Source organism: Furipterus horrens, unplaced genomic scaffold (genome assembly GCF_987537825.1).
Source record: "Furipterus horrens unplaced genomic scaffold, mFurHor1.1.pri manual_scaffold_3, whole genome shotgun sequence".
NCBI classification, from domain to species: Eukaryota; Metazoa; Chordata; class Mammalia; order Chiroptera; family Furipteridae; genus Furipterus; species Furipterus horrens.
The window spans coordinates 170996430-171068043 of record NW_028327173.1 but is presented as its reverse complement, the minus strand read 5'-3'; the positions used below and the strand labels follow the sequence as shown (position 1 = coordinate 171068043).

General features: G+C 46.0%; 1 protein-coding gene and 1 pseudogene across 1 annotated transcript; one reads left to right on the top strand and one right to left on the bottom strand.

Annotated features, from left to right (window-relative positions):
- Positions 1–35780: 35780 nt before the first annotated feature.
- NOX5 (NADPH oxidase 5) lies at positions 35781–65986 on the bottom strand. The gene is made up of 17 exons (XM_090272043.1): positions 65912–65986; positions 62356–62479; positions 60635–60785; positions 54927–55137; positions 53887–54127; positions 49718–49871; positions 49318–49496; positions 48015–48197; positions 46372–46504; positions 44624–44766; positions 43202–43396; positions 41384–41428; positions 40845–40969; positions 40408–40492; positions 39609–39708; positions 37266–37432; positions 35781–36216 (listed from the first exon to the last, which is right to left on the bottom strand). The coding sequence occupies exons 1-17, from the start codon at positions 65959–65961 to the stop codon at positions 36085–36087; spliced, it is 2418 nt and encodes an 805-aa protein (XP_090128169.1). The 5' UTR covers positions 65962–65986; the 3' UTR covers positions 35781–36084.
- LOC150016713 (nucleophosmin-like) lies at positions 58188–59123 on the top strand (annotated as a pseudogene).
- Positions 65987–71614: the final 5628 nt, after the last annotated feature.

Sequence of the window (71614 nt, the reverse complement as noted above, 5' to 3'; positions counted from 1 at the left end):
GCCATAGAGGGAAGCTTACCACGGTATTCCATGAGCAGGAAGTGCCCTCTCCTCCCTTCAAGGTGAGGGAACAGAGAGAGCAGCTCTGAGAGGAGGAGCGATAGAGGTGAGATCACAGGCAATCCTCTTTCCTGCCCATGACCTCCCTTAGGCACTATATTATTGCTACAGAGCAAAAGGGGATTCATTCACTTGGTGCCTTGGAGTATGACCCAATAATTAGTGTTGAGAAAAACAGGTCTTTATTTACAATATTCCAACCTGGAGGGCAGGGCTGGGAGCACTTCAGCTCAGAGCCCTGTTCTTCTATGAGATCCAGCACTTACCTTGCTCCCCAAAAGGCTATAAGCCAAAACCAAGCCCAATTGTTCCCCATTCCTTATCTGTCAGCTCTCTCCTTCAGGATCTGTGGTACAATGTCATCAGTCTCCAAACAGTAGTCCAGGAAAGCATGTGCCGTGTTGCACTGGATAATAGTGAAGTCCCGGAAAAGCACAAGTCCTAAGAGAGTGTTCTCTCCGTATGTCCCGAGTTCCAGGAGTCCAGATAGAGTCCAGGTCTGTCTGCAAGGTGGAGTCCTTGGTGGCTTCCGAGTCAGCTGGAGCAGGCAAGGTCAAAGCAGCAGCATGCTGGCTTTCTTACTAGTGTAGGCCACATGTCTGGAAGCATAGCTGCTCTTCCTTCTTACTGTGGATCAGCTTCACTACAAACTGCCTAGCTGCTACATTTTGGCTCTCTTCCTACACACCAGACCTCATGGTGGTCTAATGTGGTGCCTCTGCAGTCTACTCAAACCACGTGGCCCAGTGGGCCAAATGGCTGCAGCCTTTCCTTCTTCCTGGCTCCTTTCCTTCTTTCAGACCACATGGCTCCTCTACCTCCTTTTAAACCACCTGGCCCTTTGCTCAGAATGGCTGACGCCTTATTTTTAAATCCTAACTGTGGCCTGCAATGGAGTCAGGGTGGTGACTGGTCCTGGCTACTCACAGAATCTCCTGCAGGCCCCTTAAGCTTTTTGGTCACCATTCTATGGTCAAAGCCCCTCCCACCTCCTTGGCACTGAGGAGTAGCCACAGCTATTTGCATAACTAAGAAACTAGCTACCTGCCATAGATATGCTAAGTACCTTATAAGCTGCACTGTTCTCTCCCCCATTCCCAAAATCCCAGGCTGTGGGGACTTTTGAGGACCCTTGTTACATTATTGCCTGCCTGCCTGCCTGCCTTCTTTCCTTCCTTTCTTCCTTCTTCTCTCCCTCCCTCCCTCCCTTTCTTCCTTCCACAAACACTTCTAGAACACCTATGTGATCACATGCGCCGTGCTAAGGGGTTTGTGATTTCCTTCAGCAGGTCCCATGCCAGGGCCAAAGTCAACAAAACAGACAAAAATCTTGCCTTCATGTAGCATATGCTCAAGTGGTGGCCCCAGGGGACAGTCATTAACCAAATGAATATATAATTACCAATGGAAGGGGGATGGTGGAATCCTTCACTTCTGTTTGCTCTTCATGCCACAGACATTTCCCCAGCAATGGGAGGCAGCCCAGCATTTGTAAGTTCTGTTTCCAGAGGCCTTTGTGTTTCCGTAAGCTGGGAGCCACAGACTGCTGTTCGTTGCCAAGCACCCAGAAGAGCCCCCCTCCCCTCTTCCTGGATTTTGTTTTGTGAAAATACAATTTTGGGGGAATTATGCTGCATTGTTTGAGAGAGGGAGGGCTTGCAGGAAGCAATGGAAGCAGCTGGAGTAGAGAATTGGAGAGTTTCTCCCAAGCAGAAAAATAGCAGGCTTGGGAGGTGGGGACCACACCCTGATGGGACCTTGGAGGGGAGTGGCTTTTGAGGATCCTACTTGTCACACAGGCTGCCAACCCTGGCAAAGATGCAAATAACCCTACACACACAGGAGTATGCTAGGCAAGGACATACTAGAGGCTTTAGTCTTTGGAATCTAGGAAATACTGGCCCAGCTCTTACGTGTGGCTTCAAGGGTAAACTGCAGACCAGAGGACCTAGCCTGAATGATGAGGGTTCTGTAAGGCCCCTGATACCCTTGCTTGAGTGGGGAGGAGCCCCAATGTCAACTGCAATGGCATTTCCCACCCTTGCAAGCACCCCCAGTTCCTCACTTGGTTCTCCCCACTTCATATTCAAATTCTTTCCTGGTCTCAGAACAGTGTGAGGGGATGGATGATAATAATACTACTACTCCTTGGGAAGCTGTGAGGATTAAACAAGATAATCCTCATGCAGCATTAAGTACAGTGCCTGGCACATGGGAAGTGCCGAATAAACATTAGCTATTGCTATTAATTACCTCTCTGCGTACAGGGAAAGCAGGAATGCAGGCTCAGAGGCAGGGAAGTACAAGGCACGTTCAAATAGTTTGGTTACAGTCAGTGCAGTGCTGGGCTCATGTGAAGGTAACCAAGGTAGGAAAGTGGCTCAGGATCTAGAATATTTATATCACCATATGAGCCATGCTCAGGGGTTTGTGATTTGTTCCGGCAACCCATGGGATGTAGGAGTGTTTTTTAAGCAGGAGTGTGTATTTTTAGAGAGCCCACTCAGTCACATTGCGGAAGATGGGCCTGAGTGAGGAGAAACTCAAGGACATGTTATTACATGCCATTACGTGCCATTGACCCTGATTTATGAGGACGGACTTCAATGTCTGAGCAAGCCACATAAGGAGAAGGGGAGTCTAACCTATTTTCCAACACCATCTCATTTTTAGTGAGTAAGCAACTTTAGAATCATGTTAATTATACTGCCAGGGAGCGATACAGCAAGAGTTGGGGGGGAGGGGGGTGGACCTTGTAAAGAGATTGCAAAATAGAAAATAGAAAACCTGCTGTTGTGGCTCTGTAGGTAACAGCGACTCAGTGTCAGTTTTTGTAATCCTGCCATCTCCCTTCCCATCCCATGTTCTACCCACTGACCTGAGGAGATCTGTTTCTCAGATTGTGCATTAATTAGGGCTCTGTGTTGTAAGCAGCAAAACAAATAAAATCTCTGCTCATACTGACTTAAACAGTAAAGGGAAGTGATTGACTCATGTAACTGAAAGCCCAGAGGTAGATATCGCTTCAGGTGAGGCTTGATCTAGTGGCTCCAACAATGTTTATCTAAAACCTCGTTTCTCTCTGTCCTGCCATCTACCATTTGGGCTTCATCCTCAGGCCTCACTTACAGCACCTCCAGCAGCTGCTCCAGGCTTCCCCTCACATTTACAAATGGCTGCACTGGTGCCTGACCTCCCATCCTTAACCTATTCTTTCCAAGCCAAGAGGGAGTCTCTCTTCCGGTAGAAGATACATCTTTCCCAGAATGCCTCCCTTTCCTCAGACCACATGAAAAACAAAGGAGAGAGGGGGGCTTCCCAAAGAAAACTGCCCTCAAAAAGTGGGATATGCACAGGGGACCACCATGACTTCATCTTTGCCATGTATCCTCCTTACTTTCTATGACCGCTACTCTTAGATGTTGGGTCTCCTCTTCTTCTCAGATCCTTTACGTATGGGGTCCTCCAGTGCTATCTTAGGTCTTCCCTCTCCTGAGCCATCTCACCCTCTTCTGCCTTTCCTGACAACACCTTCATTGGTGACTCTTGAACCCACACCACAGTCCAGATGTCACTCCTGTGCCATGAAACCGAAATGCCATATGTCTAACACCCGACAGTCTCAGTCTCAGTACCCCCAACAGTACAAAGCTGCTTTCCTGTGTGTGTTCTCACCATCACCACTGGGCTGGAAACCTGCTCATCTTTGACACCTCCCCTTCCTTCCTCCCCAAGATGGAATCAAGCTCCAGGCCATAAATCTCTCTGGAATCCATCTACTTCTTCCTAACCCTACCTACCCAGTTTGTGTTCGGTGTCTATTTTAGCCAAGGTTCAGTCCCCTGGGCTGTAGGACCTCCTCACTACTGCGTAGGCCAGCTGACTGGCCTTGTCTTGAGGACAGGGTCTATATTGTTTTCACTAATGCACAGACCAGAGCCCAGGACAGTGTCCGGTGTTAAAAAATTTCCACAAAAATGTGTGGAATGAACAAACAAATGTATGAGAGAGGAAAGAGTAAGAAGATTCTTCTTGGGAAGGAGAGCCAACATTTCTGAAGGCCAGAGAGCAGGAGGGGCTCCAACCACCTGTGCTGGCCATGGGCATTTGACACCTCCTCATGTCATGCTTATCAAACCAAGGGTGGCCCGCCACCAGGCAGGGGGGCTTCAGAGAGGCTGCTGTGGTAAGGGCAACCATTAGAGCAGAGGGTTCCTAAAGGCCCTTCAAAGCTCCGGATCCTGGAATTCCAAGAGATTGGCTTTTTCTTTCAAGCTCAGTAGTTAGACCCAGTTGCCATCTGAAGCAGCTAAAAGTAGAATTGCTCCATTTCTTGTTTGAATTCACCTGAAAACTAGCACATCTCAGCAGGGGCTCCGGGGACAAAGTGGGCTTGTTCTTCCCTTCCCCTGGTCACGGGTAGTGGACATGTGGGCTAACGACAGCTAGGGTTTCAGCTACTGCAGTGACATTAAAATGTGTATCAGGGAGGAGGCAATATGTGCCTGTTTGGCTGTAAAAGGCTCACAAACTTTATTAACCTTCTGTGACTTGGCAGAGACGGCAAACTGGTGGCAGACACACAAATGTGAAAATAGATACGTGTCTGCGTGACCTTGGTTTTCTCTATGAGGCCTCTGTACTCTACAGACAAAGACTTCCTCTCACCGCTCTTCAGTTGAACAAGAGCCTCCTTTAGCCCTTGACGGGACTGGAAAGAAAGGTAAGGTAGGAGAAGAAAACTTGGTTTTGTCGTGCTCCTGCCTGGGCCAGTCTCCGTGCCGCCCGTGCAGCTCACAAGGATTCTCTTAAACCTCACAGTAACCCTGAAAACAAATACCCTCGCCATCACTATTTTTACAGATGACGAGACAAAGGCCCAGAGAAGACCCCTGACTTGCCAAAGGTTGAATGGTTAGCGAGCAGCAAAACTGGGACCTGAATGCAAATCTGTTCTCCCCAGAGCCCCAGAGGCACCAGGCTCATGACACAATCATGTTTAGATCTTAGGGTCTTGCTGACCCAGGTCCCAGATGCCAGGAGCCCAAGGGACTGGAGATTTATTTTGGCTCTAGCCTCCAAGGAGGAGCCTGAGTAATGAACCTTACAGAACAACCCAATGCTTCCTGTTGGTAAGAAAACAGTACATATATATCACAACAGATTCTCTGCCAGATTTGTCCCTGTGTGGTCCACCTTTTATTATGCTTGGTTGAACTTTAAAAAACAAAAACAAAACAAAACAAAAAAATCACACACACAGAAAGATACCAAGAAGTAAACCAAAAATAAGTCATAATTGCCCTGGTCAGATTAGCCTTTGTTGACATTAAAAAAAAAAAAAACTATTAAGTATACTCACTGTGGTAATCTTTCTACAATATATACATGTATCAAGCTATCACGTGTTATATATCAATTGTATCTCAATAAAACTGGAAAAAAGTCGAAGTATAAATTTAGAAAATTCAAGTAGCAGGAGAATTTTAAAAGTTAAATGCCATTGCCCTCTATTCCTCTCTTAAAGGCAATCTTTGCTATCATTTTCTTACAAGTAGTCCCTTCCAGTAAAAAGGAATACTTAAAACCCTGTGTGTGCAACTCTGTTTTGTTTTTTATACAAATGGGGTCATTTGAGTCCCCCTAGCAGTTCTGTAGCTTGATGTTTCTCACTCAGTAACATAATCTGACAGTGTCTTTTCACTTCAGCGCAAAGCCATCCACCCTTTATTTCCTGAACACAGTGTTCATATTCTTTGCCCATTGAAAACCCTGGTTTGGGTCTTGTAAATTAATGGAACTAGTTCTTGGTCAACTTTATGTGTTATAAACATGTTTTCCCTGATTTTCACTGCTTAACTTCACATAAGTGTTGGCATTTCTTGTTTCTAGAGGTAACTCAAGTGATCGCCTTGTAAGGATCACAGGGAGGAAAGAGGGCTGTATTTTTCTTTGCTGCCATAACAGAGTACCACAGACTTAGTGGCTTGAAACAAGTCGCATTTATGGTCAACGGTTCAGGAGGCTGGAAGTCTAAAAATGAATTGGAAGGGTAACATCCCTCCTGGAGGCTCTGGGGGAGAATCCATTTCCTTGCCTTTTGCAGGTTGGAGAGATCACCTTGGCTCGAGGCCTGTCCTCAGCCTTCAACACCAGCAGTGTAGCATCTTCTCTCCTCTCCGGCTTCTGTCTCTAGCCTCACATCTTCTCTCTCTATCTGAGCCTCCCGATTCCTCTTATAAGATCCATGTGATTACACTGGGACCATCCAGATAATCCAGGATAATCTTCCCTTCTCAAAATCTCCAGTTTCATCACATCAGCAAAAATCCCTTTGCCACGTAAAGTGACACATTCACAAATTCCAGGGATTAAGATATGGACATCTTTGGAGGGCCGGTTATTCAGGGAAGAAAGAGAGGATGGGGTGGGAGGAAGGGTGGTATTCTTGCTTCAAAGCATGGCCATCCCCCTCTCTGGAACTCTCTACACATACTAAGCCTCATGCAGACCTCATTTTCTGATACCACCTTAAAGGCAAAAATCCTTGCACTGCAAGGGCTATCACATCACCATGTCTGTTTCTTATATGTCACCTCCTCCCCATCCTGGGCACAGTGACAATTTATGGAAATCCAGTACATGTGCTGGGAAGTTAACTCTCCCAGCTGGGCTTGCCTCCTCTTTAGGTTGTAAGCTCCTGGAAGCAAGGGACCAAGTCTTAAGCTTTTGGTGTTGGTGTTGTATGCTATACAGTATTCCTGGCACTGCACGTCACACCGTTAGAGAGAGAAGGACGGCAAGAAGGGAGAGAGGGAGGCAGCTGTTTCTCTGCAGAGCCACCAGCTTTCCTTGCCTGGTCCTGGATGAACAAGCTCCCCTCTCTCTTCCCCAAGGGTCTCCCCTCTCCTAGGGCTCAGCTTGACTTCTTTCCTCCTGGGTCACTTGCTCTTCTAAGAGGACACGGCCCACAGGCAGGTCCTAAAGCCACCTGAGAGCACAGACCCTGCAGGATCATGCCCTAGTTCCCATTTAGCCTTCAGGGCCCTATTTTCTATCTAGCAGAACCCTGGAACCACAAGAGTGACAAGGATACTTAGCATGAATTCTGACCTCCTTTGGGATTCTGCTGGCAGAAGAAGGGTATGGAGGCAAGGGGCAGTATTTGACATGGGGAAGGGGGTTCAGACATTGTGTTCTCTTCAGATATTTTGTCCCAGAGGCAAGAGAGATTGACTAAATGGCTCTCAAGGTCAATTCAAGTCTGATCTGTTCATAACCATTCTGTCCCCATCCTTGTAAATCTGCTTCTGACCTCTTACTAAGAAATCTCTAGCCTTAGGGCCTCCCTGGGCAGATGGGCATGGGATTTTCCTCCTCCCGACTATGAAAATAGCACATATTTGGTTATCTTAAAAAATCGACAAATTCAGAAAAGCATAAAGAAGTAGGAAAATACACCCATAATCCAGGTATCTGGAGGGAACAATGATTAACGTTTTAGCCAATTTTCTTCTAGACTTTTTTCTGTGCATATATATATTTGTAACTCCTGTGAGAGGCTTCTTTCTGGGGTCTTCTAGGGAAGGGGTGTCAGGAGATCAACTTACTACCTCCAGGTGTCCCCAGTGGATGAACACAGGTCGTGCCCAGTGGCTCTCAATGAAGGTGCTGCTGGGCTCACCCCGCCAGGGGGGAAGCTGGAGAACCTTTCACTGGAGTGACTCTGGACTATAAGGAAGATTCCAGTTTTGTACTGAATGAGAACAGAAGAGCACCTCCAAGTCTTACAATATCGGAGCCATATCTGTTGGGGATGAGAAGGTGGAGTAGATATCTCCTAATGTTCTATGGACCTCTACAAGGTCTGCCCCTTAGATCTCTTTCCCTCTCTCACTCCTCCTGTTGCCCCTCTGACTCTTCACCTCTTTCAGCTAAAAAATCCAGCCCATCCCCTTCTGGGAATGAACTTGCTTCCTAAAACAAATGAGGCACTCTTGAATCCACTCCTGTGCCTCCCACATTCCCAGCCTCTGGCTTTAGAGGACCATGCCTTTTCTCCTCTGCTGCCATCTGTTCCTGCTCCAGAGAGGACAGTAGGTATCCTGGGGGGATGGGGAAGGGGGGGTGGCTAAAATGTGGGCAAGGGGAGGGAGCACTGTTCTCTGGGGTGCAAGGGATGGGCTGGCCTCCACTTAAATTGTAGCTGCTTTACCCTACCAGTGTATCTACATGAAGCATCTCATTACCTCAAGATTAATTTCCTCCAAGAAAAAAATCCACAACCATACAAATAATATTTGACCCACATAAGAAATTAATATTCTTCTTATTACTATACTTGTAACTCTATTTCCTGTGAGCAAACACCCTGACCTTATTAGCCCAAGAGAACATTTACCTCCTCTCTGTCAAGGTTAGATGACAAGATATCCTTCATTAACTTGACAAAAAAGCATATTGCTTTAATTGCTTGGAAGGGAAATAGGGCTGGGTGTGGGGTGGTGGGGAGGGCAGGATAAAAAGTCTCTTTTTACTCCATCACACATATTTTTTAACATACTTGAAATTATACGATTTTGTATCCTGCTTTTCCCACAAAATGATTAGCATTCTCCCAAGTTTTTAAAACTCCCTAAACACCCCGTCTTACATTGCACCATTTAAAATGATTGTATAACATTTCACTGTAGAGCACAGCCTGGGACTTCTAGGGGCAGAAAGTAAACATCCCAGGATTATCCTTGCTAAAGTAAATCTTTAGGAATTGCTGGAGACTTTCCAAAGAAATCGCTAATAGGGAGCAGCTTACGTTAGACTGGAAATGCCACTCTCGTTTTTACAGCTGTGTGCAGAAGACATCAAAGCCAGCCCTGTGGTAACCATGTGACTATTTCAAGAAGCACATTTTAGGTGGAGCCAAGGTAAAAGTATTTATAAAAACTAGATGCAAAAGACACATTGCATGGCTGATTGTGCTGGCAGCCATCAATCTCTCCCCAGGGCGTAGAATGGAAAAATTTCATCCTGGACACAGGCAGACTGTTGTAATACTGGATAGAAGTAGACAGGCCTGGGCCAGCAAATTCCTAAACTTTGAACTCTGACCAGCTCTAAGACGGTGTAGCCTTTTGTTTTCAACCCTGACTGCACATTAAGGAAAGAGAGAAAAAAAAGGAAATGCCCAGGACTTATCACATACTGATTAAAGAAAAAAAAAAAAATCAGATTATTTTTTCTCTAGAGAAACACAGAGCTCTCTTTAATTCTGCAGTTTAGATATCCTAGAAAACCTTTCTGGAGGCAGGGAGTGACCTCTATGACCTCTAACTCCCTGACTGTGCCCCACACACCCCTAGGTTAGGAATCTATGTTTTTCAGTCAGGACTTGACAGGAAACATTGGGAGAGCAACAATTTTTACAGAACATATTGTACCCAGTTTTTTCTTTTTTAGGCGTTTAATAATTTTATTTCATTTTTTGAAGGAATCAAAGGTCTTTTCTTAAAAAATAGTTTATATTTAGTGTTATTTTGTATTAGTTTCAGGTGTACAGATAGTGGTTAGACAATCACATACTTTACAAAGTGTTCCCACTGATAATTCTAGTGCCCACCTGGCACCATACATGGTTATTACAATATTATTGACTGTATTCCCTGTGCTGTACTTTACATCCCCATGACTATTTTGTAACTACCAATCTATACTCCTCAATCCCTTCACCTTTTTCACACAGCCCCCCAGTACCCCACCTCTGGCAACTATCAGTCTGTTCTCTGTATATATGAGTCTGTTTCTATTTTGTTCATATATGTTGTTCTTTAAATTCCACATATAAGTGAAATCATACGGTATTTGTCTTCCTCTGACTGACTTATTTCTCTGTGCATAACACTCTCTAGGTCTACCCCAGTTTTTTTTTTTTTTTTTTAATCTTACAAACCTTATTTTCAGGTACCAATAGGACAGAAATTTTGGGGTGACAAGGAACTCAGCTTGTGACTGCCTCAGGTCTTCTCAGATGTTTCTGGCTGTAAAGAGTTTCACCAAGATACCTTCAGGGGACTTTCCAGGGAAGTAGTGGGAAGCTCATGGCCCACTGGGACACCCCCACCCCCGCCCCACCCTGCCCAATTCCCTTACCAGAGGCCCCAGGCTTGGAACTTGGCAGAAAGCTGTAGAAGAGGAGGTCCAGCTCCGAATTCCATCACAAGCAGCTTCCAGAAGCCAGCCCTGAAATATTTCACCTCCTCCTGATCTGTGCCCTCACCTCCACTCACACATCTAATCGGCCAGTAAGAGTTATCAACACTACCTTCTCAGTCTGTCTGGATCCACTTCTCTGCCTCCCAACACCGGCTCCCAGTGCAGGAGCTGCTCCATGCAGGTATACCTACCTCCCATCTCTCTGCCTCGGGTCTGTTCTCTGTGTCACAGCTGACATGAGCTCCCCAATTTTAGAACTTCTGACTTGAAGATGGTGTCCAGTAAGCAATCTCCACTTCTTTTCCTGGAAATAATCCAAAACCAAAAAGGAGTTGAGAAGGAAGTACACCAACTCCATTCTTAGTGAAAGTAGGGGACACCTTAAACACAAAACAGATGGAAGAGTTGCCTCAAACAATGGCTCTTCAGCAGAAGCACTGACTGGTAGGAAGTAGGATGAGGCCACCATGCCACAGAGGCTCAGGGACAGCTCAAAAATCACTCTTGCGGAAGGCGAGAGGCACACCTGGAGGTGCAATATCTCGAGGTGCAATCCAAAAAGCCCTAATTTTCAACACTAAGAAACAGGTGCATGTGCTGGTAGCATGAGTCCTGGTGTGGACCAGGACTAAATGAGGCATTACCCACACCAGCTGTATTTGTAGGAAGTGGTCTGTCTCTCTGGCAACAAGGGAGGAAAAACTCTTCATTGGGAAAAGCCTCACCACTGGCTGGAGAGAATTCAAGGCTGAGAACGCTTATATTAACCTTGGATCATAAGGAAAATTTAGCTTACTCAGAGGACAGCCTCAGCCACTTTTATACAGGAGGTCCATGGGGAAGGAAAAAATTCAGCTGCTTGGATCTATTCAAAGATATGACAAGAAAAAAGGAGGAAAAAAAAAAAAAGCAGGCAAAGAAGACACATCAAAAAATGTTTCCATAGAGCAGTTGAAAATTCTAGCCAGAAAAATTTAAAAACACAGTGAAGAAATTGCCTCTGTGAAGGGAGTTTGCACATTAGAGATCAGGGGAGAGGTCATGAAACAATAGGAGGAAATGAACCCTGGGATGGCTCAGCTTAGGGAAGGAGTGGAAGAAAAAAAAGACAACCATCCAAACTTCACTCTTAATATAAAGTCTAAACTCTGAAGGAGGAAAAGGGAGAATAAATACTGCTAAAACTCAGCAAGAGCCCTGGCTGAGTGGATTGAACACCAGCCTGAAAAGCCAAATGTTGCCAGTTTGATTCCTGGTCAGGGCACATGCCTGGGTCACAGATCAGGTCTCCCTAGTTGGGGGTGTGCGAGAGGCAACAGCTCGCTCCATGTGTCTCCCCCACATCAGTGTTTCTCTCTTTCTCCCTCCGTCTCCCTCTGTCTAAAAATAAATAAAATCTAAAAATATTTTAATTAAAAAAACTCAGCAAGACATAGAAGAATAAGGAAAGTCAGCAAATTAAATAGGAATAAAGAAAGGATTAGAGAGAAAACAATAGATATGACAGAAGATCTGTTTCTATATGCATTAATATCTCTGAAAGGGCACACAAGAAATTGATAATGTGGTTTGCTTCTAGGAAAGGAAATTGGGCAGGTGGATGGGTGCATGGAGGCAGGGGCGGAAGAAAGAATTTTCACTTTCATGTCTTTTAAAAGTTTGGCTTGTGTGAACATATTAGTTCATCCAAAAATTTCTAATTAAGAAATCCCACAACACCCCACCCCGCCCCCCCACCACACGCCCAGCATTCAGACCTACTCACAAATCTGACTGCTTACTCTCCTCTCTTAAAACCCTGGAATTGTTCTCACTACTGTTAGAATAAAAAGCACACATCTCAAAATGGCTTAATAGTAGAACAATTTTAGAAATTATTGTCCAAAGAACACTTTTGAAATTGAAAAGAGGAGGTGCTAATAAATTAGGACAAAGGTCACCCACTTCTAAGGCCAGTCCTGATCTGGCCCTTGCTGCCCTCTCCAGCCTCACCTCTCACCTTCCAGCCCAGGGACCTTCACCCCAGGGGTGCTACAGCCTCTCAGCAGGTGCTGCTCCCTCTACACACATTCTACCTCCTCCACCCCACCCCCACCCCGACCCTTTGCCTTATTCTGCCACATGTCTTTTGGATCTGAATTTACCTCTCAGCGCTTACATATTGATATTTTTATAAATTTTAAAATGCACATGTCCCCACTCTATTTTCACATCTGAAATTAGAGTAGGTCTTACAGTCCCTTGTCTGTCACAGTTTAATTGGAAGCATTTGTGTTAGTGGCACAAACATTAATGGAACATCTTGCAGCAGTGGACATTTTAGATTTGGTGACATGGATTATCGCACTGTACTGTAACCGTCTAGTTCCATGGCTAGCTTCCCACTAACTGGGATATCTTTGAGGGCAAAACTGCATGTTATTTTTCACTGATTGCCCAGCAGCCCTTATTGGAAAACACAATAAATAAATCCTGCAATAAAGCAGAAATTTTCAGAAAAATTAATTGGCTAGCAACGGGATTTTCCTCTTGAAAATTTATGAAAGTTTTTTAAAATAAATGTAACAGATTTAGCTAAGTGTATTTATTTATTAATTAAATATTTTATTTATTTATTTGTACAGAGAGGGAAAGGGAGGGAGAAACGGAGAGCAACATCAATGTGAGAGAAACATCGATCAGTTGCCTTTTGTATGCGTCTTGACTGGGACCAAACCTGTAATCCAGGTATGTACCCTGACTGGGAATTGAACTGGTGACCTTTCACTTTGCTGGATGACTCACAACCAACTGAGCTACACTGGTCAGGGCTGAAAGTTTTTTTTTCTCAAGAACATTTCTGGTTTCTCTTGGTCTTTGGATCTCTAAATATCCAAACTTGAAGATTGAATGAAGGAAATCAAGTTCTCTATAAAATACATCTTTATGTTTCTAACGATGGGACTTTACATCTATAAAGGAAAGTGAAACAAAATGTTGTCTAAATTTTTATTTTCTTTCAAAGTTTCCACTTCATGCTTGACTTGGTTCATAATGTAGAAGTGACAAAATACAGAAAACATTTATTCATTCAACAAACACCCATGGAGTACCCACGATTTGCCTGCCCTCCTCTTCCTCCTGAGAATACCACAGTAAACAACATTAAGTTTCTTCCCACTTGGAGCTTATAATCTAATGATGGATATAAAAAAAATAGGATACACACAAATAAAAATATAACATATCAGAAGTGGTGATTATAATGATGAGAATATGAGAATAGAGCATTTTATTACAGCTGTGGATCCCCAAGCTTATCTGATCATAACAACCACCAAGGAGATCTTTAAAAGCAGAATCTCAAGCCCATGTCAGCTCCACTGAATCAAGAGCTACAGGGGAGAGGCCTGGGCAAAATTATTTGGAGGAGTTCTCCAGCTGATTCTTGGAATCACTGGATATCTCAATGGAATCAGAGGCTTTAAACTTTGGCTGCATGGCAGAATCACTTTGCCCAGGTCCCTGTCTCATAGATTCCAATTTAATCCATCTGAGGTGAGTCCTGAGCTTTTGTATTTATTTAAAAACTCACCAGATAATGTTAATGAGCAGCCAGGGCTGAGAACCAAGGACTATATCGTCTCAGGGAAGGTTAGAGATCAAAATGACGGACCTGCTGCCTCCAGCCTATCCATTGCTACCCAGGAATCAGGAATTAGGCTCTTGCAGACACGTCTGTGTCCAAGGTTAAATGTCTCAGATCTACACCCAGAGCCAGACTCATGACTAACTCAGGCACTGTCTTTTGCACCTGGTTTTATACTTTTGTTTTGGCTCCTCCTAGAATATGCTTCCTGTGCAAGGCTACATGTGAGAGGTGACCCTACTGTAACCTTTCAGCCATGCCTGGTCCCGATCCCTCTGTGCACAGCTGTGACACTTACAGTCACCCAACACAAGCTGGAGCAACACTTGCAGTCACCCAGCACAAGCTGTTCACTCTCTATTATCAATTTCTTCAGACAGTCCCCAGTGAATAATTTCCATTAGTAACTTCATTTGGAAATTTCGTCAAGTCTATGAGGTGCTATGCTAGGAACCCAATAAGCAAGAAAACTAACAGCTCCCTCTTTAAAAAAAAAAAAAAAAAGAAGTGTTTTCCTCCTTCAGCTCAAAATTTCCAAAATCATCACATCCCTACACCTGGCCTCTGGGGAAAATGGAAGAGAGGAAGAAAAGATGGGAGCTCCAGCCAATCCCCACGCTGTGTGAGGAGCACAGCTATGCTCTTTTTCTGTGTCTAGCCTCTGAAGTCCCTCCCACTCAGACATGAGGTTGAAGGGAAGCCCCCCAAATGGCCTCAGTTGTGGCTATGTGATATCTGTGAGCCGCCATTTCTCTATCGATCAGTGTTGTTTTAAGAATCGACAGTGAGCTTCAGTGAAGCAGCAAGTACTACACCTTGCACGTAGTAGGCAGCTCTGATTGTTATGACCTCTTTTCTGTCTTCTGCTGTTTTTCTCCTAGCGAACTGACTGTGTTGGGACATTTTTATGTCATTGCTCAATGAGCTGGAAACGGCAGCCCTGCTGATTAAAATTCTGGTTTGCAGGGAACTGAGGGATAGTGTTGACATTTGCAGAAAGCTTTCCCGCTAAACTTTAAAACAATTTGCAGATCTAATCCTGCTGGCATTTCCTGTTAGTGATATTTCTATGGCTATGACGGGCATACCAAGTTCAACAGACACCTGGAGAAAGGGCAGGATAATTGGTTTCTGTAAAGTTAGGTGGAAACTAACATTTTAGCATGAAGGAAACTAACATATATTGAGTGTTATTGAGTAGGGCCTGTAAGCTGGAACAAGTGGAATAGGGAAGTTGAGACAGACAGTAAATGGCCAAACAGTTTACAGTCATATAGTAAATTGCAAAACCCTATCCTCCCGAATTTAAGAGTAAATAGTTTATAATTCTCCTCCCCAACCAGAGGGTAGATGTCTTAAATCACTCTAGACTTTTGCACCTGCTTTTATATTTTTGTTTTGAGACAGATAGCAAAACTCCAATCAGTGCCATTTGTACCAACCACCCTCAAGGACTGTTGAAGTCAGGGGAATAAATCTCAAATTGGCGCATCAGCATAAAGCTGATGAATATTCTATTGAGGTCCTCCCCTAAACTCTCAGCCTTTAAGACCCTCAAGCCAAAGGACCCAGGGTACACTTGCTTTCCCCACACCTTTCTTACCCACATAGGCACAAACCTCCCAAACTCTAAGTGTCCCCAGGAGACTTGCAACCAGAGGAGCAATGGGCAGCAGCAGCTTGTCCCAGGCTAACCCCCTGAAGTTGTACCCAAGGCCGCTTTTCTCCAACTTTCCAGCAAGCCAAAACAGCCTTGCCTGGGCTCATTTCTTTCCTATGACATTTCTAGAGAGCCAAAGCAGTCCCACCTAGGCTCTTCCCTGTTCCTTCTTCTATTCTAAGCCCTTCCTTGTTTCACTGTCCTCAGCTTTGATAAACATACTCTCAAAATCACCTGGACTCATGCTGTGACATCTTTTCTGCATGAGGTCACTCTACACACACTCCAGGCCAGCCTGAGGCAGACCCGCTCTGGGTCTGCTTCCTATCTGGTAACATTACCTGTCTGGCACATAGGAGGGGCTCAAAAAAATATTGACAAGCTGAATAATGTGAAGGAATGAATAAATTAATTGCATGCGCCAAAATGAACTACATATTTTTATTCCATACTATTTGCTATGCATAAATGGCTAATTTCAAATATCGCTGTATTTATTTGCGCATAATGGTGTATCAGGCCTCATGCTAGGTTCTGGAAATATAACTGTAAACAAAACAGACAAAACCTCTCTGCTTCTGAGACCTCAGTGCAGAGAGGGTGACAAAAAAACAAACAAACCAGGAATATTATCTGTATTAGTCTGCTCAGGCTGCCATAACAAAAGACCATAGACTGGGTAGTTTAAACAACAACAATTTATTTTCTCACAGTTATGGAAGCTCGGAGTCCAAGATCAAGGTCCAGCTGATTCAGTTTCTAGTGAGAGCTCTCTTCCTGGCTTGTAGGTGGCTTCCATCTTGTTATGTTTTCATATGGTCTTTCCTATGTGTGTGTGTGTGTGTGTGTGTGTGTGTGTGAGAGAGAGAGAGAGAGAGAGAGAGAGAGAGAGAGAGAGAGAGAGCTCCCCGGGGCTGGGAGGTAGGGGAGAACATGAACATCCTGGTGTCACTTATAAAAATGCTAGTCCTGCTCTGACTGGCCTGGCTCAGTTAGTTGGGCTTCATTCAATAAAGCAAAAGTTTGCTGGTTCAATTCACGGTCAGGGTACATGCCTAGGTTGTGGATTCGGTCCCCTCTCAGGGCAGGTAATGTTATAGAACTCCACGGGCTGTTCAGTTATGAGGGGCCCGATTGCCTGCCACCAGAAGCATAACTCTCAACACCAGAGTTTGGTGAAAAGAAAAAGGATTGTTTATATAAAGATTATGTGGATTTAGATCTGTGGAGTTCCCAGCTTCCTTGCAAAGAAAGCATGGATCTCTCCTCTACCTCTTTGCAATACTGCATGATTCTCTTTCTCTCCCTTTCTCTTTGTGAACTGCCTAATTCTCCTCCTCTGCCAGCTGCGTGGAACTCTCTTCTTTTCTTCCTCTTCTCTTTTCTTCCTCCTCCCAAAATGTCTGTCACCCTCTCCTTAAATTCCTGACTGTGGCCTGTGACACAGGAGGCATGGTATCTAGTTCTGACCATGCACAGAACCTTCCACAGGCCTTGCTTATTCACTGCTCATTATTCCTTGGAGCTGTGGAAGAACAGAAGCCATTTACATAATTAAGACCCTAGCTACCAGCTATAGATATGAAAAGGCATCTTGAAAGATGTTTCCCTTCCCCCATCCTCCAAACCACAGGCTCTGGGGTTTTCTGGGGGTCCCCACTCTGTAACAGTAGAAGAGGCAACCAATCAATGTTTCTCTCTCACATAAATGTTTCTTTCTCTCTTTCTCCCTTCCTTACCCTCTCTCAATTAAAAAAACAAACAAATGCTAATCCTATCAGATCAGGGCCCCATCTTATGACTTCATTTGATCTAAATTACTTCCTATTCCAAATATGACCATATGGGGGTTAGGGCTTCAACATATGAATTTGGGGGGCTATGGATTTGGGGGGTGGGGGGAGGCAAACGTTCAGTTCATGACATTACCCTACAATGATAAGTCCCATGATGCTAACCCAGCCTGGCTGGGCAGCTGGAAAGGCGGAAATCAGGTGAGGCTTCTGGAGGAATGGAAATGTAATCTGGCTGGGAAGGATGAGTGGAGGAGCCTGCCAGGCAATGGGAACTTCTTAGAAAAAGCCTGGAGGCAGGAAAGAACTGAGCTTCTAAAGAATTGGCAACTGGTTAGTAGGGCTGGTACAGGGAACAGAGAGGAGGCAAGATGGAGAGCAGTGGGGGATACTCCAGCTGGTGTTGCAAGCCTTCCTGAGATCTGTGGCAAGCCATCTGATGGGCAGGCCAGTGAGCCTCAGAGCAGGGGCAAAATGTTGGTAGTTGTTGTTGTTGAAATAATTTGATGCGGGGGGGGAAAATCAGCTCTTAGGTAAAGTTGCATTTGTGTGTTGCTTTTATTTTAAATTACATTGGTGGTGATTCCCATAAGCTTTGTAATGTTTAGGGCCTCTAAAGGTCTGAATCAGGCTCTGATTGTGAGCTCCTTACAGCCACCTTAGCAAGGCGATAGTAACAAGCCCACCTTATTCTTTGTTCCATCTCAGGTGCAAGGGAAGTTGGTTCAGAAGCACAAACAGGCCTGACTGTCTTGATGCAGGACTGGCCTGCCCAGAGAAAAGCAGAGAGGAGTTGGGTACTGTACTTCGTTTCTCCCTAGACACAGCCTGTCCAGGTGCCTCAGGTAGACCCAGGTGGGGTGGGGACAAGCAGGCAACCAGGCGGCCAGATCTCAGAAAGAGGCTCACTTCCCCCTCATCCCCACCCCCATGCTGCCACGATCCAGTAGGGGTGCGAAGCAACTTAACCTTCTTGGTGCCCAGAACCCTGATTTTTCCCTAGGCTTTTAAGCATAATCAGCCAGACTCAGGGCTTGCTGTTGTCCCCACAGGGCAGCACATAGCAGAGCACCCAGGGGAGCAGAAGCTCTCTGACACCCACCCTGCTCCAGGTTCACCACGGCGACCCCTTTACCTCCTCTCCTCTGATGCTCCCTTGCCACTTTGCACAGCCTCCTGCCCTGTCCTTTAGGGTGTAGACACCCTCTCCAACCCTGCACTCCCTCAAATCCCACATGCAGAGTGCAGGGGTGGGGGGTGCAAGGAGGCAGGATCAAATTGGGCAGTTACCATCTTCCTCTCCCTCAAAGGCAACCACAGCACCTACAATGGCCAAGCAAATCCAAGGCCACAGAGAGGCAGTTCCTTCTTGTTTTTAAATAAGGGACCTGTAGTCAAGACTCAGTGGGTTGCCCAATGACTCTCCCACTCATCCTCCCTTCCTTCAGTCTCCTTTATCTGCCCGCCTCTCTTTCTCTTTTTAGGATTTTCCTTGTTTTATCACATGGTACAACACACAAATGCATTTTCACAGTGAGAGGTTGAAGCAATACATGCATGAGATTAAGAAGCAAAATGTCATCCAATTGCACTCCCGCTCCCCCCTCCCTGCAACGTCCACTCCCACTCTCAGGTAGAATGCCTGCCAGCACTTTGCTAGACACCATTTCATCCCTGTTCACACATATATAAATATATACATGTGGGTACATACAAAGACGGCTTTATTACAGATGTGTATATCGTCGTCGTCGGCAGCCGTCCGTCTCGAGAGACGATGGTGTAGCTTCTTAAGAGTCTATCTGCACCGCCGAGAATGGTTGTGCAGTCCGACTCGGGAGTGACACGGTATCTGTCTCCTCCCATGTTGAATCGACATCTTGCGATGACGCTGGAGTGTCCTCTCCAGTGAAGTTGAAGCTACAGAGCCTGGGCAGGGTGATATGGAGGGTCTGCTGTTGCCCGTGCAGCAGACCCCCCCTCTCTTCGCAGCTGAAGGGTCCAAGGGAAAGACGGAGTCAATACAGCTTGGCTTCAGGTGCGCCGCAGGAGTTGCCGGTGTTGACTACAACGTCAAACCGCCTTAGGGACTCCGGCTCCGGATTTTCTGTCGGGGTTTACTCCCTTAACCTTTCCCCTGAAGAGGTATGCCGCAAGGCAGCGGAGGTTTTTTGGAGTCAGAGTTTTCCTTCTCTGATGTGTATATACGTACATGTATATATAACGTTTTGTTTTTATATAGTTGGGGCCACATCATAAGTATTTAGTATATTCTTATTTTCACATGCTAATACATTTGAGGGAGCTGTCAACGACTGAACATATGGGTCTCTGGCACATGGCCCCATCTCATTCTTACAGCTGCACGCTCCAAACTGTGGGAATCTCATGATCTATTTAACCTTTCATCATTGCCATCTATAGCGTTTCTAATTTTTTGTTGTTGTTGTTATTACAAGCAAGGAAGCAATGACTGTTGTATTAGTTACTTATTGCCTAATGCATTACCCTAAACGTCATGGTGTAAAATGATAATAAATGTTTATTATTGTTCACGGTTGGTGCCAGTCAGCAAGTTGGGAGCTACCGGCTGGTGGCTTCAGGCTCACTGTTTTTCATGAGGTTGCAGTCCAGTTGTTGGCTGGGCTATAGTCACTGACCTGTGATGAGGGTTAGAGGATCTATTCACTCCAGGGCTGAGGGCATGGTGTTGGCTGATGGTAGGAAACCCTTGTTCCTCCCCATGGGGGCCTCCTCACCGGGTTGATTGAGTGTCCTTGCAACATGGTGTCTGGTTTCCCCCCAGAGTGGGTCATTCAAGAGAAAACAAAGCAGAAGCAGCAATGCCTTTTTTGACTTAGTCTCAGAAATCACATATTGTCACTTATGTCACATCTGTTCATTAGAAACAAGATCCAGCCCTTTCAAAGGGTAGTTTGTCAAAGAATTTGTGAACATATTTTAAAACCACTAGTACTACCCTTATAAATAATTTTTATATAGTTGTATGACTATTTCCTTAGAACAGATTTCTAGAACCAGGATTGTTAGGTCAACTGATACATGCACTTTTAATTTTGATAATCCTGTTTATGTCAGAAACTGTTAATTGTCCCCCAATCTCCATTGTACCTCTTCTTCCTTTTCAAAATAGAGCTCCTGAGTTTTTGCTGGACATTTTGAGTTATATTTCCCAGGCTCCTTTGCTGCTGCATGGGACATGTAATCAAGTTCTTATCAAAGGGAAGTAATGTACGAAACTTCTGGGTCATGCCCTTAAGAGGCTGTTAGCCTACTTTTCTTTCCCCATGGAGAACGCTGTTTGGAGAACAGATGTGGTAGGAGATAGCTTCCACCACACAATGAAGGCAGCACCCTTGGGAATGATAGGGTGACCATAGAAAGAACTTGGGTCCTTGGATGACCTTGTGGAGGAGAACCACCCTTCTTCCCAGAACTTCCTACCAGCTCAGATTTTGTACAAGAGAAAAATAAAACTTCTGTCTTGTTTAAGCCACTGTTATTTACTGATGAATTTCCTGGCACCAGCAAAGCTAAATGAGGGACACTTGGCCCAACTGGGGGTGCTTCACTGATGCTGTTGAAATCATAAGTTTTAGGGAGCTGGTCCCAATTTCCTCTTTTCCCGAATGCCCTTTCTTTCCAGCTCTCTCCTCTCCCTTCTACTCTGTTTTCTTTCTGTCTACCCTTGCCTAAATGGCCATCTGAGTTCCTGATGCTTCAATGTGATTACATTTCCATAGGCAGGTGTGTGTCTTGTTTAGTCACATTAAAAATAAATCACTTGGCCACACACAGTCAATGCATCAATCTGTTACTTTCCGCCGCTTTCCAGGAACAGATTGCTTAAAAAGCAAACGACTGTTGGGTGAAATTTGAGCAGGAAAAGGATTGAGATGGAGTGAACCGAACCTTTCCAAGTTTACCTTTCAGATTTCCCACCAACCAGGAAAGGAATCAGTCATGCTCGCTACTATGCCAATCACACAGCATCATGCTGCATTCTTAGGGCCAAGGACGGTGAGCTGTGGAAGAATAAATTTTGAGGGGAGACATGGGGCTTGTGTTTACTGAACACCTACTGTGTGCCAGGCCCTGTGCCGTTTGGTTTTGGAGCTGTTCTTTTTTTAAAGGGAATCAGGACTCTAGCTGGGGGACTCTGGGCAATTTTGCCTTTCAGACATCATTTCTTTAGACTAGACACATTGCATCATTCTCTAATAATTCTTTTTTGGTATAATGAAGAAGTTGTGGTGTTAGACCCAGCAACACCACTATGGGCCTATTACTTAACATCTCAGAGCCTCAGTTTCTTTACCTAAAATGGGGATAGAAACTAGGATCAAGTGAGATAATGTATCTAAGACATCTTATATATAGGCAGCTAAAAATAAGGGTGTTTAATCTCTCCTTCATAACATACACACAACTTCACCCTCATCAAGACTGTAATTTTTATAGGTGGGGGGGCAGTGTTTCAGGAGGGCTGTGTGTGTGTGTTTGTTTCCTATTCTTGATGAAAACAGTCTGAGAGAGAGAAAACCAAGTCTTTTGTAGAAATCTTAGCCCTTCAGAAAATCAGACCCTGGCATCCATAAAATGCTATTGGGATTTAGTTGGAGACAAATGAGTGTCAAAGACCTTGTCCAGCAAACCAGTCCCTCTTCATAGCCCTAGTCTGTGTGCTCTCCATTCCCATTGGATCTGGCCTGGCCTGTGACTTGCTTTAATGAATAAAATGTGGCAGAAGTGTTGGGGAGAACAGCTCTGGGACCTTAAGAAGTCCTAGAAGCTTACACTTTTGTGCTTTGGGTGGCCTTCAAGCAACATGTGTGAAATTTGGTTTCTCTGTGTTAGAAAGACGCTATAGACAGAACATGTGGAAAAAGAGAACATGTGGAGAAATAGAAAGTCCCGCCTGTCCTGGTTTCCAACTGAGCCCAGCCTTCCAACAGCCCCTCCAAGGCACCAGGCAGATGAGTGACACATCCCAGAAGCTCCAGCCCAACCCAGGCCCCAGATGGCTGTGATCCCAGCCGATAACATGTGCAACCTGAGAACTGCCCAGCTGATTCAAATCAATGTGCAGACTCCTAAGAGTCCTAGGATGGTTCTTTTAAGCCATGAACTTTTTCAGAGTCAGCAATATTTTTGAGCTTTCACCATGTACCAAACCACGTGCTCTCATTATGAGAGATACAAAGCAACAACCCTCTGGAACTTAGTTTGGGCAAGGAGACTCTACAAGCACAATGCAAGCAGACCATTTAGTGATGGGGTTGGGTGGGTGAGGCAGGGAACACTTTCTAGAGAAAAAGTGTCTTGACCTGGATTTTGAAGGAAAGGGCAGATGACATTAGATGACAGTTCCTAGAATGGGGGCGGGGGGGCATTGATAACAACATGTCAAGAAAATGAGGGAGTGGGAGAGAGGCAGTGAGAGGGAGTGGAGAAACTTCAAGTTTGATGTTAGCTGAATACCAAAAAATGGGGCTAAAAAGAGATCTTGCCAAGTCAGGTTCTAGGCCTGCAGCAGAAACCTTAGGAAAGTTGTTTTTTTTTGTGATCTTTACTGTCTCCTCCCCATTTGGTAAAAATAAAATTTGCGAATGGCAGCATCTCTTCCCTGCTGAATTATACACTCTCAGCTTGTGACAGTGGAGTCTCTTGAGGCAAAGTTCCTTTTCAGAATCCACTGGAGGGAGCTCAGGAGGATGTGCAGAACCTGTTTGCAGAGAGCGCTTTGGGTCTCCCCCAGGGACAGCTGTGGGAGTAGGAAGTGAGGCTGGCAGGGCCCCTCCATGGAGCTGGAGGCTTAAAAGACTGTGAAAGCAGCAGCCTCAACCAGAGCTAATTGGTTGGTAATTAGCAAGTTAATGGCTCACATCAGGGATAATGCAAGGCTGGAGCCATGTGTCAGGAAAAAGCTTTAAAGTGCACCCTCTTTGCTTCCCTTTCCTCCCAGTGTTTGGTGGGGCTTTGACACTCTCCTCCCTGGGAAGAGCAGGGTCCTGTTTGCCTCCTTAGCTCTGAGAGTCAGGGATAGGCCAGAGGGCTAGCATCAAGAAACAGCAACTCCCAAAACGAGCCACTCTGCCCTTCCCTTGAGGAACAGGAAGGGGTTCAAGTGCAAGTTGGAGGGGGGAGAAGGGCAAGCGGTGCTCACTGTAGGCAGTGAAAAGCTGAGGGTTAGGGAACCACATGGCTCATCACAGCATCTTGTTTCAAATTTTAGGATGGCACCAGAGTCTGTGGATCTGTCATGGGAGAAACTCCCAGAAACTCGGTTCTTCTCACCAACGCAGTAAAGAATTACAGACCAGCGAGTTTATTATTGTGCAAGCAAGCAGGGTTTATTGGTGACATGTTCTCATAGAAGAGATTGGGCCGTGCCAAGATTGGGGAGAGGGGCAAGAGCAAGGGTGGCAAGGGTAGGGGTGGCAAGAGCAAGAGAACAAGCCTCTTTTCGGAGGACTTATATAGTTGGTGGGATGGGGGAGGGCAAAGAAGGTGCATATTGACTGACAGGTAAAGGTGGTGCTAGGTTTCCAGGATGTGGGGCGGTATTGAATACCCAAAGGTAGTAATGGGCTTTTTCCTATAGGCCCTATGCACCCTTTCGGGATGAAAGCACAGTTTTCAAGGTCTTCTTTCCCAGATAATGGAAAAGATACATAGAATTTCAAGGACTCCTGAGTCAGTGGGTGGGACATGTAGCCCTCCTCCTCCGTGCCTTGGTTTGCGATCTATCCCACCTAACAGGTCCACCACTTTACTCCATTTACAACCTTAGTATACATTGTTATTAACTTTTATATATCGGTATCTGAATCAGTATCAGAATGAGTTAGGAATGTATTTAGTTGTAAGTAATATATCTCCCAACTGACAGTGGCCTAAGTAATAAAAACATCCCCTCAATCCACAAAGAATTATTGAAAGGTGACCACGTGCCCGGGGGAGGGCAGGGGCTGGCCACTGCCCCGTCTCAATGATCTCCGTCTTTTTCCTCCATTCACCCTGGTATTGGCTTCTGCCTCATGGCCATTGACTTATTCAGGATGTCCAGGAATCTCGGTCCAGACAGAAAGCAGGAGATAGAGGTGGCACCAGCCTCACCAGTTCCTTTATCAGAACAAAGCTTTCCCAGAACCCCCAGCAGGTTCTCCTTTATTATCACAAGGGAGAGCAGGCACTTGGCTACATCGGAATCCTTGTGACTGTTAAATCATTATTTATCACCTGGGGTTGCCCAGAGCAAAGTCAGCATTCAATTAGCATAGAAGAAGGGGGACAGATATTGGGGTCTTGTTCACAGGCCGAGGCAGACACTGACAGAAATCAACACTCCATGGGCAGATACACTATTGTAAGTCTTTGTAAATTTAACAATGATGTAGATACACTCCAAGATCTGGCAAAATGTCTTTACTGAGTGCCTGTTATTTACTCTCTTTCAAATGCTGTGTAGGAAATGTGCAAGGGGGAGAGAGGACCCAGCCTCAGGGAACTTCCAGACCAGCTGGAGGTCACAGCCACACATAGGAAGCAGCCTGTGAGCAGAGAGTAAAACAGCTTTGGGGGACCTGAAGGCAAGGGAACCGAGGAGAGCCCCCAAGTAAAGGCAGTTTAAGAGGCACTCTCAGAGCCTGCCCTGCCCACACCCCTTCTAGAGAATATGTCACAGCTTCTAAAGGGGTAGTCCCATGACATCCAATGACCTACCCCTAGCCCCAGCCATGGCCAATGTCCCTGAGTCAGAGGCAGCCAACGCACTGGCTGAGCAACTCAGATGCTTTCTCTGGAGAATAGGAGGTAAGAGGAGCAGAGTCTAATGCCCCAGTGTGAAAGGTCCCAGTGTCACATGGGGCCATGTCAAGAGACCACATAGGTCCTCACTCCTGACCTGGGTCCATCCTCTCCTGGTCCTGGGGGTTGCCTGTTCCATCCTGTCAGCTTTCCTTTTATGAGGGCTGCTTTGAACAGATTTTGTGTCTCAGCTTGAATAGTCTTGGTGTGGGAAGGCTTCATCCTCTCCCCTCGCCCTCTCTCCTTCACCTACCTCTTCCCCTTTCCCTAGGCCATCCCCACCTCTGCCTCAGTCCAGGTCCTCTTCCCCCAAATGCTCTCCCTGCATTTGTTCTCTCTGCCACATCTTTCTAAGATGACTATCACACCCTTGCTTTAAACCTTTGAATGGCTCCTCATAGCTCAGCCTCCAGGCCCATCCCTGCCCCTACACTCCTCCTCCCACTGGTCTCCTGCCCCCTACCTCCTTCAGTTACCCCAAGATAAATTGTCATACCTCTGTGCCTGTGCATGTGGTGTTTGGACTTGTATGCACAAACATACCCCCCCCATGCACCCCTGTTTCCCACCTCTTCAATACCAGGGTCAGGGGTCATCTCTTCCCAACCTGACCTTGACCTCAGTCACCATCACACTTCATGAGGCCCTGCACTGGCATCTACCTGATTGTACTGGCACTATACTTGGTGTCCTCGTTGCCTGGTACAGTGCCTGGCATACGGCAGGCATTCAACAAACACTGTGGGGTGAATGAATAAATGAATGAGTGAGTGATTCTCTAATGATGAACAAGTGGGCCTCAGCTCACTTGGTAGGGTTTGCTGGGCACAGTGGGAGCATGAGGAAGGGACTTTCCTTTATGGGAGATCAGCCTTTGTCCAGCCTGGGGGGGGGGGGGGGCATCAGTTGCTTTTTGAGGCCCTCCAGCCTCCTTCTTCTAAAGCCCCCCATCTCCCTCCTCCCCTGGAGATGGGCTCATGAAAATCGGCCTTCCCTTCCAAACACCAGAACCGAGCATTTCCTCACCAGGAGCATTTCCCTGTTTTCCTCTTCTAGCGAAGAGAAGCTGAGAGCCAAGCCAGAGGGTGGGGAAGCCATGGCTCAGATTTGATAAACAGGCAGGAGATTTCAGAAGCAATCAGGGAAGAAAAGAACATACATTATCCCTGGAATTCACAATGCAGCGCTAATGAGCTGGGAGAGCTGTGATTTGATCTCCTCCTGCCTCCTGCAGCCCAGGATTACCCGTTTGGGGAAGGAGCCTGGAGGGGCGCTGTCTGCTCCCGCATGTCTACACAGCACGGCCCGGGCTTCCCCTGGGGTGTGAAGGAGGGAGTAGTGGTGTTTGCTGACCCCTGGGAGCCTTGTGGTCCCCTCAAGGGAGGGGAGGGCATTTATTGCTCCCCAAATGTGGCTGGTCGTAAAGAACCAGAAGACAAGGGGCTGCAGATGCCTCCTGGTAGCAGTGGGGCCGCCTGGAAGAGGGTCCTCACCAGAACCCCACTATGCTGACATCCTGATCTCAGACCTCAGCCCCTGGAACTGTGAGAAATGAATTCTGTTGTTTATAAGCCACCCAGGCTATGGTATTTTGTTGTGATAGTTCAAATGGACTAAGATAGAACTAACTGACACCTACTGAAACTCACTACATGCCAAGCCCTGTTTGAAATGCCTCTCTCACATGAACTCATTTAATCCTTCTCGTTATTCTAATAGGTCGGCAGCCGTCCGTCTTGAGAGACGATGGTGTAGCTTCTTAAGAGTCTATCTGCACCGCCGAGAATGGCTGTGCAGTCCGACTCGGGAGTGACACGGGATCTGTCTCCTCCCGTGTTAAATCGACATCTTGCGATGACGCTGGAGTGTCCTCTCCAGTGAAGCTGAAGCTTCAGAGCCTGGGCAGGGTGATATGGAGGGTCTGCTGTTGCCCATGCAGCAGACCCCCCCTCTCTTCGCAGCCGAAGGGTCCAAGGGAAAGACGGAGTCAATACAGCTTGGCTTCAGGTGCGCCGCAGGAGTTGCCGGTGTTGACTACAACGTCAAACCGCCTTAGGGACTCCGGCTCCGGATTTTCTGTCGGGGTTTACTCCCTTAGCCTTTCCCCTGAAGAGGTATGCCGCAAGGCAGCGGAGGTTTTTTGGAGTCAGAGTTTTCCTTCTCTGATGTGCCCTGACTGGAAGATCGAACCAGTGACACTTAGCTCGCAGGCCGACGCTCAATCCACTGAGCCAAACCAGCCATTCTAATAGGTACCATTTTTATTATTGTCCCCATTTTACAGATCAGAAACTGAGAGCAGGAATCTTTACTCTTTCATCCATGGTTGAACTCCAGCACCCAGAACAGTGGAAATTTAACAAATTCTTCTACTTATCCCCATACTGTGCTCTAATGTGAAGCCTGGGGGCCAACAATCCCCCAGGAAATGGCATAGTGTGACCTGGAGAAGGGCTGGGGCTCTCCCCCTCCCTCCCGCACTCTTTTCTCCCATGCTTATTTTTTAAAGGGCCTCCTAGATGCAGAGCTGGTGCACAGAGAAGCATCAGATTTAGTTCATGGCCCAAATAGATTATAATTACAATTTAATAAGCAGGGATAAGCCATAAATAAAAGCTATGGCAAAGTAATAAAACACAGAAAAAGAAGCAGACCATATGCTGTGATCCTTTTGTTGTCCATCCGTACATCCACACATCCATCCCCTCAGTCACTCATTCAAGGAACATCCATGGCCCAGAGATGCAGAGCTGAATGTGACTTAGGCGCCCCTTCTGGCAGGATGAGGCAGTGGCTGCCTCCCACAGAAATACCAGAGGCCTGGGGAGAGAACTGCCCAGAGAGCAGGCTTCAGGCTCGAGGCCCACCCTGAACCCCTCTCCTCTCTGCTCTGAGGGGTGCCTTTTCCAAAGATGGCTCAGCCCAGAGTGGGGCCTCCAGGTGCTCCGGCCTGTCAAGAAAGTAGGTCAGAGAGCCTTTGGGCTGACTGTCTCCTTTCAGTGTCTCTGGCCTCCCTCCCTCTGTGCGTGGTGGCAGCGGGCAGAGGGCCCCAGGCTCCTGCCCTGGCCTTTCATGCACTGAGCTGTCTGCAGACAGAGCGTGGCAGCTCCCACCCGCCGGCCCCCAGAGCTCTGTGGGGTGATTGATGGGGCTGTTCTTGTTCTGGGTCCCAGAGAGCTCCTTTGAATAATAACTTGGCAAAATTACTCTCTCTCTCTTTTTGCTTTCCCTATTTCTGATTCATTTGTTCTTTCTAAATCATTCATCTCTTTTGATTTCTAAGAAGAAGAATGAGGAAGAGGAGAAAAGGGTGTCACAGGTACAGGAACCATGAGCCCCATCTCCTCATTTTACAGTGGGAGGTGGAGACAGACTGCCCCTCATCTATTAAGAAATCTGTGTTAAATCTGACCTCGGCTTGGAGAGGAGAAGCAAGTGTGGAAGGTATGGGGCGGGGGTAGGCAGGACTCTTTCTAGGGCCCCTGAAGTTCACCTTGAAGGCTCCCTGTGTCCACAGGTAAAGTGGATCCTGTCTGTCTGCAGGATGTTGGCGTTTTCTCCTTGAATGGGAGAAGCAGAGAAGGTAGAAAAAGGAAGGAGAGATGGAGGTCTAAATGAGTCATGTCAGCTCACCAACATTTTCTTTGGTCACTTCCTACGTGTCAAGCACTGGGGAGACAAAAATGAATAGACACTTTTCCTGCCCTCACATTGTTCACAGACAAGTAAATGGGTAAATACAATACCTGTGGCAGATGCCCTAGCTGCAAAGTGGGCCGCGTGCAATCATACGGACAGACGAGACTGTTCATCCTGTGATGACAGGGAACTGCAAGGAAGTCTTCCCACATGGGCTGATGATAAAGTGTTCTGAAATCTCAGTCTGAAGGTGGAAAAGGGGGCTGCAAATGTCAGGCATTGCAGAGGCAAAGGCTTGCAGGGGTGATGCTGCATGGTGTTATGGGGAACTCTAAGTTATATTCTATCTTCAGAGCATGGAGAGTGAGATGGACATTGGCAAGACACAGAGGTAGAGGAGGGCTGGGGATAATACTGGTTTTAATAACAACAGTAGATCTTAATGGAGTGTTTATGTGACGGAGGCCTGTGTGTGAGTCTCAGGAGTCTGAGGACAGCATAGGACAGTTATCCAACAGGAAGCTGTGTGATCAGATCCCCAATAGTGTGGAGGATGGATTGCAGCTAAAAGAGGCTGGAGAAAGGAAGACCAGTCAGGAGGTGGGTGCAGTAGTCCAGGCAAAAGGCAATTTACGGACTGAACCAAGGCAGGACTGATAGGAAAGGGAAGGATTTGAGAAACATGTAGAATCTCACATTGAGAGGGCTCGGTGATTGACTGAGAGGGAGAGATAGAGGAGCCAAGGGTACCTCCTGGTGCCACCAGCTGAAACAGGGCTCATGAAGGTAGAAACATCTATGAAACACTGTCAAGCACCTACTAGGTGGTTGCACTTCTAGTCACAGAGACGCAGAAATAAATAATTAATTTCCCTTGAACCTTCTTCAGGGTTATTTAAAGACAAGCTTCTGTATATATAAACTCACATCCAGATAAATTTGGGCGAATGTCAGAACTTTTTTCTTTTACCAGAAAAATGCACCGTTTTCTTACCCTGGCTGGGTGGCTCAGTTGATTGTTGCATGTCCCCTACACCAAAAGCTTGTGGATTCAATTCCTGCTTAGGGCACATACCTAGGTTGCGGGTTTAATAATCCCCAGTTGGGGCAACCAATTGATGTTTCTATCTCATATCGATGCCTTTCTCTCTCTCTCTCTCTCCCCGTTACTCTCTCCTCTAAAAAACAGATGGCAGCTAGTCATTGGGGGGAGGTGTTAAAGGGGTGGAAGGATTGAACAAAAAAGAAAAAGGACTCATGGATATGGATAACAATGTGGTGATTGCTGGGAGTGGGGTGTAAGGGGACTAAATGGTAATGGAAAAATACAATAAAGATTAAATTTTAAAAAATAAATAACAATTCAGTAAAGATATCCTCCAGTGAGGATTTTTTAAAAATGCACCCCTTTCTCCCCTGTCACATTGGGATGATTCAAGATGGCCCCATTGGGTAGGGTTAGGGCAGCCCACTTGGGGCCAGTCCTGCATGGCTAAGGTTGGGAGGCTGGAAGCTTCCTTGAGAATTAAGTGTCCTTCCAGCCATCTCTGCCATTCAGCTACAGTATTTTTCCCCCTGGGATAGATTTCCTCAAAATAAATGTCTTGTCTGAATTAATCTTATTTTTAAAAGGAGAAAATCATCATATTGTAAAGACAGATCATAAAAAGATGCATCAATCTGTCAGAAGAGCTGGTTAATATGAGTATTTGTTTAGCAGAGACAGTGTGCCCTGAGGCATTTGGACTGTGAGGCTGGACAGGTGCTGGGCTCGGTCCTGTGTGCAAAATTTCACCAGAATGCCAGGACACTGATGGCCTCTGCAATCCCTCTGGACCAGCCTCAAGCTGGGAAGGGACCTTCTGTTTTAATATTTAGAACTTAGAAGGTAGGCAGCTTTGCATATTGAGTAGAGCTACTGCAACAGCCTCACTTTTCAGGAGAAGCCCACAGCTGGAGGCGGCAATCCCAATGCCCCAGATGTGTCTGAAATACTTCCATTTGAGAACTAATCAATATGAGGGAATTTTATTTTATTTTATTTTTAAGTATATTTATTGATTATGCTATTACAGTTGTCCCAATTCTTTTCCCTTTTGCCTGCCTCTGCCTGGTACCTCCCTTCCCTCCAACAATCCCCCCTCCTTTAGTTTAGTTCATGTCCATGGGTCATGCATGTAGGCTCTTTGGTTTCTCCACTTGTTTTACTATTCTTAATGTGCCCCTGTCTATTTTGTACCTACCAGTTATGCTTCTTAATCCCTGCACCATTTCCCCCTATCTCCCCCTCCCCCCTCCCCACTGATAACACTCCATGTGATCTCTGTACCTATGATTCTGTTCCTATTCTAGTTGTTTACTTAGTTTGTTAAGTTTTTTTAGATTCATTTGTTGATAGTTGTGTTTATTGTCATTTTACTGTTCATAGTTTTGATCTCCTTATTTTTCTTAAATGTGTCCCTTTAACATTTCATATAACAAGGGCTTGGTGATGATGAACTCCTTTGGCTTTACCTTGTCTGAGAAGCACTTTATCTGCCCTCCTATTTAAATGATAGCTTTGCTGGATAGAGTAATCTTGGTTGTAGGTCCTTGCTTTTCATCACATTGAATACTTCTTGCTAGTCCCTTCTTGCCTGCAAATTTGCTTTTGGGAAATCAGCTGAAAGTGTTATAGGCACTCCTTTGTAGGTAACTCTCTGCTTTTCTCTTGCTGCTTTTAAGATTCTCTCCTTATCTTGAACCTTTGGCATTTCAATTTTGTTGTGTCGGTGTGGTTCTCTTTAGGTCCAACTCGTTTAGGGCTCTCTGTGCTTCCTGGACTTGTATGTCTATTTCCTTCACCAAATTAGGGGAGTTTTCTTCCATTATTTTCAATTTCTTGCTCTTCCTCTTCTCCTCATGGCACCCCTATGATTCGGATGTTGGTACATTTAAAGTTGTCCCAGGGGTTCATATGCCTCTCCTGTTTTTTTCAGTTCTTGTTTCTTCATTCTATACTGGGTGACTACTTATTTCTCCCTTATGTTCCAAATCGTTGATTTGAACCCTGACTTCCTTCCCTTCACCATGATTTCCTGTGGATTTTTCTTCATTTCACTTAGTATAGCCTTCACTTCTTCCCTTATGGGTTTGCTGTACTCAGTCATTTCTGTAAGCATTGTTATCACCAGTGTTTTGAACTCTGCATCTGTTAGGTTGGCTATCTCCTCGTTGCTTAGTTCTCCCTCTGGAGCCTTGATCCGCTCCCTTGTTTGGATCATGCTTCTCTGTCTCAACTTGACAGCCTCCTGTGTTTACCTCTGTGTATTAGGTAGGGCTGTTGCACCTGTTATGTTGTAAGGGGTGGAGCCTTAGGTATTCTTCAATGCAGGGTGACTAGTTTCATCACTTTATGGTGCTGTATGTGGAGGAAGGGTCAGAGAGGGAATAATGCCACTTGCTCAGCACTCACCTCATTTCCAGTCACTTCACCCACTTCCTGTATGTGACTCTAGCTGTTGTCCTGGTGATGGTTCCCACAGTGGGTGGGTTTGCAGAAGTTCTAGGACCATGGGGCCCTCTAAAAGAACTTTCCTGAGAAACCAGCAGTTTCTTCCGCCACCCCAACCCTGACTGGTTTTCAGTCAGAAGCAATGAGGTTTTATTTTCCCAGTGCCAGAACTATGAGCTGCAGGGTCTAGACTGAGGCTGGGATTGCTCCCCAGGTGTCCCTCCCGGCTTTTAAATCATGTGACTGCTTGTTCTGCTGCAGGCAAAAGCCACTGATTTGCCTGTGCTGCTGCTGCACCACATCCTCTCCACCCTGGCTCCCCGGCTCCACCCCTCCTACCCATCTGGGTGAGTTATCTTTGTTTGTTGGACTTCCATGCAGTTTGATTTTCAGGTAGTTCTAATGGTGTTTTATATTGAGGTAGAAGTAATCCTTCTTATAGTTGTAGAAGGAGGCAAAGTGTGTCTATCTATACCTCCATCTTGGCCAGAAGTATATATGAGGGAATTTTAGGCAACAGCTCAGACAATCTCTCCATTTTGTTTTATTCTTATAAAAATGTACACAGGCCATAATATAAGTACATAGATAAAAAAGTAAAACAACACATGAGTAATACATGAAGGGCATGGTGTAAAAATTCTATATTGTGAAACATTACATGGGAAATGTATAAGTACCTGAAATAGAAAAGAGAAAAATGCTAAAGCCCTCCTTTACCTCCTCCACAGTTGACCACCATGAACTATTTGGTGTGTCTCCTCCTCACCCTCTTCCAGCCCATTTCTATCTATTTATCCCATGCACAATACACATACAGTTTATATTTTCTTACATGAATAGAATCGTATCAACGTTTGCTACTTTTTTACTTAACATTCTATTTTGAGTTTATTTTTAAAATAAAATTATAAAACTAATACATGTTTACTATAAAAACTTCAAACTTTAAGAGGGGAAGAAAAGAAAAATTAAAACAAAAAATAAACCATTTCCTTCCTGTCTCTCCATTCTCACTCTTCAGAGCAAGTAGATAAAATAAACATGTCTCTGTGTATCTTTTAAGAAATTATTATGCATATACTAGCATTTAAACACATATATCCATCATTTGATCATTTTATAGATGAGGAAGTGAGAGCTCAGAGAGGTCACAGGCATATCTAAGGTCATACAGCGGACTGAGGCAGAGGAAAATGTGAAGCTCAGTGTCCTGACTTCAGAGGGCAAAGACCTTTCCATTGCAAATCTGCAAGGCGTTTGTCCAGAGCCAGTCTGGGCTGGTGTCCCTAATTCCTTCCTAACCTTGACCTGGTCTGCAGGGCGTGACACTTCTCACTATTGCTCATGCCACCCTCCCCTCCCAGGAATGCTGTAGGTTCTCAGTGTATTAATACTACACTTGTGCTGCCCATCTGGGGACCTGCCTAACTGTTTCACTAATGCCTGCTGTCTCTTTCAGAGCTGTCATTACAGCAGACCAGCATCGTGGGACTTGGCAAAGCGATTCATTCAGTGAGCTAGTGTTTGCCCCTTTGTTTCCAGATTACGAATGACAATTATATGCAGAGGGCCTTCCCAAGGATAATTCCATTTAAGCAACCCCTTGGCTTGATGGTAACCAATGTCTGCATTAGGCCTATTGCCCCTCCCTTTGTGACAGATTCTGGGGCCACAGGCCTGATCCTGGGGAGCTTGCAGCACACATGCTCTGTCTGAAGTTAGCCTGTGCTCCCGTCTTCTGTGTGTATGTCAGCCTTACTCATCTTGAGCCCAGATGTATCTACAGCATTGCCAACATCTGGGTGGAAGGAAAAAAGTCAGCCAGCCATACAGATGTATTTGTTTCTTGTTGACAGCAGGATAGCGCCCTATCTGGACATCTGGGAACCATCTAGATGGACAGATTGAGTGATCTGTACACCCACATATTTGATCCTGCCACCTATGATAATATGACACGGCAGAGCCAGGGCCTAAAAACTCTGCAGGTAGGCCTGTCTTCACCTTGCAGATGGGAAATAGGAAAGCCCAGAACCTGGAACCTGGTCACTAGGTGTGGGCAAGGAAGGTGTGTGTGCATTTGTGTGTTGGAACGAGAGTCTGGCAGCTAGAGAAACTCTGATCTTGAAAACGAACTCTCTGACATCCTAGTTCTGCCTGAGAGTGGGCCTGGCAGTGTTGCCTTGAACCTGGAGCTGTGGAGGGAGGTGTGGTCTTCTCTGGCCCATCAATGATTCTCTGCCACTCAGGAAGCAGTCTTCTTGCCAGCAAACAACTGTTCCTAGGATCCCTGATTCTGCATTGCCCTCTACTGGGCAACTGGAATATAGCTGGTGAGGAAGCCTTTTGACACTTTTGGTCACAAGTCAAATATGTGTATTTTAGAATATAGATTCTTTTCTCGTTCTACCCCAGGGACCTCCAACCCAACCCGTGGAAAAGAAAGGCCAACCCCATGAAGGCAGCTTTGGGGTGAGTGTTTTAGACTCACAGAAAAGACAGAACCTGGCAAGACTAGTTGCAAGGTGGAGGGTGCCCTGAAACCGTGGGGCTTACAAGGGCTTGTGGCATGGGGCAACTCATATCAAGGGGGTGAGGCCAGGCTTCCCACCGCTGCCCGCGGCGTAGGGTCCCTCCTCCCCAAAGCATCTCCCAGAAGAGCTTTTGCATCTGCTGCCTCTGCCACCCACTCCCGCCAAGACAGTGACAGATGCGAACAGAGGCTGGGAGGCAGAGATAGAGGGAGCCACGACACAGCCAGAAGATGCAGAGACAACACTGCCTGGAGTGATAAAGAACCACCCAGAGACGGAAGATGAATGTCCTGAGCACTTCCGGTGGTGTCTCATTTCACTTTCAGTTGTGACTGGGAGATGTCATCAGTCCCAGTATTCAGATGCAGAAACAGACTCAGAGAGCTTGCCAGGGCCATGCCGCTGGGGTGTGGCTGAGCTGAGCTTTCCAACACATGGCCTTTCTGTGACCCCACAGACAGTTGGACACTGTCTCCATCCAATTTCTCTAATGAATGACTCAATGCGTGGAGAAAAGGGAGAGACTGACTTGCAGAGCAGTGGAGGGACACTCCCAGGAGGGAGAGACAGAGACAAGGACAGAGGGGGAGGGAGAGAAGGAACAGGGGCACAGAGAGAGGTGATGGGAAGACAAAGACACAGAGAAAGGTTAAAAACACCCTGCTTAGCTCTCCCTACAGGAATAGATTTCAGAGAAAATATGCATTCCGGGTCTCATCCCCAGATCTTCAGAACCCAAGAATCTGCATTTAAAGAAATTTACTCTGACTGGCCAAGTGTGCTTTGAAATGCATCTGCAAAATAAGGTACATGGGTAGAGGAAGGGATAGATGGATAATATGTCATAAACCAAGTATAGCAAAATGCTAACTGTGGTCTCTAGAAATGAGATAGCACTGCTCACTGTACAATTCTCTTAATTGTCTGTATGTTTAAAAAATTTCATCATTAAACATTGGGGGAGAAGTTTCTGAAATGGTCACGATGATTAGGGGGGTCTAGGACCACTGTTGCAGGAGGAAGGTCCCCTGGGGCGACTTCTGCAGGAGCAGTTGCCCCAGAAGCCTCCTGCGCCACCCCCTCGTGAAGGAAGTCCACCTGCCCTCTGGGGCCTCCTGTTGTGTGTGTGGAGCAGGATTAGGTGACTGTCTGAGGTGGGTCCCTGTGGGGCACTGGTAGCAATGCAATCCAGCTGACTGGTGGTGTGGATTTGGGCAGAGCTTGGAGAGCTGGGGCTAAAAGTTCTCTTGAAAGAATCTGAAGCCGAACCGCTCACAGTAGACCTTGAGCACCTTGGCCAGGGCTGGGGAGCCACAGAAGAAGACCTGCACCTTGCCCTTGTTCTCAGCGGCCACTTTCTGGAACACCTGGAGTCCATGGGGTTGGGGAAGAGCAGAGTGAGGAGAGGTGAGACTGTGGACCCACCCAGTGGCACAGCCACCTGAAGCTGACAATATAATCGGCAGCGGCAGTGATGGCCAGCTCTCTGTCCCCATGAGAAATGCCAAGACTCAGCTGCTTGTCCTCAGAGCAGAAAGTCCAATATGCAGCCATTCATTTAGGAGCCATTTGCTCCACCCATAACCTGACCTAGACCCCAGGGAGAGGGTGGGCCAGGAGAAAAAAAAAAAGACCCAGGCCCTCGCCCACCCAAGGAGCTGTGTATGTGGGGAGATGCACAGCACACTAATTGCCAAGTCAGCGGACGATGACAGAGCCCTATGCAGCACGCCGAACCCCACTACCTGAACCTCAGGCTGGTCCCCCATCTGGTCACGCGCCTCCAGTGAATGTCTCTTCCCTGAAGTTAGGACCCCCCCGACATGGGGGCCCTTTTCTACCCCAAATGCTGCTTAAGAATTGCCTTTGCTGGAAGTCCTCTCTGGTCCCAAGCACCACTGGCATCCCGTTCCCTTCTCAGCTCTCACTCCCTAGGCCTGGACTATCTACAGCAGTTTGAAAAGCAGTACTTTCTGGGTCACTTTGAGGAACTCTAGACCCCAGCTGGTTAGTGCAGGGAAAAAAAAAAAAACCTGAGAAATAAAATTGGAAGACTGAAAACTATTTTGTGTCCCTGGGACTTAGTTCCCCCATTTGTACCAGGCAGGAATAAGACCGGGACGCTGTCTACTTGGGCCTTCTGACTGGTCTGTAGGAAGTCAGGGCTGGGAGAGACCTTGGAAGTCATATAACCTAACTTCCTCTCTAAACAGATGGGGAAACTGAGGCTAATAATGGAACAAAGTGAGCTAGTGATGGACCCAAAAGTAGGCTCCCTGCCTCTGGCTCCAGCCCTGAGATACTGGCTGGAGTCATACATTGCTCCTGGCTGCTTGGCCCTAGTCTACCCAGCCACCACTTCCTGATCTCAGCCCTACTGGTCCCTGCAGGCTGCGGGGCTCCAGCTGGCCTTTACCTTGCTCCAGTCAGGCCTCCCAGGCTGGGTACGCGTCTGCAGGCCTGTGATGGAGTCCTTCTTCTCCTTCTTGGCCACAAGGTCGAGAGCCATCTGCAGGCCAATGGCCTTCATGTCATTCTTGCCCAGTGCAGAGGTCATGTACATGTGCAGCTCCAGGAAGCGGTCTATGGGGTAGGAGGAAAGGGTGGCACTGAAGGGCTGGCAGTGGTGATGGGGACAGGGTAGAATGTCAGCCATCTCGCCCTGGGGCTTAGAGAGATACCAAGAGGGCTTGGAACTCACCCCTGCAGCCACCGTGTTCCCCTAGGACCCCCATGCGAGCCGTGCTGTAGGAAGGAATGATGCTCAGTGCTTGAGCTGGGCCTGCTCTGTGCACAGCATACACACATTTTTTATCCATTGTCTAATGTGAGCCTCACAATCACCCAGGAGTTATAGTTCTAGAGGGGAAACTAATCCCAGGGCAGCATGGCAGTCCTTGGGCTCTGAAGAGTGTGCCCTTCCATTCCACATGGTGCCTGCTCAGTCAGGTTGGGGACACAAGGCAAGCACACATGAAAAGGTAACTGGGACCACAGGTTGAGTGAGTAGATCAGATGGCACATGCTACTGATACACATGGAAGGGCTGGAGCAGACAGAGCTGGTCCCTGGGAGGGTGGGGTTTGGGTTAGGTCTTGGAAGAGGGGCAAGATTCAAAGAAGAAATGAAAGGAAGACATCCCAAGAAGGGGAAGGAACATGACCCAAGGACAATAGACTGGAACAAACGTGGTTATTGTGGGGCATGATGTGACTGCCCGGCTGGAGCAGAGGACCCTTGAATGGGAGCAGAATATGGGATTGGGCACTCTGAGGCTAGAGTGTGAAAGGTCTTGAATGCCCAGCTAGGAAATGGGAGCAGCAAGAGGGTATCTGAGCAGGGCATGACAGGATAGAGACAGCATTTCAGAAAGGGACATGGCCCAGGCTGGCGACACAGAGACTATTAGGTCTGAGCACCCTCAGTTATATGCCTGCAGTGGAACAGATTAGCTGGGGTGCTGACCCTTCAGCCCTCAGTGCAATGGGAGCCCCAGGTGGACAGCTCTGTGTTCAGGCTCCTGCCTCCGTTTTTCCTGGACATGACATACAAACGTTACCAGTTTCCATGTGTGCTACTATGGCAAGTGCTGTCTTAGACCCATGCAGCTGTGCAAAGTCAGAGATAGGGAGCATGATCTGGGCTGCTGGATTCATGGGCTGATGATTCCTGCATCCTTTTCCTCTCCCCAGGTTAAAGGATTTGTGCAATTCTCCACCAACTCTTGATTGTTTCATATCGCACCAGTAGCCCGGTTTCCCTTTGGCTTAAGGTCTCGGCCACGGCTAAAATGCAAATGGCCTTAGAAGGGACACCCCATCTTGTTTCACATACCAGTGAACTTGAGCAGCACTGGGTGGTGTAGGAGAGAGGACGATGTACTATAAGGGATGTCTGCCTGAGAGAGCCCTGTCCCTCTTCTCCCTTTTGCAGTCACCATGCCCAGAAAGGGGTAACAGAAGAGAGGAGAAGGCGCCATGTGGGAGGGAGGAGAAAGATCTGCCCTGACACAGTTTCAGCCTCTGCAAAACAGCTGAGTTGGAGAGAGTCATCCCATTTCCGGGACACTTTTCTAAGGAAATCATCCAAAGGAGAAAAAAACCCTATGTGCACATACATATTAACTATAGCTTTACTTGTAATAGTGGAGAATCAGTAATAAACAAAATATTCAGTACTAGGAGCTCAGTTGAATAATTCGTGGCAAACTACTAATTGTATCATTCATTAATAGTCATTAAACACTACTACCACTGCTATTGCTAAATTTATCGAGTAGTTACTACTTTGTAGGTTTGATCCCTGGTTGGGGTGCGTATGGCAGACAACTGATTGATGTTTCTCTCTCATATTGATGTTTTTCTCTCCCTCTCTTTCTCCTTCTTCCTCTCTTTCTTAAACTCAATAGAACATATCCTCAGGTGAGGATTAAAAAACAAAGAAAAGGAAAGAAATATAATGAGAAAGAGAAATTAGGGGGAAAAAAGGCCATACATTTTTATAAGCTGTGAATAAGAAAAAAAATACCCATAGGAAACCCTTTAAAATGCTTGGAATAGTCTGGATACCTGGATAGGATTATGAATGACTTTTTCTCTTTTATTTTTTGTTTCACAGAACATTTACATGGGAAATAAAAGGAACCCTCTCTCCCCCATATTTTTGATAGAAATGGACAATCCGACACCTTCTCACAAAAACCCTGACCCTGAAGCCCCTGCCTCACTCTCACCTTCCTCAGGCCCTGGCCCGCTCCTACCGTTCTGAGTCTCCTCGGCCTGGTCCATCTCCAGTTTGGTCAGCAGGCTCACAAACCACTCGAAAGACCGCTGGTCTCGGCTGATCCAGATGAAGTCCACCTAGGGAGAGTGCCCTTTGGTTCTGAGGCCGGGCCTACCCTGTTCACAGCATGCTTATACCTGTGAGCTCCAAGGCCCATGTGACTGCTCTAGCGTGAGCAGGGCACGCATTATCATCCCCATTTAACGGAGGCAAAAACTGATGCTCAAGGAGGTGCGGAGCCTTGACCAGGTCACAGAGCAGCATAGGACCCAAACGCAGGTTCCTTACTGCTGGGTCAGGTTTTTCTGTAATAATCTATTGTTACAGTAAGCAGTATTCTGAGATCTTAAACATAGGACAGCCAGAAAAACATTACTTATTTTTTAAGGAAGTCTTTGAGGTGGCCCAGGCAAAATAATACATTTTCAAAAGGCAAACATTTTCATTTTTAAAACCACCACCAGCAGAAGGTTAGTAAGCATCATGGCTGTAACTGAACCTAGGCTGCCTGACTTGCAAGCTCCTTGGTATCTAATGAGCTGCTGTCTTCAGAACATCTCTCCGTGGTGACAAGGGATGATGAGAGGGGGAGGCCTGGACACTGAGGAGGCACCAGGAGAATGAGGGGCACTGGGGGACATGCAGGGACCAGCAGATCCCAGCAGGGGAGAGGTAATCTGTCCCTCCCCTACCTCTGCAGAGGAGGGCCCTGCTCCTGTTCCAGGTGGCATCCCAGAGAGATGGTTCGGGGCCTGCTTGTGGGAGGCCATGCTCACCTTGTGGAGCTTCATGTCATTGTCCTGGGTGCCCTCCATCCAGGAGTGCTGGCAGTTGGGGCAAATATGCTTTCTCTTCTGGTACCTTAGGGGAGGCAGGAGCAGGGGTTTTGAATGTGGGGTGAGTAGGAGACTTTTCAGGACCTCAGAGAACACTGCAGGGAACAAGGAGGGAAGGTGGAGTGACAGAACCCACCCTTTGAGGAAGGAGGTGAATGAGACCCAAAGAAGAGAGGCTGGAGGAGCAGGGGAGCAAAGAGAGAAGAGGGGAGAGGGAGACAGGTGAAAGGAGAGAAGGGAAGGAGGGAGGGGGAGAGAAGAGGGGAGAGGGGGACAGGTGAAAGGAGAGAAGGGAGTGAGGAAGGGGGAGTGGAGGGGAGGGCTCTTTCAGGACTCTGCTGCAGGAAGCAGGCAGGAGCCATGGACTGTCCACCCACCTGTACATGATGCTCTGCAGGACGGAAGCGAAGGGGGTGATGCCAATGCCTGCCCCGATGAGTACAGCGTGCTCAGAGGCGAAGATCCTGCGGGTGGGGGTTCCATAAGGGCCATCAATGTAGCACTGTGCACAGGAGAGGTTAGAAGAAAGAGAGGGTGAGTGGGTGAAAGGACAGCTGGACCCTGAGATTTCAGGACCCCCTTTATATGCAGGTAGTCGTCTCCTGGCCTGGAACCCAGGTCTGAGGATCTCCCAGTCCTGTGCACTGAGCACTCATCTGGGAGAGATGCAGGGCTAATGGAGCACACAGGGATGCTGGTTGAGCTCCGCACCCCACAGAATGCAGGGCTGATGGGAGCAGGGCTCAACCAGCATCCCTGTGTGCCCCCGGGACAGGCGGGTTTGGTTCCATTATCTGCAGACCTGGAAGTGAGTCCATGGGGACTTGACGGACTTGGGCACCAAGGCCTCAACAAGCTCCCCGCCCCCACCCACACACACAGGCAAGTGGGGGCAGGGGTTCCTGGAACCACTCACCTTGATGTTACAGAATCGATGGTTCTCAGGGGACATGTCAGAGACCTGCAAGGAGTACAGTAGTGAGCTGTGCGTCTCTGGGAGTGAGCACATCGGTATTTCTCAGAGGCTTCCTAGCCCCTGCCAGTCTGAGCAACTTTACAAAAAGGGAACTGTCTTTTCTGCCCCAACCATTCCAGGGAGCATAGAGTCCTTTTAAGGGAGAACATCAATGGTGTTCTGGAAAATCCATTTTTCAACACCACCACCCAAACTCCTGATTGTTAGTGTCTGTTGACTTCTGGTGTAAATACTGCCATCATGGCTCCCCCAAGGTCTGCGTTTAATAACATTCACTCCCAGTTTTATGTCCGTAGACAAATCCCCTGGCCTTGAACATTCGTGTTTTTTTTTTTCTTTTGTTTTGTTTTTAAAGATTTATTTTATTTTTAGAGAGAGGAGAAGGGAGGAAGAAAGAGAGAGAGGGAGAGAGACATTGACATGAGAGAGAAATATTAATTGGTTGCCTCTTGAACGAATGCTCCCCAACTGGGGTGCAGGACTGAACCCTCGACCCAGGCATGTGCCCTGACTGGGAATTGAACTGGCAACCTTTTGTGTTGCGGGACAATCCCCAACCCACTGAGCCGGTCAGGGCTTGAACATTCTTTTCCCTCAGACTAGAACACTGTTTCCTCTGTCCCAGCTGACAAATTCCTGTGCATCCTTCAGTGTCCAGCTCCTTGGAAGTGGCTGCTCCTCTTCAAAGCATTGTCCAGCTGAACCAGGCAGAAAAGCCAGTGGCCGGCCTGACCAAAAACTACCTGGGGACAGGGAGCAGGCCTGCCTGACTCCTCCAGGCCTGAGCAAGTTCAGGCAGTCAGACTAGATTTGTTGAGGTCATATTCTGGAAGGTAAAAAAAGCAGAGCCCAAACAGGCTACAGGGCCCTGTGATAATTCCCTCTCTGGTGCAAGAAGGCAGTTAGGAGTGACCTTCACAATCATCCAAGCCAATCCCTCATTTCACAGAAGAGGAGATGAGTCTGAGAGGGCATCAATGAGTCACCCAATTCTTCTAGAGCATGGGGCAGAGTCTGGGTCTCCTGCCTGTCCAGTGTTCTTGACATGCCACCATGTCGCTTCTTTATCTGGGGAGACTGAATGCTGTGCTCCCCGTGCAGTTGGACATGAACTACTTACGGTGACTTCAGCAGTGCAAGCACACTGTGAGAGACCTACACCTTTCAGCTCTCTACAATCCTTCTGATTGCAGAGAGAAAGCCTTACATTATAGTTTCTATGTCTTTAACACTTACTAATCCTTCCTCTTTTTTTTTTTTTTCTTTCTTTTAACAAAGTGAGAAAGAGTAACAGCAAGGGAGGGAGGGGAGAAGGAGAGAGAGAGAGAGAGAGAGAGAGAGAACATGAGCAGAGCAGTGGATTGCAGCCTTGGCAGGCAGAAACATCTGGCAAGGGTCTAATAACACTGGTCTTTGTTGTTTTTACTTTCAGAGCTACCTTCTGTTTATGGCACAGGATACTCGTTTTCCATTAACAAGAGCCATGAAAACAGTCCTTTCTAAATACAATTAAGTTTAAAGTAATGTTGGGATGTAAAGAGAAATGTCAGGTAGGAAACACTACCGGTGAGAAGTGAAGATGGCAGAAGTTATGAAGGTGGGATGCAGATGACTGGTTGCAAGAACACTGTGAACTGTGTGGTGCTCCCTGAATGTGGACCACCCTTCAGGCCGTCTCTGCCAGGTTCCAAGGACCCATCATTCTTAGAGAGACAAACCACTGGCTCTGTAGGCTCTAGCCAGCTTCCTTAGCCTTACCAGGACCTGGTGGCTGGCCAAGGCTCCCCACTGTGCCTGAGTCCTGTCCTTTGTCCCTTCGAGCACCACGCCTTCGTCCCCCTGCCACGGAGAACCCTCATGGCTATAGGAAGCCAGCTCCACAGTGACGTCCTTGTTGGCAGCCATTGCTCCCTGTGCCAAGGCCTTGGAATAGACGGGCTGGGGTTGCAAACCCTGTTTGGTTTCAAAATGGGAATCGCTTTATGATTTAAACCTCAAAATGAATATGTTAGTTTTAAAGATTGAGATATTACAGAATATTAATGAATAAAGTGAAAAGGCACCTGAATCAGACAATATAACTTCTCTAAACGTTTTCTCCATGTCCTTTCAGATTCTCTCCCAATCTCTCTCTCTCTCTCTCTTTCCCTCACCCCCCACACTTTAACATAAATGGAACATACTGCTTTGTAACCTGGCTTTTCCACTTATTACATCTTGACTAGGTTTTCATACTTCCCAGTGCATATCTTTGTTTAGGTGACCTACTGTTCCATTATAAGGGTGATCAGTAACTTATTTAGCTACTTCCCTATTGTGGAGTTTTGATTATCCTCATTTCTTCATTATTGTTAACAACTATCATATACAAAATAGCACCTTTTCCATCACTATGCTTTACCTCAATGATTTTTAACTGGTGTGTTGCAAGAATTATTAAAATATGTAGCACCTGGCTATTTAGTCAGGGGCACTGACCTCTTTCCCCTTAAATTGTCAAATAAAAAAAATGATAATGGCCAACACAATAGCTGTCTGATGTGAATGCCCTGGCTTGAACCATAAATACATGTATATAGGTCATATAAAAAAGCTGCTCTGATCTCTCCCAGCCTCCCCCCAACCCTCACCCCCTGAGCCTGTGTTCACTCCTGGCACTGGTGACTTGTCAGCTCTGTGGGTTTCATCAGGGCTCAAAAGACAACAATGCTGATGCGAATGCTAATGTTGTTGATGGTGATAACAAATGGTCCACCTCGACCATGATGCCCAGTTCACTCAGTACTTTACAGTCATTCATTCCATTGGTCCTTTAAAAAACCATGTGAGAAAGGGAAGCCAAGGGTGGGAACTACCCCCAATTCATAAATGAGCAACCTGAGACTCAGCAAGATTAAAGGATGGCCATACAGTTAGCGAGCGCTGGAGCAGAGGCTCAGGGTGAGTTTTTCTGATCTCAATTTCCCCCTCTTTTCACTACTGCCCACCTTCTAATGGAGGACATGGACTGGGGAAGACCTGGGGGCTCAAGCTTGAAGGAGGTTCTTGGACCACACAGTCCTCAGCTGCCTTGGCCTCCATGCTGTTGCTCGATGATGGGTGCCCCAACCGGTCACAAGGCAACGTTGTCCCCATGGGTTTGCCTCTGTGGTGGACCCTTCCTTCCCCACAGCCACCTACCTGGGGCCTCCCCTGGCTCCTTCTCATTCTCAAACTCCTTGACAGCCTCTTGGAGTCACAGTCCACTGGGTCTGATGCCTTGAAGGACTCATAGAGCCTGTTTGTCCACTGGCCTTCTGATCGGATGTGTAGCCAGATGGTGTCTAAGCAAGAGATGGGGGGCGGGGGTGTCAATGTTGAATCCAGCAGGGATCTCATCTGAGGGATTGGGCCTGGGTGTCCGCTGCTCAAATCCTGGGTTGAATGTCCTTCCTCAGACCCAAACCATAGCCGTGAGATACGAAGATCTGATCTTTCCCTTGCAAATTTTCTCAGTGAAGTCAGTCTAAGCCTACACAATAAGGGTTCAGTTTCCTCTGCCAAGGCAGGGGTCAGAGCTGCCCTGAGCACACTATGGACTTCCTAGGGGTGGGGTCCCTGTCTCCTCCAGCAGGCCAGGGTCTCGCCAAGGTGGGAATAATTTTCCTCCCACCTTCAGCCAGGTGCCTGTTGGCTCTGCACACAGTAGGTGCTCAGTTGGTGGGACCAATGACTTTTATTGCACCCAGTGCCTGTGATGTAGCAGATGCTTACTAAGGTTCTCTGTTAAGTGGATGACTGGTGGGAAGGTTGGGGGGAGGGTGGTCACCCTCTGCTGAGGGGACCAGAGAGAATCCACAGCATTAGACTGCAGAGGCCCCTAAGAGATCTCCTTTTTCTTTTCTTTTCTTTTCTTTTAAACCATGGACTATTTTGGCAGTTCTGTGAAGGCAATGGATAAATGTCTTCTCACAACAAGGGTTTTAAATATATAAAGTAACATGCACAGGCATTACAAATGAAACCAGTTATAATGAGAAAGTTATCAAAATATTTTTAAAACCCAAATGTGTGATATAGGAATACATGTGCTTTTTTGTTAACACAGCCCAGGACCAGAAGGAAGGCACAAGCATGGGTGGAGAGTTGGGCCAAGAGAGGATCAGTTGAGCAGTTCTATGAGTGCTGGGGACCAGCAGAGAAAGGGAGTGGTCTAGGGCTGAGGGCAAAGAGTGTGAGGGAGTCTGCTGCCTGCGGGACCCACCGGGCTCATTCCCACAGGGAGTGGGGAAGCCTGGCTTCTTGTCACAGTCCTCTTGAAAACGCCCGGGTACCCCTTCCAGGGAGCTGTCTACTCCTCTGCTTAAGACATTCATGGGCTGCCAACTGCCTGTGCCATCCAGCTCCTAACTCTGCATTCAAAGTCCTCCTTGGTCCCACACTGGCTCTAATTGCTTTTCCAACCACGTTGTCAGCCTTTCATCACTTTTCTGACCCTCTCTCTTGCTCCCTGACTCTCTCTCAGTCCCTCTCTTCCTTCCTCCCTACCCTACCCCTACTCTTAGATCTAACAACATCAGACGTCCCGTGTTTCCCAGTTTTCGTGCTTTTGCCTGTTTCTCCCTGTGCCTCCTCCGTCATCTCCTTCCCTGTCTACTAAACTCCTACTAACCTTTCAAAGTTCAGCTGAAATGTCATGTGTCTTAGAAGCCTCACCCACTTATCCCACCATGTCAGGCCCTCCCCTGTGACCTGCACAGTAGCTGGTACAGCCCTAACCACGCCATTCAGTGAGTGTCTGCCTGTCTGCCTCCTTGTTTCAGAGGGAGCTTTCAGAGGTCGACTTTGCACCTCTGGTTTTGTTCCCCTCTGTGTGCCTGGTCTCCAGCCTCTGCTAGGCACACAGCAGAACTCAGTAAATATCTGAATGACTGGAGGACTTGGCATACCCTTCTGCTCCGGAGCACTGCTGATGGTGAAGGGGTGCCACTCGTAGCGCGCGACGGTGGGGATGTTCAGGTACAAGTAGTCGCCAGGCCTGTAGTTGAAAAGAGGGGGCCTCTTGATGAGGAGATGAGTCACCTGGGGAAAGAAGGAGATCAGCATCATTTGTGCCAACCCAGAGCTGTCAGGGGCCCCCAGGACCAGAGGGCAGAGGCTGGGCCATCCCCTGCCATAACCAGACCAGCTCACATGTGAGATCCTTCTGTGTCTATGAGTGGGGGCCACCCCTGAGCACATCCACCAACCAGGGATGGACAACTCTCAGAGAAAGGAGGAGTCAGGCCTCCTCTGAAGAGGGGTTCATGGCTTGATTCCTCTTCTTATGGTGGAAATGCTGCTGTTTAGTGCCCTCTCCTCTGTGAAGCCCTCCCTGACTGTTCTAGCCCCTTTCTTGGAACTTCTGTAGTGCTTGGCCAGCATTGAAACAACTAATGGGCATCTCCCCTACAATAATGACATCCTTCAGGATTATAGTGTCAGTTTATTGAGCACTTACTATATGCCAGAGCTGTGCAGAGCACTTAAAGTGCTATCTCTAGTCCTCACAGTAACTTTTTGAGACTGTTATTATATACTTTCTCCACTTTCTGGATGAAAAGCTGAGGCTCAAAGAAGTTAAATAGTTTGTTGAAGACCATCAGCTAGGAAACCATGGGATTTGAATCCAATATTGGCTGTCTGATGCCAGAGCCTGGACATAAACCACAGCCTTGTTATTAACTTCCTTGTCCTCCCACTCAATTTGTCCAGATCCCTGTCCACCCAGAACTGCTTACCTCTTCTCTCTCTCTCTCTCTCCCTCTCTCTCTCTCTCTCCCCTAAAATGCATCGTTACTTTTTGAGTGTTTCTGTGATATGCCCCCTCCCCATTCCATAGCCACTGTCTCAGTTCGAGGTCAAGGCCCTTGTGAGCTCTCATCTGCATATGTGCAACAACTTCCCAAATTGTCCTCTCCAAGCCATCTCCCCCAGAGCAACTAAAGAAATCTATAAACCACCTAAATACCACAGCTCCCTTCTCCTGCCCTGCTCCAGGGTTCCCTGGGGACTGCAAGTGAAGCTCCATTCACCACCAGGCCCTGCCCAACCCTGCAGCAATACCCTTCCCTGTCTTATCTATCTAACAGAGCTCTCAAAACCCTGATACAGCATCTCCTCCCTCATTCAGAAGTCTCCTCTGACCTCTCAAAGGCAAAGTAGTTTGATAACTCCTGAAACTCCACTTTTCTCTCCAATATAGCCCCGCACAATATGAAAGGGCCAATTCCCTGTTAGCATCTCAGCCCGTGGAGAGCAAGAAAGTGTCTGAGCCTTCTCTACGTCTCTGTCACCTGGTGCAGGGCCTCCTACCTTATAGGTATTTAATATATTACCTGAGCATGTTCTATGCAGACCTGGCCTTTAATGGTATCTTGTCCTTCCCCTTCCTATAGTGTCACTCCTAAAGGGCTGGACTGAATCATGCACTTTGCTTGTCCCCTCAACTGCGCTGGGACCCCCTATTTTCTTAGGGGCAGAACAGGGTACCCAGCTACTGCACCCTACCACCGCCTGCATCTCCCCTTGGCCCCTGAGGCCCTTTTTGCACCTTGGAGGGGAGGAGATTGACTTCCACGATGTTCAGGGCTGCCATGCGGGACAGTGCCAGCCCGATGGCCTTCTCCAGGAAGAACAAGATGCCAGGGACCAGCAGCCACTTCCAGAAGTTGGGTCCATGCAGGATGAGCAGGAGCCACATGGGGAGGTAGGACAGGTGAGTCCAGTAGAACACCTGTGGAGGTGGGGGGTATAAGCTGCCAGAGTTCAAAGCCTGGGGTGTAACAGAGCCAGGGCTCAGGGCCATCCTTGAAGTCAGGATGGTGACCAGAGTCTTGGCCCTACATACCCCTTTCCTAGGGACCTGGCTGGGTAAAAGGCTGGGTGTGGGGAGCTTCCTTGCTTCTTTGTTCTGGGGGCCTGGCCCAGGGAGCCTATAGGGGAAGATTCCTGGTGCCAGCAGGCAAACATATGAAACATTCCCCTGGGGATGTTCTGAGCAGAGGGGAGCACCCCCAAAGACTCATCAACACTAATGCCTCATTGCACTGGCCCTTTCTCAAGGGAAAGAAAGAAAAGACAGCAACGGTTTTCTGGGAATGGAAAAGAGCTGAACACTGAGTTTTAACACCTGCTCTGCTACCAGCTTGGGATGTTGGCCTTGTAAATTACCAGTACTTTTCTATGTTGGCCTAGTAAATTACTTTTTTAAGCTTTAGACTCATCAGTTAAATGAGGATGCTGATTCCTACTTCAAAGGATTGTTGCTGGTCGAGAGTAGCTGCTCTGTATATGTCTATCTCTGATGTGACCAGATCAGTCCAGGGGACAGCCAGGGTCTCTAAACTAAATCCTCTGTGTCCTCCTGTGTCTTGAGAAAGTTAGAGAGAAGGAAGCAAAGGTGAAATCATTATAACATTTTTGGAGCACATATGTTCCAGGTAGGTAGGTACTGGCTTCACATATATCATCTCATTTGACTCCTAAAATAACTTCAAAGGGAGAGGATTATAGCTTTATTTTATAGATGAGGAAGCTGAGTGACCTGAAAATAGTGGGGTGGGGATTAGAACCCTAGGGGCCTGTGTCCCTTCCCATCCCTATACCATTTTGAGCCCAGTTTAATCCAATTAAGGCAAAGAGATGAGCCAGAAAAAATGCAGAATTTTCTAGAGCAAAATATTTGCATGTGGCAGACATTAACTACAGACCAATGACAGAACCCAAATCACATGCACATAATATGCATACTGCCTAGGGACCTTCCTGGACTCTGGAGTAAGTTAGAGGACATACAGCCTGAGATGAAGGTGGGAGCCCAGCCTGGGAGAGGCAAAGGAGCAAGGACTGGGCACCTCAAAGAGGCCGCTCCTGCGGATACAGGAGCTGGAGCAGGTGATCATGAGGATCAGCAGCAGCAGGAGAGCCACACCGGTCGGGGAGGCCAAGCCATGGACCCAGCCAATGCCAGGTCTCGTGGTGAGCAGCAGTTCCCAAAACTGGAAGGGGCTGGACTCAGACTGAGCCTGGAAAACTGGAGACAAGCACAAGACAAACTCTTCCCACTCCACCTTCCCTTTGTGTCTCCAACTCTCCCCATCAGGTACCCGTGCAAACAGGGACTTTTATCCAGAGTTCTGGTTGTCAAGGGCACCACTTCTCCACGCATTGGGCAGGCAGGACGCACAGGGGCTGGATAACTGAGTGGTTTGTAGAAGGCTCAGTTCCACCATCCCCCCACCCCAGGCCACTCACCAAAATTCACAACATGGGCCACAGTGTGCACGAGGGAGAGTCCAAACACCATGTAGCCCATAACCTGGTGGAACTGGATGTTCTGGTCCAGGGGCAGGACCTGAGCCAGCCATGTGGTCCGCAGCCATGTGAGGCAGCGCCTGAGCATCAGTACCTGGCAGGGCAAAGGGGCAGAGAGCTCCATCTGGCTCTCTCTCTCTGCTTTGTTCTCCTTTCCTTGCCTCCCTCTGAACTAGCTGTGCTTCCTGAAGGGGCCTCATCACCATCTGCCCTGCCCCCAAGTCTTCGCTGCTCTCCTGGGTCCACAGCTGGTGTCTCCAAAATAGGGTTTCCAGGAGTGGGGTGGGAAGAGAAAATGTTACAGAATGCCTGCTATTATTACTTTAATCTAAACACACGAGAAGCACATATGGTTTTACTAACAATTAATATCTGTTTTGACTAGGTGCCCTCATTTAGTCTGCATGTCAGATGGGCACCTGTCATGTACGATTCTCGAGGTGTCCTAGAGAAAGACTTGGCTCTCCAAGGGGCTTTTACAAGGGCTCCTTCACTTGCTCATTTGCTTTCAATGTAATTATGTGCACCCAGATATCTGGACTTGCAGATTACATCATCTGATTTTAATTTTAAGCTAACTTCCCCTCACTGAAGTGACAAGTAGCTTAAAAAGATACACTGCAAAGAAAGTGAAGACTGGAAATAGGGTCGATAATGCAATAGCAAGATACCAAAAAATGAATCATGTGTCTCTCACCCCCTGTATGAAATCTTTGTCCCTGTTATGAAGTTAAAAGTACAATCCACTCTGATAAGAAGTTGATAGTATCAAGGAGAGTGTTTGGACTGGAATGTACATTCCTGACCATTAAAAATGAACCTTTCCTTCACTGAACAGCGTGGCTCAGTTGGTTGAACATCGTCCAGCAAAGTGAAATGTCGCCAGTTCAATTCCCAGTCATGGCTCAACCCTAGGTTGCTGGCCCGGGGTGCACCAATGGGGTGCATGTGAGAGGTAACCAATCGATGTTTCTCTCACATGTTGATGTTTCTCTCCCTCTCCTTCTCCCTCCCTTGCCCTCACTCTAAAATAAATAAATAAAATCCCTTATAAAACCCTCTCTTCGGCTTTCTACTTTAACAAAAATGAACCTTGGGGTGGGGCCAGGGCCAAGGCTGAGGCAAGGGTGGCAGGGGCAAGTTTGCACTGACTGGGCTGGTGGTAGAATGGCTCTGCTCCTGGCAGCAGAGTTCACATCAGCCAGATTTGGGCCTTGAGCAACTCCTTCCAGGAAAGAGGGCCAGTACAGCTGCTCTTACAACCAGAGATCTTGATCCACATTGATAGATTGGAGTATAGGTGGGCCAGCCATCCTCAGACATCTCACTTAGGACAGGCATTGGTGCAGGTAAACATGGCTCACCTCCTCGCACAATCAATGGGCTGGTCCTACACCCAAATGTGGCAGATAAAAATTGGGAGGCATGTCCCAGGGTTCCAGTGCCAGAAAGATAAGTCTCCATAACTTCTGGCTGTAAAAATCAATGAGGATTGAGGCTATGGAAGTCCTAGGCAGTTCATCTTAAAGCGTCCACATACAGACTTAATTGGACTCACTCCCTCTGAGCTCCAGCACAGGGGCAGCAGATTGAAAGACATCAGAGACATACAGGAAGGAACTGAATTGTCTGGCATCAGGGTGGGAGCTGAAGGGCAGCTTCCTCCCAGACAGAAATGCTGGCAGAGGCACTATTCCTTTTCTGAGCCACCCCTCACCACAGAGCTACAGAGCTGGCAGGTGTGCACCATATCTGAGACTCCATCAGCCTGGTTCACACTGTTTGCCCCACCCTGATGATTCCCTGATCCCCTTCCCCACTCAAATTTTGGAGGATTTTTCATACCAATGGCTTGTCTTAGCCCATGCTTCAGATTTTCCTAAATTCCCTCAAACAAGGCAATATCTGGCTTCAGAAAGTTTTCTACCTCTTGCTAAGTTGCCATAGGCCTAGCACCAGCACCATCCAGCCTGGGTTCACAGCTTGGCCTCACGTGGGCACCTCCAAGCCCAGCACAAGTAGCAGCCATCTATAGATCTCTTTGTAGTTTATGCTGTGTGACTCCAGACAGAACACGGGCAGTGGCTGATCTTGGATATGACAATAGAAATCAAAGCTCAACTATAATTGGAGGTTATACACAGCCCACATGGGTGTGCACCTTGAGTACCCACCATGAGTAATAGGGGAGGATATGCCACTGGACCCTACAGGACACCTAATACCTTAGGCAACTATACCAAGCCTGGGAGATGTAGCAGCTCTACCTAATACATAGAAACAAATACAAGGAGGCTGCCAAATGAGGAGACAAAGAAACATGGCTCAAGTGAAAGAATAGAACAAAATTCCAGAAAAAGAACTAAACAAATTGGAGACAAGCAATCTACCAAAAGCAGAGTCCAAAACACTTGTTATAAGGATGCTCAGTGAGCTTAGTGAGAATCTCAAGAGCATAAAAAAGATTCAGTCATAAATGAAGGATGCACTAATTGAAATAAAGAACAATCACAAGGAAGCCAACAGTAAAGTGGATGAAGCTGAGAATCATATCAGCAATTTGGAATATAAGGAAGCAAAAAACACCTAAACAGAACAATGAGAAGAAAAAAGAATCCAAAAAAATGAGGATAGTGTCAGGAGCCTCTGGGACAACTTCAAGCATACCAACATTTGCATCATGGGGGTGCTGGGAAGAGAAGAGAGCAAGAAATTGGAAAACTATTTGAAAAAACAATAAGAGAAAACTTCCCTAACTTGGTGAAGGAATTAGACAAGTGTGGAAAGCACAGAGAGTCCCAAACAAGGTGAACCCAAAGAGGCCCACACTAAGACACATCATAATAAAAATGCCAAATATGAAAGACAAAGAGGGAATTTTAAAAGCAGCAAGAGAAAATCAGTTTATTTTCTACAAGGGAGCTCCCATAACAGTGTCAGCTGATTTCACAAAAGAAACTTTGCAGGCTAGAAGGAACTGGCAAGAAATATTCAAAGTGATAAAAAGCAAGGACCTACAACCAAGATTGCTCTACCAAGCAAAGCTATTATTTAGAATCTAAGGAAAGATAAAGAGCTTCCCAGATGAGAAAAAGTTAAAGGAGCTCACCATCACAAAACCAGTATTATATGAAGTGTTAAAGGGTCTTCTTTAAGAAAAAGAAGATAAAAAACATGAACAATAAAATGGCAATAAATATATATATCACAATTGAATCAATAAAACAAAATAAAGAAACATACAGAACAGAAACAAAATCATAGATACAGAGAATGTTTTGATGGTTGCCAGATGGGAGGGGGAACCAGGGAGATGGGTGAAAAATGTGAAGTGATTCAAAAGTACACATTGGTAGTTACAGAATAGTCATGGGGATGTAAAGTACAGCATAGGAACAGTGTATCCAAGGAACATATATGCATGGCCCATAGACATGGACAATGGTGTGGGGATTGTGTGAGGGAGGGCAAAAAGGAAAAAACTGGGACAACTGTAATAGCATAAACAATACAATGTAATTAAAAAAACAACAACCAAAAAACTGAACCTTGTCTATTGTTATATTATTGTGCCATAAGTCTATGGCTTATTATAACAGGACATGCATATAATTATAAGTAAATGAGCATATGTTGGGTGATTGGAAGAATCTTTCATTTTGTTTTGTTTTGTTTTAGTTGTAGAAGTGTGCAAAAACACTTGGTGACCTCATTCCCTGGCCAAGAGGATCAATCACATGATTCCTTAGTCTGGCATTCAAGGCTCTTGAAAGTTTCTCTCTGGTTGAAGCCCTGCCCAGGAGCCAGTTCACCTCCTCTGGATCCACCATTGTTTTGTTGTGAAGATCAAATGGAAAGTGCTTAGCACCCTGATTGGTACACAGTAAAGTACACAAAAATGCCAGCTATGCTATTTGTATGTTGTATGACTATGGACAAGTCATTGCCCCTCTCTGGGCCTCAGTCTCCACCACCGAGTATTGACCCTGATTTATAAGGTGCCATCCTGCCCTGGCACTCCAGTTGTCCGCATATGGATCGTTTAGTCTATGAGGAGCGAACATCAATCCCCCTGCCCACTTCCTTGCATTGTGCTCTGCGATCCCTACCGCGATGAAGCTGCAGTCAAAGTTGAGGCATTGGCCGCAGCCCTTGGCCACCATGACGCTGATGCCGAGGGCCCGGTGCGCACTAGCTGCCAGTGCAAAGAGCAGCACGTGGAGGGCCATGTAGGTCGCCAGGCAGAGCAGCTGGCTGCGGTGATTGTGCCAGTAGGCAGAAGTCAGTGGGCGAGGACGGTGCAGGCGTCGGGGCCGCTGGGTGGTGGGGGGTGTCAGCCAGTGGGCAGCACTGCGAAAGAAGGATGTGGTGGGACGGGCTAGGTAAGGGGGGAATCATCAGGGCTGTGATGGGGACCACCGGAATCTGAACCTAAAGACCCCACTCCCCACTGCAGCCCACTGGCACTGTTCAGAGCTTGGGACAAACCTGGGTCTGTTAATTCCTATTTATATTATTTCTCCACAGCCCTTATTATACTTGTACTTCTCTACTTTATGTATTTGTTTATTGGTATAAATTACGTGTCTCTCTGTCTGGAGTGCAGCCCCAGCAGGGAGCTGCCGTTATTCAGAACTGTGCCTGGTACATGGCAGCTGCTCAGCCAAGGTGGGTAAATGACCACGTTTGCTAATTAGTTGTGTGATCCTAGGTATGTTACTTCCGGTGAAAAAACTTTAATTTCCTTTTACAAGCATACCAGTGCTATACAATGCACTGCTATAATTGTAAAATATCCAGCACATAGTAGGTGCTTAATACTGTGAGTTGATTCTGAAGAGACACAGTAAAAATTGGAGGCATGACTACAGCTGTCCCCTGCGAAAAAGTGGGCAAGACTAGGCTGATTTGGGTTAGGGCGCGGCAGGGCGGGGCAGGGCGGGATGGGGCAGGGTTGATCTGAAGCTGGGCCAGGTGGGCTAGGGTGGGAGTGACTAGGGCTGGTCTGTGCTGGAGTAAGCTGGGCGTGGCTGATCTGGGGTGGGGCGGGGCTAGGCGGGGTTGAGGGATCTCAGGTGAGCTCAGGCCACTCTTGGCACCTGGAGTCTAAACCTGACACGTCCAGTGCACGTGTGCAGGAGACAGGTACCTGATAGTCAGGTTTTCCATGACCCCGGGGAAGCACTGCAGCTCATCTCGTAGCTCATCAAAGGTGATGTCCCCGCTGCAGTCCTTGTCCGCAGACTCGAAGAGCACCAGCGTCAGCTGGTCTAGCTTCTCATCAGGCAGCGAAATGGCGCTCTCTTGCATGCACGACTGAAGCACTGTGCGCAGCTCGTTCACATCGATGGAGCCATTGCCTGTCTCAAGATATGATGAAGCCAAGTGAGGGCCTGCCCCCGGACCCCACTCTGACCTGCAGGCACCCCTGCCCTGCTCAATTATTGCAAAGAATGGTGAACTTTTCCTGTTTGTCCACTCAATCTTCCTGCCAACAAATTCCCTTACCAGGTATAGATCAGACAGAGAAAGAACATGTGTCACCCTCAGCTCACAAACCATCCATGGCTTCCTATTGTCAAGCTCAACAGAGATAAACCTCTCTCCAAACATAGAGGTTCTTTGGCCTTGATGCATGCCCCTCTTTAAGTACCACTCAACGTCCAAGGCCAACTGTATGGAAGATTCACTACTTGCTTCATCTATAAGAAGTTGTGTGCCCAGAGTCAATTATCCAGAGACAAATTGTTGATAAGGTGATAGTGAGGGATGAGTTCCCTGTTGTTTCCCAACTTGTAGCAGGCTCTGCTCACCCATGTGTCCTAGAGGCCATGGCTAGGCACTCAAGTCCATCATGTGGCCTATGTGAAAATGAGCAAAGTGATATGAAAAGGAAGCCAAAATTATCAACTGAGAAGAGATTTGGGGCATTTTTTCCCCATATATATTTTCGTTCTCCAAAAACAGCAGGACCCTTGATTAATGATTTGTTGGCTCTCTTGCTTTGGATATAGACCCACATATAGCACCATGCTTCTGCCCCTTACTACCTGTGTGATGGTGAGCTATAAGTCCTTTGTAGTAGTGAATATTATTTTGTTCATCTTGAAAGTGGGGATAATAAATCCTTCCTGTCAGGATTATCTTCAAGGATGATTGATAATAATTAATTATAAAGCACTTAACATAGTATCTAAAAGGAAGTAGTTGCATATAAATGGAAAGTCTTATTGGTTTTGTGATCATCATTTGGATCAAAGCAAAAGCCTGTAATCACATTATAGAGCAGAGTCTAACACATTCCTCTCCAGCAACACCTCCTGTCCCCAGCTATCCTAATCAAGAGCACCCATGCAACGGGTTTCAGTCCTCATCCAGAGCTCCAGTCCCTTCCCTGACCCCCTTCACACCCTCTTATCCATCCAGCTCTATTCTCTCCTTGGCCATTTGCAAATCCAGAGTCCTCCTTCACAATTATTATTGTGTACACATTCTTCTTCCTTATTCTTCTGTTCTTCTATTTCACTGACCCTAAAAACATCCCATCACTGGGTGAATACAACCACCTGTTTTCTCCTTTTCTGCACCAGGCCAGCTAAGTAAACTTTGATGAAGAAAATCACTTGAGAGGGCAGGAATTGTTTGATCCCTGGCCACAGCAAAGCCTGCAACTTGCCCGACAGTCCTCTCCTGCTCCTCTAGTAAGGTCACTCCTGGTGTCTGCAGGGACCACTTCTCACCTCCATGCCCATCCAATCAATTCCTCCTTGACTCTCAGTGAAAACCGGAGCCATTGGAAGGGAATGCCCTCTAGATCTTGCTGTAAAACTACAAACCTCCTTAGACCTGCCCTGCCCTGTCTCCCTCCCCACCTCAGTCTGCAAGAGGAGGAGTGTGTTGCTTCCTTCTGTTATAGGCTGATCTCTCCTTCTGAGGTCATCAAAAAAACCCAGGTGTTGAGCCAAGCAGTCAGTGAAGAAGGTCCCATGATGACTGGAGTGGGATCTGAGGAAGGTGCCCAGGAAGGAGCATGGTCAGCTGCCCATGGAGTGGGCAGACAGGCAGGTCAACTTGGTGGGTAGGTTCCAGGACTGAGGTCTGACTAGATTCAGTCAGGTGGGAATGGGAGCTAAAGAAACTCTACAGGCCAGAGGGCCTTGCCCAGCAGCAGGTCTGCAGGCAGATTGTGGTTTTAGGATGGAAATCCAGACCTGTGACTCCCCTGCTTGATAGTCTTCGGCTTCCCATTGCTCATTTTACTGAGACTTCAAACCATGGCCTCTGGGGCCAGCATAGTCTGGCCTCATTCACCATTCCAGTCTCATTGAATGCCTCTTTCCCATTTCAGCTTCATTTGTCCTTATGATAACAGGCCTTCAGAGACCCTTTAAGCTACAAAGTCATCAAAGATGCAAAAACCAGGATGTTGATTTCAGTGTCATTTACAATGTACAATGAAATTCTCCATTTTGGTAATAGGGTTGGAGTAAATACTAATAAATAACAGCTGGCACCTATAAAGGGTGTATCCCATGCAAGGCACCGTTCTGAGTTTAGATAAATTAACTAATTTAAACCTCAAATCAACCTCATGAGTATGTACTATTACAGTAGTCTCTCTCTATATCGCAGTTCACTTATCATGGCCTCACTATATCGCGGGATTTTTAAAAATATTATATTTAATTATTTGTCGTGGATTTTTCACTATATCGTGGGATTTTGCGGTACTGTATACGTATGTTGTTAAAGTTACATAGGTTTAAGTCTGTAGAATATGTTTAAGAACATAAGTAGTGTTTGTAAAAGTGTGGAAAAGGTTAATAAGGGGGTGGGAAAGGTTTATAAGGGACTGGGAACAGTTTATAAGTGTGTGTGAAGGGTTTATAAAGCCTTAAAATATACATAAATACTAAAATAAATGTAAGGCTCCTACTTCGTAGATTTTCACCTATTGGGTGGGAGGGTCTAGTATGTAATACCTGTGATAAGTGAGGGAATACTGTATTATGATCATTACTCTCATGTGATAGGTGAAGAATTCAGACACAGAGAAGTGAAGTGACTTGCCCAAGGTCACATGATTAGTAGCTGGTGGAGCTGAGATTTGAACCTAAGTAACGTGGCCTCAGAGTCAGAGATCTTAACTGCTAGGCTATGCCCTTTGGAACACAGGATCATCAGATATGTACGGTGGAATATGACACAGCCACTAAACTGATGCTATAACTACACTAAGTTACCACTTCATACCCCTAGGATGGCTATTATTTAAAAAAAAAACAAAACAAAAAAAAACAGTAAATAGGGTGCAGTTCCATCCTGCATGTCTCTTCTGCACAACCGAAGTGGTTTATCTCCATTCCCTTTCCTCTCCTGCCTAAGTGCCCATGGCAGGCACCATGACATGAGCCTTCTGAGGCCCCATAACTATCTTTCAATTGTGAACTCAAAGCCAACAAAGATTATCACTTAAGAGAGAATAATAATGAAAATGAGCACCAATTATCTTTATACACGGTCCATTCAGGGGATGGTGCAAAGGATGAATTGCACATTGTTGAAGCAGAGGCAATGAATTCTGAAGGTAGTCCAGTTAAAGTAACACTGGCAATTTTAAAAATGTCTGGGCAGCCAATAGTTTCCCTTGGTGGCTTTGAAATAATACCACCTGTGGTCTTACAGTTGAAGTGTGGTACAGGGCCTATGCATATTAGTGGACAGCACTTAGTAGCTGTGGAGGAAGATGCAAAGTCAGAAGGTGAAGAGGAGAAGGATGTGAAACTCCTAAGTGTGTCTGGGAAGTCTTCTGTCCCTGGAAGTGGTAGCAAGTTTCCATAGCAAAAAGTAAAATGAAGAAGAAAAAGAAGAAAGAAGAAAGAAGGAGAAGAAGGAGAAGGAGAAGGAGAAGAAGAAGAAGAAGAAGAAGAAGAAGAAGAAGAAGAAGAAGAAGAAGAAGAAGAAGAAGAAGAAGAAGAAGAAGAAGAAGAAGGAGAAGAAAATTTTGAGGATGTGGAAGCTGAATAAAGAGTTCTAGTAAAGAAATCTATATGAGATACTCCAGCCAAAAAATGCACAAAAATCAAACTAGAATAGAAAAGACTCAAAACCATCAACACCAAGATCAAAAGGTCAAGAATCCTTCAAAAATCAGGAAAACACTCCTAAAACACAGAAAAGACCTAGTTCTGTAGAAGACATTAAAGTAAAAATGGAAGCAAGTATAGAAAAAGGTGGCTCACTTCCCAAAGTGGAAGCCAAGTTCATCAGTTATGTGAAAGATTGTTTCCAGATGTCTGACCAAGAGGCTATTCAACATTGCTGGTAGTGGAGGAAGTCTCTCTAAGAAAATAGTTTAAATGGTCTGTTAAAATTTTCCATCTTATTTCATTTCCATAACAGCTGATATCTGGCTGTCCTTTTTATAATGCAGAGTGAGAACTACCATGACTGATAAATGTTATTCAGGTTCCATTGCCAAGAATGTATTGTCCAAAATGCCTTTTTAGTTTTTAAAGATGGAACTCCACCCTTTGCTTGGTTTTAAGTATTTCTGTATGGAGTGTTATGATAGGACATAGTAGTAGTGGTGGTCAGACAAATGGAAATGGTGGGGAGACAAAAATACATATGTGAAATAAACTCAGTATTTTAATTTTTAAAAAACAGTAAATAAAAAATGATGGCAAGGCAATGGAGAAGTGGGAACGCTTGTGCATTGCTGGTGGGAATGTAAAATGGTCTGTGGAAAAGAGTATGTATGGTTCCTCAAAAAATTAAAAATAGAATTTCCATGTGACCCAGCAATTCCACCTCTGGGTATATGCCAAAAGAATTGAAATTGGAGTCTCAAAGAAATATTTGTACACTCCAGTTCATTGCAGCATTATTCACAATATTCAAAATGTAAAAATAATCCAAGCTTCTACTGATGGATTAATGAATAAGCAAAATGTGGAATATACGTACAATGGAATATTATTCAGTCTTTTAAAAAATCAAATCTTATCACCTAGTACAACATGGATAAACCTTGAAAACATTATGCCAAGTGAAATTAGCCAATCACAAAAGGGCAAATATTATGTGATTCCACTTACATGAGATATCTAGAGTAGTCAAATTTTAAAGACAGGAAGCAGAATGGTGGTTGCCAAGGGCTGTGGGAGGGGCAATGGGAGTTAGTGTTTAATGAGCACAGAGTTTTGGTTAGGAAAAATAAAAGATTCTGGAGATGGTGGTGGTGGTTGTGCAAAACAATATGAATATACTTAATGCTGCCGAACTGTACACTTAAAATAGAGTGGTAAATTTAATGTTGTGTGTATTTACTACAATAAAAATGATGTTATAAAGCTTTATAGTCTTTCATGAACAAATGTTCATATTGTTTAGTAATAAAGGTAATATGTATAGCATAATCCTGTTTTGTTTAAAAAATGTGTGTGGTATGTATGTGTGTGATTGGTTAGAAGACAGTATAGAAAAATGTTATGGATAATTTTTGCTCTCTTCTTTAAACCATTTTGTTTGTCCATAATGTTCACAATGAGCTTGTATAATTATTGTTATAAAGAAAGAGCAACAAAGAGGTTTTTTTTCAAACACAGAAAAAGACAAAGGAAAGCTCTGGTTTCTGGTGAATTAAATCAAGGGCATTTCTCTACTGGGCAAGTCTTCCCTTCTCCCCCACCCCCCATGTACAAGAGGCCAGGATCAGACAGAAAGATGGGGGGAGTGGAGCTCATCAGCCCCATCTGGAGAAAACAGTCCTGTGTTGGTCATACCACTGAGACAGTTTGATTCCCCTTGTCCCCTTCCACTGAGTGTCCCCCTTTCCCTACAAAGAGCCCTTACCATCAACGTCATACACCTGGAAGAGGAACTTGAGTTTGTCCATGGAGTTGCCGTGGATGAGCAGGGTCAGTGCTTCCTGCAGCTCCTGGAGGGTGATGGTGCCACTTCCATCCAAGTCAAACAGGGCGAAGAATCTCTCAGCAAAGAAGGACTGTGGCCATAGAAGGGTGGGGACAAGCACAAGTGTGGTCCCAGGGCCTGGGCTCTGAATTCATTCACTGTGTGTGTGTGTGTGTGTGTGTGTGTGTGTTTATCATGGGGTGGTGGGATTCAGGCAGGATCCAGTTGTTATCTGCCCTCAAAGCCACACCACAGTGCAGTATCCATGGCCCATCTGGCCTCTCGAGAGCAAGTTTGGGCTCCAGGGGAAGAACTATTCAGAGCCCTGCAGCAAGGATAGACTTGTGTCTGGGGCTCAGGCCCCTTTCTGGCCCCTGGGCTTGGTCATTTGTGTAGGCTCTCAGTCCTTACATGCCATCACCCCCATCAGCCTCACAATCCAGACCTCTGGTGGCCTCTCACTCAACATGGGGAAAGGGTAAGACATAGGGCCCTCCTGCAGGCTATCCCAGGTTTTTCCATCTCCTTTGGGGTACCCCTAGGGATAAGTGAACATAGGAAGGACTTATAGAGTAGATGTCATTTGTCCTCTACTTGTTTAGGCTACTAACAGCCTACAATTAAGGCTTCTTCTTAAGTGCCAATTCACTTCATTCATTCATTCATTCATTCATTCACTCAACAATCATGTCCTGCATAGACTCTGCTTGCCAGGCCTGGTGTTAGGCACTGGACAGATATTAATAAGACAGGCTGGATTAGTGTCAGCTATGTTGTTCCCTGAATGTTTCCATCAAGGCAGGGAGAGAAGCCTGCTGGGTTTTTGTGTCTAAAGAAACCATGAGTTCACATGAAGTATGAAGTCAGTTATGGATAGTCAAGTCTGCCTTGGCTTTACTCCTTTCCCTCTGGATCCATTGAGTAATGCTTTTATCACTCTCTACCATCCTGAAATGTCCTTTATCTTTAAATATTTTACAACCTCCTTTTATGATGGTAATATATTGTTAGGCAGAAGGTCCTTTCCCCTCTCCATAACTACAAAGAGGCAGAGCATTTAGAGTTCTTTGAAGTATCCCAGGTAGGAGCAGGTGATGGGGCCTCCTATCCAAAAAGGGGCATTCAAATGCTCATTGACTGGCCCTTACCAAGGACATAAGCCACCACCAGATGTCAGTCCAGAGGACAACTGGGGAGAATTTGGCATTTGCAGGCTCACTCTTGCTGTTTCTCTGCTAATGTCACCTGTTTGTCAGGCATGCAGGCTGTTGTGGAGATGGGCAGAGGACCCACAAAACTGAGAGTGGGCTGAAAATGGTGTGGCAGTGCGGAACGCCTACATCCTGGGAGGAGGCTTCCATCATAACATCAACTGCACGCATGAGGCTAGTGGAAATTGTGAGAGCAAATCAATAATATTTCTTAATATTTGACAAGCTACTGATTCACAGCTTCATGTGTTGTTTTGAAGATTGCATGAGGCATAGCTACCAAGAGGAATGGAAGAGCCTCCAATTCTGCTTAGAGGTGGGGCCTCTGGCCCAGAGGAAACCCCGAGAACCCAAGGGAAAGTTTCCTTCCTCGTAAGGCACTGTGTCCTGGGAACTAGATTGCTCTTTGTCTATAAATGCAGAGTCACCACTTCTGGAGTGGACACTTGCCTCTTTTACATTCAGGGCTGTTTTGAATTCTTGCAGGTTGATCTCCCGGTCTTCTCCTGCAATCGTCTCAAACTGGTGTGTCACCCACTGAAGCCACTTGGCGTCCTCCTTGGCACTCGTGGTGCTGAGAGACAAAGGAGACAGGTTTATGGGTTTGAGATGGCCTAGGTCTTTAGTGATCTCAGAACCTCTGCCTTCCTCTAACTAGGACCATGGGCCTCCCGTGGGGTTGAATCAGCTTCAGCCATGGAAGAGGAGTTCCCCCCCCCACCCCCACAGGTGTTGCTTTATGTCTTTAAGAACTTGTCTCTTCCTTTCACCTACCATCGACTGGCCCAGGCTTGTGCGTCTTTAGGTTCTAGAAGGATAGGGCCTCGGTGAGATGAACCCCATCATGTTAACATGATGACACTCACATTTACATGACTGTTTTCCAAATACTTCCTACCCCCTACTTATTTTGGTCTCTGTGACAATCTGGTGGACTACAACATTTTATAGGGAAGAAATAGGCTCAGAGTAGTTGAGTAACTCAGAGAAATTTATTCAGCAGGTTAGAGACAGGGCTCAAATCCAAGGCCATTGTTTTTTCCATCACACCCCAGAGCCTCCACCCTCTTCCTGAACATTTCTAGTACAGCCATGCCAGGACTCAAGACCTCTCAGATCATGACCCTTCAGGTCCAGGGTATCTTCTACAATATCTCAAAGGTATCAGCTGTTTAAAACACTCACAGATGAGCTAGCAACCCTGTGATCTGAATAGAGATTAGTGATGAAATTAGGACATCAGGACCAAGTAAACCAAAAGAAGGCAGTAAGTGAGGATTTATAGCACCCTTTTGCCATAAATTTTCTTCTGAGAGAATGGCTTTTTCTATATCCCATGAGTTTAGTGTAACCTTAAATGATTTAGTTACAATCAATCCTCATTAGTTGCAGATTCCATATTTGCAAATTCACCTGCTTGCTAAAATTTATTTGTAACTGTGGAGAATCGCTTTGTGAGGTATTGGGAACTGTAGCCTCACTACAAGCCAGCCAGGCCTTGAAAGAGGTCTATAAGTCTTGATTGAAAAACTGGGAAGGCAAGAATGCAGGCATGACCCAAAAACTACTCCAAGGGTTCCCATGGGAATCGGACTTAAAGAATGTTTTCTATGCTTTGAAGCTTGCTTTGCTTTTCTTATCAGTTGCTTAACATAAATAGAATGTCCAAGATCAAAGACAAAAAAACATATGAAATCCTGCACCTGATAGTCATCTGATGCTAGAATGTTCACTGAACCCTGATCTAGAATGTTCACTGTGTTTCTTGCATTGCTATCTAAAATCAGTAGCTGTTGATAGTAATCAAGCATTTGAAGCTGACTGGTGATTTACGTATCCTGAATGTACGCTCCCATACATACCTTTCTCAGTAAAATCACGGGAAAAGAGAGTTTGGGGCTTTTCTCCTCTAGAGAGAACTGCCACCTCTTTTCCTCCCAGACAGAAATCAGGGTCCAGATTAACTAATTTCTCCTCATCCATGATCCCGAAACCTCTGCTGGACAGAGAGTTTCCACCGAGCTGGGGCATGCACCCACATGTAACCCGAAAATCAATACTTGTAGCACTTTCACGGTCATCGTGGACATGAGCGAAGCAGTGATTAATTTGAGTCTCCAGATGCACACCTTCACAGCTAAGGTTAAACAAGGTGACATTCTTACATCTTGTTCCAGGTCTCAGACTGTGAACGAGTGTCCTTTTCATGATCTACTTAGTACTTCATGTTTCACATACTTGTGTGTTCTGTTGGTGATTTTGCTCTTTAAAATAACCCCCTAGAGTTGTGCTAAAGTGCTGTCTAGCATTCTGTTCCTAAACGCAAAAAGGCTGTGATGTGCCTTATGGAGAAAAACACGTTAGATAAGCTTCATTCAGACATGAGTTCTAGTGCTATTGACTGTGAGTTCTATATTAACTAATTAACAATTTATACTTTTAAAGGCGTCTTTAAACAGAAACACCCATAAAACAAGGTTATGTATTGATCGTTTGATGAAAATTTGTGCCCAGATGTTGGCAAGAACCAAAGCCTATGTTTTCCCTAGCAGTTATTGTTCAGAATCCTCTACTCTTTGCAGTAACTTTATAGAACATAACCAATACGAACAACAAGAATTGACTGGACTTGCTGTGAGCACATCATCTAGATCAGATACTGGATTCTGTAGTGGACTACTTATGGTCCCAGTTTATGTGAGCTTTGTAAGGTCCAACCTTACAGGCTCTAGGAAGGCAATTTATTTTACAAAGATAACATCACCCAATCCCAGTGAAGATTGAATACAAAAAAGGGGGGGGGGACACTTTAGACAAATTTAACTTACAGAGATGCAAAACTCAAACTAAAATATAACCAACCTGAATTCTGAAGTGTACTTTAAAAAATAATAATCCCGTAATATAAGGATAGTCACTATTAAGAAATCTATCAATGACCCTCTGCAGCCCAATAGTGCAGTCTGCTAAAGAGTAGTGCCCCCCTTCACCCCCACAAAGAAAAGAGAGAAAAAGAAAAAAAATAAAAAAACAAGAAAAAACATAAAAAATAAAATAGAGTAGTGGTGCCCAAACTATCTAATAGATGCCTGTCAGAAACAGGGAGAGCATGCTAAAATGCAACTTTGGGGTGGGACCCAAGAATTTGCACAATTAACCAACACCCTGGGGGTTTGTGACCCATGCCAGGTGGTCCAGGCTCGCACCTGAAGAAATGCTGCCCTGAAAGTTAATCGCCCCTACTTTCTTCACCTCTTGGGACCCCACAGGAAGGCATTCCACAAAGCAGAGAGAACTCTGGAAAATTAGCTGCATGCAAGTGCTAACCCAAGGAGGGTGGAGACAGGGTATCTGGTGTTCACCTCCCTCTCTTCAGAAATGTTAGTGTGTCAGCCTGTAGAACGAGGAAGGTAACTCTGGGAAGGGGATGGAGAAGAGACAGGAACAGCTAGTGACAGGTAGGGGGTGAGGGTATGGGATGAAAGAGGGAAGCACCGAGGGAGACAGAAGTCCTGACAAGGAACTGAGGATCTTCAGAGTCCAGAGCTCCAGGGAATGATGCGTTCACAGAGGCCAGAGTTGACCCCAGTAGACCAAGATTTTAGATCCAGCCTTGCTTCACACCAACTGAGTAACTCACTTACTGCACTGTAGTTTCCTCAGCTACGAAATGTGATAAGCATTCCTCCACCCAAGGGCTGCCCTGAGGACCAAATGAGAAGCTATTTGGGAAAGTGCAACTGGCAAGCGGTGTACAAATGCTAGCTCTTGTTATTAGGCTGATTTGGCCAATTTCTTATTTTACAGATGAGAAAACAGACCCAGAGAGGACTAGTAACTTACTCAAGATGCACAGCTTGCTAGTAACCCAGCAAAAGCAAAACTTAGGTTTCCTAACATCCATCCCAAGCAGACACAGTCACCCCTTGTTGATCCCCCAAAAGGCAAAGAACCCTTGTTTTTCCCTTGTCTCTGGTATGGAAAACTTGAAAAATAATCCACTCACCCTGTGCAGCCTTCAGAATCAGGCTGGGCTGACTTTTCTGGCATGCTCATCCTTACTTCTGTCTTCTGGACAACAGGTGCCAGAGCAACTACTGACCATACAGCAGCTTGTGTGGTGGAGCCCACGGCTCACTTCTCCCCAGCTCCTCCTTTTCCTGGCTTTTCTAAATAGCTGCTCATATCCACAGCCCCTGTGTCATCCACTTAATGAGAAATACCAACAGGGAAGTCCAGTGCAAGGGTGGGACAAGACTTTCACTGGGAAGAATGTTGGCTATCTTTCTTCTGGCCCAGCATCCTCCACTCTCCCTCTCTCAAGGAGAGAGTGCAGGTTAAGAGCTCTGGAAATGTACCATGGGAAAAATTACCAACAATTCGAGGCAAGCCCTACTTGGTGCCAAAGAGCTACGTGAGACTTCACTGATCACATTAATAACAATTACCAGCAAAAATGTTGAGGCACTTACTCTGAACTGAGCACTGTGCTAAGGACTTTACACATATTGCTCAATATACTACACAACACAGCCCTACTGATGGGCATTAACATAATCATTCTACAGATGAGGGGGGGGGGTGAAATAACATGTCCAGGTGGCTTAGCCGGGATTCAACTCATGTTGGGATGACTGGAAACTGTGTTTAACTATGCAGGGAGCTAAACTCAGCCCCAACATATATTGGAACGGTCATAGGTAGATTTATGAGTCCAAGGGACTTGGAGAAGAAAGGAGGTCTGCAAGCTCTATTTGTTAAAAATATAAGTTATACAATTACGTAGATAAGACAACCCTGTAACTAAAATTCAAAGTGTTTTTTATTTATTTTTTTGTTCTGCCTGGTAACAGATCAGCTCAGGTTGATAATCCTAGATATCTGTTGAAGATTAGGACATCATACTGGTGATTTTAAATGTCTGATAATTTCAAAATCAGAAAAATAATTTTTGTTTAGAAGAAGTTTGGCAGAAGAAATTTCTCCCATTCTGTGGTCTATTTGGGGTACTTTAAAGGGCTCCTTAGTTGGTAGGCATGTCAGGACTCTTGAACCAAGAGGTACTCACCAGAAGCCCCTTTGCTGTCACCCACATACTCCTCTGCCCACAGGCTCAAGGGTTCTCATTTGGGCCAATCCCAAGGCAAGATAAGGTCTGAAGAACTGGGGTGATCTGCAGATCTCTGGGAATACTCTCATTCTGACTTGGCAAGTGATTAACTCCCCTGGGTTCAGATGGTTTAAAACAGAGAATCAGGCCACCTCCCTCCCTAATGGGCTTTAATGGCCCCGGGGGGTAACCAGGACCTCAGGCTTACAGCTCCTCTCTCAGATGACACCAGGCCTCTTTTCTGAGTCAGACCATGGTGATGGGTATCCTCAGTAAGGATTAAAAAAATAAAGAAAAACAGGACTTCCGGTTAAGGTGAAGGCATAGGCAAACATGCTTTGCCTCTTTGCACAACTACAGAAAACTACAACTAGACTAAAAAACAGATATCACCCAGAACCATCACAAAATTGAGCTGTATGGATATCTGACAACCAAGGATTTTAAAAAGCCACATTCAGAGTGGAGATGTAGAGGCAGACAGAGAAGTGCAAGGAGGGGAAGAGGTACAGAGACCTTGGAGTGGTATGGAGTGGTATGGAGTGGCATGGAGAGGCAGCAGAATGGGCAGTTCCACATTCATATGTGGTGGATAAAAATTGGGAGCGATACCCCAGGAGTGAGGGATCCCAGCCCCAAACCAGTATACCCAGCCTAGGGTTCTAGCACCAGGAAGATAAATCCCCATAACTTCTAGCTGTAAAAACAAGCATAGGGGAGGGGTAGAGCAGCAAAAGAAACTGCCGGATTCTCAGGAAACTCCTCTTCAAAAGTCCACATGGACTTAGGAATCCCACCCCCTCTGGGATTCAGCACCAGGGCAATAGCTGGATGGGCACAAGTAACATGGGGAGAAAGTGAAGTGACTGGAAACAGGGTGGGTGCTCAGAGACAGCTTCCTCCTGGACAAGCCTTCAGAAGCCAAGCAGAGGCATCATTCCCTCTCTGAGTGCTCCCCTATACAGAGCCACAAAGTGGTGACACAGGTTGCCCACCCTGATGATTACCTAATGCTCCACCCCACACAATTTACAGGGTATGCTGTAAATTACAATTACAATTACAAAATAGGCAGGGAAACGTTAAGAATAGTAGAGGATTGCAACAACATGGATGGAACTAGAGGGAATTATGCTTAGCGAAATAAGCCAGGCAACGAAAGAAAAATACCTTATGCTATCACCTATTACAGGAAACTAATGAACAATACAAACAAATTAGAAAAATTGAACCAGAGGTATGTAAACAAGGAGTAGACTAACAGTAACAAGGGGGGAGGCGGGAGGGAGAGAAGTGGTAAGAAGGGGAAGGGTCTAGTCAAAGAGCATGTATAAATGACCCATGGACATGGACAACTGGGTGGGGACTGAATGTGGGAGAAGGGAGGGACAGGGTTCAGGGAAGCAAGAGGGGGAAAAAAGTGGGGCAACTGTAATGGAAAAACAAACAAAAAAATTTTTAGTGTGGGAAAAACAAAAATATGAAGAATGGAAATGCCAGTTCAGTGAATATTAGAAGGACAAGGATTTTCATTCACACTGTATATTTTTCTCCCTATCTGATCCCTCCAGAGTTTGGCATTCTAAAGAAGTAAGTAATGACCTAAGTTTCTTTGCATAGAACTAATAAGACCAGTTGTTAACAGAGGTTTTTTTTTGACCAAGACGTTGACCGGAATGTCATGCCTAAAGGAGAGATGCTAGGGCTCTGGTTGTTACCAAAAAGCCCTGAGGAACTGGGAATGACTTTTGAAGGTAATAAAAGCCCACAAAATAAAAGGCCTGGTACTGTGGTTGGTTGTGTGGTCCACAGTAATCTTTCCAGGGAAGGAATAAAGTTTGTTTTCCTGAAATATGGCTAGAAGGGACCTTAAGGCACAATGGAAAACCAGAAGGACTTGGAAAAGATAGGTGTGTACAGGCAAGGCTGAATGCCAGGTATGTGGCTCAGCTTCTATGCCCTGAAGGGCAGACTGAAGGTCACCCTAAATGTTCCTTGTGTAAGTTCCAGCAAAGCAGAACTAAAGATCATAAGTGATCATTTGCTGCTCTTGTTGTGTTTATGCAAATGAACAGGATAAATTAAAAATGGACTTAATGCAGTTCCTTTAATGACAAGGAGGGTAATCTTAGGGAGAAAAATCATTATTCAAGAAAAATCACAATGATCAGTGACAGACTATAAAGTAGTGCAGCTAACCATCTTTAAAGTTTCTTTTCATTTAAAATATGTTTTCATTTGAAAGTTAAACTGTCTGTGGTATCATCAAAGATGTTCAATTTACAGGCAAGAAGAATGTCAAATGACTTGCAACTGGATGTCTTTCCAATAAGACAGTCTTACAGATTTAGAGACTTGTTTGTGGGTTATGTTACAGAAATTAACATGTGTTTTCTGTTTTCAAAGGGCATAAGCCTATGATCTCATTACCTGAGTGATTGTCTGTATGTATAGGCCTCACTTAATCCTGTCTGCAGCGCTGCCTCCTGAGACTCAACAGTTTGACTGAACTAAGTGGACGGGTTGGTGGAGAATGGGGTGGTCTGTGGGCTTCACTTTACAAAACCGGTTTCTCTTTTTTATCCTAATGTCTTGGACAGAAAGAGCCCAGAGGTCTGAGAGGGAGGAACCTAAAATATTTCCCTCAGCCCAAACTAAGTATATTGGGCAAAAGGGTTTTGGACAAGTGAGATGTGCCTGGCACACCTTCCTCCAAAGAAGCCCTTTTTTCCCCTAATGTGGGACATTGAAAAATTAATCCCTGTCTTTTGTCATCTAGTGGTTATAAACTGAATGATGTCTTTTAACCCTGTTGCCAAATCTGTTGCCCCCAGAATACAACAAGGATGCCAGTCTGTTAAACCAAGCACACCATTGTCCGGGGACTGCCAACTGACCTGGAGTCTGCACGATCCTTCCCCATGTGGGAAGGCCACCCTCCCCTCTGCACCCCCACTCTTATTAGGGATTTCTGGACCCAAGGGTAGGTAGGACGATGACCATGTCTGGCTCGAAGCAGCTAGAGGAACTTGAGACCTTCGCCCATTGTCCTTTATAAGATTATAAAGGGTCTTAAGTCTGAGAGGGAGGGATTGTTATTTTTTATTGTTAAAATAATTAATTAATCATTTATTTATTTTTAATAAAGAAGAAGAATATATGAAAGGGTGAAGCAGGAGACCTTGTATATACGACCCATGGGCATGGACTTGGGGGGGATTGCTGGGAGCGGGGGGTGCTGGGTGGAGGGGAGCAAAGGGGAAAATATTGGAACTATTGTAACAATATAATCAATAAAATATATTTAAAAAAAAAGAATAGTATAGGAAATGGAGAAGCCAAAGGACTTATATGCATGACCTAATGGCTATGAACTAAGACGAGGGGATTACTGGAGGGAAGGAGGGTACTGGGTGGAGGGGGAAAAGGGGGGAAAAATTGGGACAACTGTAATAGCATAATCAATAAATAAGTTAAAAATTAAAAAATTAAAAAATAGAATATCAGAAAGAATAAAGAACATCTGTCTTATCCCTCACAAGGATTTGCACTGCGATGGCATCATTTCAGGAATTCAGCCCCATGATCTTAGTTTTAGCTTGCCTTGCTTTTCTTACAATTAGGATTGGAAACCCCTTCAAGGTCATAGAGTTCAGCCAATCTTTTTTGCACTTCAGTTCCTCCTCCACCCTTCTCCTATCATACCTGTGGTCATTGGTTCTGATGTACATGTCTCCAGTTACAGGTTGCTCACTAGCTTGGGAAGCAACAATTTGGGTGGGGCTACTTAGACTGTTCAAATGGTCTTCCTCATACTAGTGAAGACAGAAATAGAAAAAAATCTATTAAACAATTTCAGAAATAAAGTGTAGAAAATGAAAATTTCTTTTGAAGGAATGAGCCAAGCAGTAAATATGAATTATGCTTTCAAGTTATGGACAATTAAGGGAGAAGAGGAAGAATGAAAAGAGGAGAGACAGCGTTGTCTATATTTCATTGTTATTGCAATTATATGAGCTTCTCTCTGGCTAACCTATTAGACTGTGAGTGAGGTCTGTGTCTCATTAATTTTGAATCTCAGGAAACTAACACTGTGCTCAGCACATAGTGGGCATTCCATGTACATTTGTGGAGTGAAAAAACCAGCCTTCATTCAACTAACACTTATGAAATATTTACCACGTGCAGGTACTGTCTGGGTACACAAAGATGAGTACAATAATTCAACATCACAAAGGTAGATACAGAAGTATGTTCATGGTGACGAGTGCCAAGAAGAGAGCAACAGGAGGACTTCCCAGTGGAAGTCCAGCAAGTACAGCAGCACATAACGCTTTGATCTGATCAAGGCTGAGTTGGGACTGTTTTTAAGTAGAATAGCAGGAAGGAGCACAGAGACAGAGCCTGTGTGAGCAGCTTCTGGATGGCAAGCCTAGATAGAAGTTCTCTGGGGCCCTGCCCCTGGGATATATTGAGAGCCTCACTCATAAAAGGGTTGGAGCCCTTAGGCCCGGCAGAGACCTACAGCTTGTTTACCAGGGAAAGATTTCAAGGCCCAGGTGGAGAAACTTAGGCACCTACAGGGTTGTGATTGCCCTG

Bases quoted from the DNA above. Each gene is read 5' to 3' on its own strand.
- NOX5 (XM_090272043.1), bottom strand. From the start codon at position 65,961: ATGAGCATGCCAGAAAAGTCAGCCCAGCCTGATTCTGAAGGCTGCACA. The intron at 49,872-53,886 runs GTAGGGATCGCA...TTGCCCTGCCAG, and splicing joins TTGACTGCAGCTTCATCGCG to GTACTGATGCTCAGGCGCTG. The intron at 46,505-48,014 runs GTGCAAAAAGGG...TTCTTTCCCCAG, and splicing joins TCAATCTCCTCCCCTCCAAG to GTGACTCATCTCCTCATCAA.